The sequence below is a fragment of the Haematobia irritans genome, chromosome 4 (genome assembly GCF_050003625.1).
Source record: "Haematobia irritans isolate KBUSLIRL chromosome 4, ASM5000362v1, whole genome shotgun sequence".
Taxonomy (NCBI): domain Eukaryota; kingdom Metazoa; phylum Arthropoda; class Insecta; order Diptera; family Muscidae; genus Haematobia; species Haematobia irritans.
This window is the reverse complement of record NC_134400.1, coordinates 224098054-224170142: the sequence shown is the minus strand read 5'-3', so window position 1 is coordinate 224170142 and position 72089 is coordinate 224098054. Positions and strand designations below refer to the sequence as shown.

Below are 72089 nucleotides of genomic sequence, written 5' to 3'. Positions count from 1 at the left end.
GCGTTGCTTGTGTACTTATGACTATAAAGATATTTGCGTGTTGATGAGTATGAGAGCTACATGGCCTAGTGGATATTTTTTTTGGCTTACACAACGAATTCTCGATTCTTCATCCGGGAAAAATGTAAAATTTAAAAATAATTAATTCTTGTATTACATTCTTTGTATTATAGTAATCACGAGGAAATATTAATGCTGTATTACATAATCGTGTAGAAATGAGAGAGATATAGGGAAGATGAAAGTAGACAGAGATTTAAAAAAGTTTCGATTAATTTAGCGAAGAGACCTTGGTCTACCCATAAATTTTTCCTCATCGGATCCATAATATGTTAGAATAATAACAAGTATATACAGCTATAAGGTCGGGCAGGCCAAATCGTATGTACCACTTTGTTAAAATTTTGCAAAAAAAAAAAAAATTGTGGGGTCCATATCTCGTAAACTATTAAATACATTCGCACTTGCTCGCAACCTTTTTTGAAGGGTTTTACAAGTTCTATCCAACAATGAAAAATCATCCAGTAAGGAAAATCATAATTACGGATTTGACAGCTAAAACAAAATTTGATACCCCCGAGGGGACCAACTTTCAACGCCAACAGGTCAGCCCGTGGACCCACTAGGGACTCGCAAACTTAGAGAAAACACCTCAGCTTTCACACAAAGAAATAATTATGTTGATATCTTTATCCGTTCAAAAGTTGAAGAATTATTTCCAAAAAAAAAAAAGAAAAAACGGTTTGGAACCACTGTGCGTTGTATAGTTAAAATTTTCAAAAATAATCTAAATTTTCTAAAATTAACCAAAATTTTTCTTCCTGGTGTAAACCCACCAGTGTATCATTCACAATCGAATTACTTTGGTTGTGGTGTAAAGGTATCCTAAATGAAATTTGTTACTCCAGTGGTCAAATTTGGGGGTCGGTTTATATAAGGCTACACACAAAAAAAAAATTTTTTTTCAATCACGAAATTAATTGATCCAATTAATTTTTTAATTGAAATGTCTTCAATCACAGAAATGATAGTATCAATTAAAAAAATTAATTGATCCAATTAAAAAATTAATTGATACTATTAATTTTTGTGATTGATTTTTGTTTCAATTAAAAAATTTAAATTTTTAATTGAATATTTTTTAAAACTCAATTAAAATTTTAATTGCAAAATTTTCGTGAAATTTTTTTCTGTGTATATAAAATTATAAACCGATATGGACGAAATTTTGCATGATTAGTAGAAATCATGTACTGACATCTTATACCAGGAAGTTCCCCGAGCTATACCTAAAAGTGGTCGGGAATGGCCTACATAAATAGCAAGTACGTGTACAAAGATTCAAGTGGATAACTTGTTTCGTTCGGAAGTTATTGTGAATTCAACAGATGGAAGGACGGACATCGCTAGGTCGACTCAGAATTTCACCACAACCCAGAATTGTGTACTTTATGGGATCGGACATGAATATTTCGATGTGAATGACAAACGAAATGACAGTTTTTAAATACCCCCCTAAATACTGATCGAAATCAAGTATCATAAGTCAAGCTATCATAAAGAAATTCATGGATAAATTTGAAATGCAAACAGTTTGCAAACATTTTTCAAAATAATGCATTTTGGTTAAAAATATCCCACAGTGCAATACAGGTACGGAAAAGCCAAACAACGAATACAAAAGGAATACCGATCAAGTGACATCGACATTATAGAAACTCCCCAATGAAATCTGAGGCAAACATAAAAAGCCATGGTTACTAGCATTTTTTGGTGGTGCCGTGGCCAGCCATAGAGTTAACAGCTTGCTTGACCTCATCATCTCAAACCCTGTGAAGCAAATGACTGGTGAACACGAAGAACACCTCCAAGCCAGCACTGTAACGGAAAACATAGAGACAGTAACAAACATAGAGAACGCCCCAGGAAGCTGAGCGGGAATACAATGGAACATTGTAACCCATGTGAGTTATCAACAGCGTGAAATATAGAAAAAAACATGAAATGAAACTTAAAAAAAATACAAAGTCCCTCCAAAAAAAGGGTGATCCAATGCGATATTCAAAAAAGCCGAAACTCATAAATTTCAATTTTTTCTCTTGGTGTTTTCCTGCACAACCGCTACATGGTTTCGTATTTTTTTAATCTGTGGAAAGAAATTTCCTTTTTTGACAGTTACGGCTAGGGCATAGTCCCAAATCTTCACTACGGCAATGGAATTGAGTGTCCCACCATACGTCCGTCCATCTATCTAAGGGAAATGGAAACTGGCTGAATGGCCATACATGAAAAAAAAACAACGAATAGAACTGGCGTTATAAATTAAAGGTGAGCTCCCTTGCACTAATAACTGCAGGTGTAGTGGAGTCCAGATGTAGTACTCTGTAGGATGGTGGTGTTGGAGTAGCTTGATCTTTTTTTGTTTTCGGTATTCACTATATGAAATTCCAGATGGATGGGGGTGGTTATGAATAAAATTTGATTGGTTTGGTTGGAAAGTGGTGGTATCCACTTTTTTGTGCTGGTTCTCGTATTCGAGATAAGAGTAGACTGATCCAATTTTGTTGTGCAATGGGAAATAACGTGGTTTTTCAATTTCTTTATCAAGGAAGCGCGACAAGGTATTCCAAAAGGATTCCATTTTTAATAGAGTTAACCACATACCAAGGGCGGTGCATCGTTTCAAGTGTTTTTGAGATTGATTTTGTGGGTTTGTATTTATCGTTAATTTCGAAAAAAAATTTTATGAAAATTTAATACAATGTTATCATTATCACAATAATCTTACAAAAATGTATATTGTTGTTACCCGATAATAATATTTGTTCTTAAATTTGTAATGAAGAAACGGTTTTATTTTTATTAAGGAATTACAAAAATAGTTTCACCCTATATAATAGGTTAGGTGGCAGCTCGATGTATCAGGCTCACTTTGACTATTCAGTCCATTGTGATACCATATAGGTGCACTTCACTCTTATCACTGAGTGCTGCCCGATTCCATGTTAAGCTCAATGACAAGGGACCTGCTTTTTATAGCCGAGTCCGAACGGCGTTCCGCATTGCAGTGAAACCACTTAGAGAGCTTTGAAACCCACAGAAATGTCACCAGCATTACTGAGGTGGGATAATCCACCGCTGAAAAATTTTTGGTGTTCGCTCGAAGAGGGATCGAACCCACGACATTGTGTATTAAAGGCGGGTATGCTAACCATTGCACCACGGTGGCTCCCTATATAATGAAAAATATATATTTACCCCATCACAATGTAATTCTTAGCAGCGAAAGGATTCAATATTGAGACATTATATATAATTGCGACGAAAGAAAAATATTTTCACGACAACTATATATGAAAAGAAATGAGCTGGAAAACAAAGGAACCTTGTCATAGATAGTTAGAGTGTTTTCTCAGTTTTTCATACCCGGGATCCCACGAGAAACTATGCTACAAATATATATAACAGGTTGGCTGATAAGTCCCCGGTCTGACACATAGATGACGTCGCTAGTATTAAATATAGTACCTTCAAATGATTCGTGTCAAAATTTGACGTTTGTAAGTCAATTAGTTTGTGAGATAGAGCGTCTTTTGTGAAGCAACTTTTGTTATTGTGAAAAAAATGGAAAAAACAGAAATTTCGTGTTTTGATAAAATACTGTTTTCTGAAGGGAAAAAATACGGGGAAGCAAAAACTTGGCTTGATAATGAGTTTCCGGACTCTGCCCCAGGGAAATCAACAATAATTGATTGGTATGCAAAATTCAAGCGTGGTGAAATTAGCACGGAGGACGGTGAACGCAGTGGACGCCCGAAAGAGGTGGTTACCGACGAAATGAAGTTGATCGAGATAGCAGAGGCCATAAAGATATCAAAGGAACGTGTTGGTCATATCATTCATTAATATTTGGATATGCGAAAGCTCTGTGCAAAATGGGTGCCGCGCGAGTTCACATTTGACCAAAAATTAGAATTAGCATTGTAGCTATGTGTGTCAAATTTGGTTGAAATCGGTTCAGATTTAGATTTATCTCCCATATATACGTTTCGACCAACATTTTCCTTGCAAAATCGCCACTGCTTAGTCGAAAAGTTGTAAAAATGACTCTAATTTTCCTAAACTTCTAATACATATATATCGAGCGATAAATCATAAATAAACTTTTGCGAAGTTTCCTTAAAATTGCTTCCGATTTAAATGTTTCCCATATTTTTTTACTAACATTGTGTTCCACCCTAGTGCATTAGCCAACTAAAATTTTGAGTCTATAGATTTTGTAGAAGTCTATCAAATTCTGTCCAAATCGAGTGATATTTATATGTATGTATTTGGGACAAACCTTTATATATAGCCCCCAACACATTTGACGGATGTGATATGTTATCGAAAATTTAGATCTACACGCAAAAAAAAAATTCTTTCCTCCCAAACGAAATTTTAGACAAACAAAGTTCGTTTCTCATTTGCTTTTCGCTGTAAGGAAGTGTATTTGGAAGAAAAGTATATACTTTTTGTGATAAACGTTTATTCTTTTACAGGATGTAAAAACAATTTCATAAAGACTAGCTCAAAAAAAAACCATTATTTTCTTGCTAATTGCATTGTCCCTCACATCTTTCTCACATCCACGAGGATTATTAGTTCTTAACACCTTTTCCTGTAATACCAACAATGTAGAAGAAATTATACGATTTTATAAATTTTTAAAATTTTTTTTACCTTTCGCCTGGACGGAGAATCGAACCGCGGACCATGCACATTGCAAGCCAACACACTAACCACTGAGCTATGTACCTGTTATGGTCATCAATAGATAAATATCCATATAAGTTATATTTATATAGCATAGCTTGCGGCGCCCACGAACCGAATAAACAAAGTTTATTTAACAGAAACAAACATTTAGTTTGGCACCGTGGAGCAGTGGTAGCTACGTCCGACTCTCATGCCAAGGGTCGTAGGTTCGATCCCTGCTTCGGCCAAAGTTTTTTTTTTTGCTTTAGTTTTTTTTTACATATATTCCAGATATATTCGGAAGATTCCGAAAAAATGTTCAACATTACATTGTACTATATTAAATTTTGAACTGTAAAATGTGTCTTATTAAAGACCTAAAGTCAGAAAAGAACAGTGTTTGATATAAACGAAATGGACTGTGTTGTTATTTCAAAAATAACTTTTTTTATTGAAAAAATAAAAATTTTGTAACAAACGAATTTTTTTGGTGATAAAAGTTTAAAATTTTCGAAGCAATTCAAAACACTCTAACAAAAGAAAAACGTTTTCGGTACACGTTTTCCAAACGTTTTTTTTCTTTGCGTGTACAAAGTGGTGCAGGGTATAATATAGTCGGCCCCCCCCCGACTTTAGACTTTCCTTACTTGTCTCGTAATACACCCGAGTTTTTCCATCGATATGTGACAATGGATGAAACATGGCTCCATCACTACACTCCTGAGTCCAATCGACAGTCGGTTGAGTGGACAGCGGAAAGACTCAAAAGTCCGCTGGCAAAGTAATGGCCTCTGTTGCGCATTGAATAATTTTTATCGATTATCTTGAGAAGGGAAAAACCATCAACAGTGACTATAATATGACGTTATTGGAGCGTTTGAAAGTCAAAATCGCGGCAAAACGGTCCCATATGAAGAAGAAAAAAGTGTTGTTCCACCAAGACAACGCACCGTGCCACAAGTCATTGAGAACGATGGTAAAAATTCACGAATTGGGCTTCGAATTGCTTTCCCACCCACCGTATTCTCCAGATCTGGCCGCCAGCGACTTTTTCTTATTCTCAGACCTCAAAAGGATGCTCGCAGGAAAAAGATTTGGCTGCAATGAAGAGGTGATCGCCGAAACTGAGGCCTATTTTGAGGCAAAACCGAAGGAGTACTACCAAAATGGTATCAAAGAATTGTGAAGGTCGTTTAATCGTTGTATCGCTCTTGAAGGGAACTATTTTGAATAATAAAAACGAATTTTGACGAAAAAATGTGTTTTTCTTGGTTCAATCAAAATTGTTTTTTGATTGTAAGGATTCTACTTTTAAGTCGTTTTGTCCTTATAGTTAAGTATAAGGATAAAACGACTTCATTAAAGTCGTTCTATGCAAACAAAATTCACTTTCGTATTTTGAGGACAGAGAATATTTGGCTTCACGACATTATTTTTGTTTTTGTCAGTGTAAGACTGTATTCTATTTCAACCCTTAAATCTCCCAAAAGATGAACTATGTTTTAAGATACGTTATTCGATAAATAGGGCCTTTAAAGTCTTTAAATTGGAAAATAAATACGTGAATTTTTTACAATGGTTAGGATAGTATCATCCGGCATAGAATTTTGAAAAGATAACTGTATTAATATGGGATTTTTTGTACCATTTAAAAATTGTTTGAAAATGAAAGAAAATATTTTTTACAAACGGAGTAAGATGTCCTGTTCTATTGTCATGAGATTAAACAGAAACGGATCTAAATTCGAAATAGGGATTGTAATAAAATCTGGGAAATTGGGGAACACAGAAATTCCAGTCAAAATAAGTTTTAATGCACAAGGAAACACTACGGGTTCAATCCCAGTTTCGATCATCGAATTCATTTTTAGCGATGGCTTCCCTCCTCTAGGTAATGCTGTTAATATTTCGTATTGACTTTGGATATTTCTAATTGGTTTCACAAATAGTGTACTATAAGAGTTCCCTTCAATAGAAGAAAATAACCGAGTACACACAAAAAAAATCTGATTCAATCACGAAATTAATTGATCCAATTAATTTTTTAATTGAAATGTCTTCAATCACAGAAATGATAGTATCAATTAAAAAATTAATTAACAGTCAATTAAAAAATTAATTGATCCAATTAAAAAATTAATTGATACTATTAATTTGTGTGATTGATTTTTATTTCAATTAAAAAATTTGTTAATTCAATTAAATTTTTAATTGAATATTTTTTAAAACTCAATTAAGATTTTAATTGGAAAAATTTTCTTGAAATTTTTTTCTGTGTAGGTTCAGCGGTTAAAACTAGAAGTGTCTATATGTAATAGACACTTTTAGTTAATGTGGTATCACAATGGACTGAATAGTCTAAGTGAGCCTGAATATAAATCGGGCTGCCTTTTTAACCAAGTGTATTTTGAAGATGTTATTTTTTGTGATATTCTTTCGATTTTGACAAGATTTAGATTGATCACCATTGAAAACAGATCTTGACAATCCTTTAAGATAGTGACTCTAAGTGTGGTCATTTTATGTTGGTAGAAACGACCGATATTTTCTTTGTACATCAGAGGTAAAATTAACGCCATTAATCCTTCTACCTGTTTTAGTCGATCTTCTCAAGATGCTTATACCACCTCATATGGATAACCATTATCACTAGATATACTAATTTCATCCATTAGGATTTAGATTTTTTTATAGCATTAATCAAGTGATCTTACCCCCAAGCTAATCCTCTACTAATTGTTGACAAGATTTAATTTCAGCCATAAATTTTGCAAAATATATCTATAATCATTAGACCATAAGCGACTAAAGCGCTTAGCTTCTGGGGAACTTCTCACTGTGGCTTTCTCCTGAATTCTAATCATGGCTAATAAACCAAAAATATGGTGCGATAAATGTCATCGGAAATTTGGAATTCATTTCACTCGCTGATTGACATACCGCTTGACTATTAATTACAATCAATTCCAGGTCTTTTGTTTGTCGGAGGAGACAGAAGAACTAAGCGACAGCAACAACGATGAATCGATGATGACGATGGTGATTTTTTTTCTGTGGTAATGGCGGTGAGACATAAGATGCCGCTGAGCTTCACAACTCAACGATCCATTTCTAATGATTATCGGCAAGACTGAGGAATAACCTCTCCATTGCCATGATCATTTTTCTTTGGTTGTTGGTAAATTCCGTGGCCCTCCCCCTTTCTTCCACGAGTAACGCTATTATGGTGGAATAGTCCAAGTGTGTATTCTTATGTCTGATACAGATACAGACGTCCAATTTAACAAGATAACCCATAATTATGCAAATTACACTCTTTGGCCATTTGAACGGCAGCGGGACATCACCATTGAGCGCCGCCGCCGCCGCCACCACCAGTAAATGCCACGGCCTAGTAGCTGTGGCCCAAGTAAAATGATGCAATGTCCACGATCTGACGCCTGCACAGGGTTTTGTTGCTGGCTGAATGTCTAGCTGTATGGTCCAATTGGTCGGCTGGTGATCTTTAAACTTTTTGACTGCAGGGTGTCTAGGCCCAGGAGAGATGTAAGGCGGCTGAATATTGGCCACAGTTGGGATGATGTTGTTTCTAAGACAATTTGCATAAATTTCCATACCAGATCAAAAAAAAAAGTCATCATAATTGAGTGCTGCGAAGTGCGTGAATGATTAAACATCGGTGGTTGAGTGAAGCGTAACGTTCAGATGTCCAAAACATCTTTAGCCATGAAAATTGGTCTGCTTGTTGTTGTTCGTAGGGATATGTGGTTGTGTTTGTTGGCATTATTTAGAGCGAAGAAAAGGTCCTTTTTAAAGTTGTTGTTTTTGTTATTATTCTTAATTGTAGCTGTTTGCTCTTTTCTTTGGCAGAACGTTTATGGTCCTGTGTTTTTTTTGTGAAAATTGTAAATTGGCACGCGAATCGTGAAAATAATTTCGTTTTTTTCCTTAAAATAAACATAAATTTGTATGTAGGTTTGGCATTTAATAATCGTAACCCTTTCCTTTGGGGGTCTAACATGCAACAAAAGGTGACAATGATTAGCACAGTGGTTAGAAGTAATTCATTTTGTTATTATTAAAAATTTGGCTGATTTCATATAACATCCATCAACTCCATGAAATACGTCTTACAACATTTTAATATATTAAGGAGCGGACAACAACAAATCAAAATCTAAGAGACACAGTTAGCAAGAAAGATTCTATCTTCAGAGTTTCATTAGGCGAAAGAAACACTTTAGAGAAGATGTGAAACAAAAGTTTCCTTCTGAGCAACGAAATTTTGGACAAACAAAGTTTTCTTTGGCCACCAAAAAAGAGTTATTATACCCTGCGCCGCACTGTGGAACAGGGTATTATAAGTTAATGCATATGTTTGTAACACCCAGAAGGAGACGAGATAGACACATGGTGTCTTTGGCAATAATGCTCAGGGTGGGTCCCGGAGTCGATATAACCATGTCCGTCTGTCCGTCCGTCCGTCTGTCTGTGAACACATTTATGTGATCAAATTCTAGGTCGCAATTTAAGTCCAATCGTCTTCAAATTTGGCACATGTTCCTAATTTGGGTCAGAATAGAACCCTATTGATTTTGGAAGAAATCGGTTCAGATTTAGATATAGCTCCCATATATATCTTTCGCCCGATATGCACTAATATTGACCCAGCAGCCAGAGTTTTATACCGATTTGCTTGAAATTTTGTACAAACATAACACTTAGTCGTATGGGAGCTATATCTTAATCTGAAATCGGTTCAGATTTAGATATAGCTCCCATATATATCTTTCGCCCGATATGCACTAATATTGACCCAGCAGCCAGAGTTTTATACCGATTTGCTTGAAATTTTGTACAAACATAACACTTAGTCGTATGGGAGCTATATCTTAATCTGAAATCGGTTCAGATTTAGATATAGCTCCCATATATATCTTTCGCCCGATATGCACTAATATTGACCCAGCAGCCAGAGTTTTATACCGATTTGCTTGAAATTTTGTACAAACATAACACTTAGTCGTATGGGAGCTATATCTTAATCTGAAATCGGTTCAGATTTAGATATAGCTCCCATATATATCTTTCGCCCGATATGCACTAATATTGACCCAGCAGCCAGAGTTTTATACCGATTTGCTTGAAATTTTGTACAAACATAACACTTAGTCGTATAGTCATGTGTGCAAAATTTTATTGAAATCGGTTCAGATTTAGATATAGCTCCCATATATATGTTTTTCTGATTTCGACAAAAATGGTCAAAATACCAACATTTTCCTTGTTAAATCGCCACTGCTTAGTCGAAAAGTTGTAAAAATGACTCTAATTTTCCTAAACTTCTAATACATATATATCGAGCGATAAATCATAAATAAACTTTTGCGAAGTTTCCTTAAAATTGCTTCAGATTTAAATGTTTTCCATATTTTTTTACTAAAAAGTTTTCTTCTGGAGGTGGATACAGTGAAACGTTAGTGCCTCTGGGCACCAACGGTCACCTAAATTTTGTCCACATTTGGGAGGTATCCAGTTATGAGAGAGTAATTTTAATGTGTTAGTATAGCAAACGTTTCACGATAACTGTCCACTTTTGAAAGGTGTCCGATTTAAAGAGTGTCCAAGTTTGAGAAGTTTATCAGTATTTTCTTTCCATGTATACAATGTACGAAAAGTATTGTAAGCCTACAAAAAGGAACAAACATAACGGAAATAAGACGATTTATTTTAACATATTTACTCGGGTCTGGAACTGAAAAATTCCCTCCATGGCGATGACCTCCATATTCCATTGAAATTAGTACCCAGCGAATGACTTGTTTCATTTTGGAACCAAGAGGCGTTCAGGGTGGGTTATTTTAGCGAGGATGGTAGTGTGTGTTATCATGGAGAGTCTGTCCTTTATTTTTCTTTCATTCGGATTTGGATCTGCCAAAGCGGATATGTGCTTCAGAATACAATACGAGTATTAAGCACAAGGACAAAATTCGACCGAAGACGATTTTTATAACATATTACAGAATATAAGGTGATACATTTGTTTGATTGTTGATAAAGAAGCCTCATTATAAGGATTTCGCATCTTTGGTTAAAAATTTATTGAAATTAAGAAAATATTTTTTACTTTTTACACCCAGTGAAGGAACATAATGTTTGAATTGATTATATTCCTCCTCTGCGTGCAGGTTGCAATGACAAATGTCAGTATATATAGAATCCAAACAACCTTTGGTTTCTCAGCGTGATATACTCGAAAACAGAACCGAATTACAGAGATTGCTCATATTCCGTTTTTCTAGGTTAGGATTCAGATTTAAACAGGTTGGCTGATAAGTTCCCGATATAACAAAGAAAACACACATTTTTTTTGTCAAAATTCGTTTTTATTATTCAACATAGTTCCCTTCAAGAGCAATACGACGATTATAACGACTTTCCAATTTTTAGATACCATTTTGGTAGTACTCCTTCGGTTTTGCCTCAAAATAGGCCTCAGTTTCGGCGATCCTTTCTTCATTGCAGCCAAATTTTTTCCCTGCGAGCATTCTTTTGAGGTCTGAGAACAAGAAAAAATTGCTGGGGGCCAGATCTGGAGAATACGGTGGGTGGGGAAGCAATTCGAAGCCCAATTCATGAATTTTTTCCATCGTTCTCTATGACTTGTGGCACGGTGCGTTGTCTTGGTGGAACAACACTTTTTTCTTCTTCATATGGGGCCGTTTTGCCGCGATTTCGACCTTCAAACGCTCCAATAACGCCATAGCCACTTTTGATGATGTTTCCCTTCTCAAGATAATCGATAAAAATTATTCATGCGCATCCCAAAAAAAAAAAAGAGGCCATTACTTTGCAGCGGACTTTTGAGTCTTTCCGCTGTCCACTCAGCCGACTGTCGATTGGACTCAGGAGTGTAGTGATGGAGCCATGTTTCATCCATTGTCACATATCGACGGAAAAACTCGGGTGTATTACGAGTTAACAGCTGCAAACACCGCTCAGAATCATCAACACGTTGGTATTTTTGGTCAAATGTGAGCTCGCGCGGCACCCATTTTGCACAGAGCTTCCGCATATCAAAATATTGATGAATGATATGACCAACACGTTCCTTTGGTATCTTTATGGCTTCTGCTATCTCGATCAACTTCATTTTACGGTCATCCAAAATCATTTTATGGATTTTTTTGATGTTTTCGTCGGTAACCACATCTTTCGGGCGTCCACTGCGTTCACCGTCCCCCGTGCTCTTTTCAAAACGCTTGAATTTTGCATACCAATCAATTATTGTTGATTTCCCTTGGGTAGAGTCCGGAAACTCATTATCAAGCCAAGGTTTTGCTTCCACCGTATTTTTTCCCTTCAGAAAACAGTATTTCATCAAAACACGAAAACACGATCTATCTCACAAACTAATAGACTTACAGACGTCAAATTTTGACACGAATCATTGAAATACAAATAATATGCATTTAATACTAGCGACGCCATCTATATGTCAGACCGGGGACTTATCAGCCAACCTATTATTGGACCACCTGAGGGCAAGATCGGCATAGTTCGAACATAAAACAATTAACTATCGATTAACTATATTCGTTTTAATTTGGCTTTTAACTCAACTACTACCACTGTTCAATGACAACAGAATTTGAATTATTTTGGGTGATTGTTTTTTTAATTTCATAGGACGATATTAATTAACTTTTTAACATTCGCTACATTCTCGCTGTTGTTGGTGCCCGTTTTCGGTACATCACGCTCTAAATGACGTCGCTAGCGAACAACAACGATAAAAACCTGAGTCCGAGGACCATGAATTGCACCTGCTACTACTACTGCTGCTGCTGCTACTTTATTTGTGACGACGTCTATTTCATTTGCGATCCCAAATATTAACTATTTTCTATTTTTTTCTCTCTCTTTTCAGTTTCCCCACCCCTTGTTTGGTTGGCGGTTTTAATGACTTGGCATTTTTGTTTTTGTGAAAAAGGGTAAACTGGTTACTTGGCGCATTTCTGAAACGTCAAATGTTTCACTTTCAAGATTCTTCCCATAAATTTTCTAATTGTCGTTGTTCGTCCATCTACCGGTGTGAATTTCGACTTTATTAAAAAAAAGCTCGTGGAAATTACATTCATTTAATGTCGCCGCTGTCATTTTTTGCAATTTATAATTTATTAAATGAAAATATGTTGATAAACAAAGCAAACTTAGAAAAAAAAACTCAGAAAAATAAATCACTATTAGCTTAAGTTGTAATGTAATAAAAAAATAAAATAAAAAGCTAATATAAATGGCAAAATAAACAACTGAAATCTTGTTGAACTTGTTTGGATTTACAAATAAATTCTTAACGCTTTTGCTGGGTTGGTATTTCTCTCTCTTCGAATTTTTCCACTAAGAGTTGTTTTTTTTTTTTTTGAATTTAGGGATGTCTTTAAAATAAATTGGGGTATTTATACTAAATGGTATTTAAATATTCTAAATTTCCAATTTTCACATAAAAATAATACTTTTCACCGCAAAGAATTTCTAGATAAATGAAAATTATTTTGCATGTCCTTTAAGGAAAATACTTTTTTGCAGCATTACCTATGTAAACGTGGATGACATATGAGGTAGCAATCATAATATTCTGACGTATGGTAACCGACACCCTCCGTTAAGCTATTACTTGGAGTATGGCAGTAATTCTCTTGTTAAGCACATTTTTACCTCAACTACACAAAAAAATATTACCAACAAATTTCAATAAAAAAATTAATTGAAGCTGAAAACTGTTTTTTAATTAAAAAATTAATTGACACAATTAAGGTTTTAATCAAAAACTCTATTAATTGTTTAACTGATTTAATTTAAATGGAATTTGTATTGAAGTTTAACTAAATAATTAATTGAATCTGATTGAAGTTTCCAATCGACATCAATTAAATTTTTGATTGAATCAATTAAAAAAATTAATTGAAATGTTCAAATCTAATCAATTATTTTTTTTCTCAAAAATTTTTTTCTGCCCAATTAAAACTGTAATTGATACTATCATTTTCGTAGGTTAGGTTAGGTGGCAGCCCGATTTATCAGGCTCACTTAGACTATTCATTCCATTGTGATACCACAGTGGTGAACTTCTCTGTTATTACTGAGTGTTAAGCCCAATGACAAGGGACCTCCTTTTTATAGCCGAGTCCGAACGGCGTTCCACATTGCAGTGAAACCACTTAGAGAAGCTTTGAAACCCTCACAAATGTCACCAGCATTACTGAGGTGGGATAATCCACCGCTGAAAAATTTGTTGGTGTTCGGTCGTAGCAGGAATCGAACCCACGACTTTGTGTATGCAAGGCGGGTATGCTAACCATGGCACCATTTTCGTAAGTGAAGACATTTCAATTAAATAATTAATTGGTTCAATTAATTTCGTGATTGCATTCTATTTGTGTGTGTACTTTCTCAGTTTTTGCTGGAAATGACTACAAGTCCAAGTGGATATTTTCTTGCCTATGAAACAGAAGGCCCATGGATCGATTTTCTATCTGGAAATGAGGTGAATTTGTATAAAATTATAATATATTTTTCTCAATTTTTTGTTTTTGTATTATAGAAGAGCAAGTGATGAGATTTAAATAAATTACAATCATCCGAGTTCGAGTTCTATAGTGAGATCGAGAAATCAGACTCCATCATATATATTCGCAATAGTTTAGTCATGGGACTTTTCGAGTTTTCCGCTTCAAAATGGCATCCCTATTTTTATCCCACATTTGGTATTTAGCCGGCGTCACTATCTTCGTACATGACTTCCTATCCAAACAAATCAATTTTTATAATGTGTCATTGCAAAAATGGAATATGGCACCATAGTGAAGACAAGTACTTGCTTACCTGGCACCAGCACGGTGTCCGTCTCAGATTACTTAACAATTGCAAAATTACGTTACTACAACTGAACTTTATGGACGCCATATACAGTAATCCCCGCTTAATTATTTCGTTTACCTTAAAGTGGTAAATAAACATGGGTTTGTAGCTCCCTTGCTTTGAAAAAACAAGAGTTATACAAAAACAAAAAACAAATGTATTGAAAATAATTTATTTAACATTATAGTAAAAAAGAGAATAATTCTACAACAACAATATGGGAATTATTGATTAACTCCAACTATTTGGACTTATTTAAAATAATCTTTAATTTTAATTTCGCTCATATTTGTTTTCAAAATTTAATTTTCAAAATTATCAATTTCATGTATATCCAATTTTTTTGCCGTTGTATGACATCAAGTAGTATTAGAGTCTCCTCAAAATTTGGGATTGCAGTGTTTAACAATTTAAATAATAACTTTGATTTAGATTTTTCAATTTTCCCTAAATAATTTTAATTCAATTTTAGACTTAATTTATTTTTAGAATTGCTAGTCTGTAAGGAATTTATTCCATAGACTGAATAAATAAATAAACTCAATAATTGAGTGACCCTCAAGTAAACTCAGACCGCACAAAGTATACAGTGAAACCTCTGAAATGTGGAGACCCACAGTCCCTTGAAAATTGATTCATATTGGTTTATATTTATTTATAGACTCCTCTATATAAACAGATCAAAAACTAAAGTGTCATGTACAGGTATTTAGAAGCCAGTGTTAAGAAGTCGATTGTGGATGACAGTCTTTAGTAATATTTTTTATGCTAATGTAGATCGAAGCCTGATTCCATCCCTTTAATATGTCCTTAAATGTACTTTACTATTAACGCATCGCCATGAATTCAAAAACGTCCATTGCGAAAATTAATAAGGTCGGTTTTGAATTTGAACATCTGTTGCCGGTTTTATAAATGATATAGAAAAATTACTTTCATTATTCTCCTACGCAAAAGGGTTGTATCGAAAGGCTTGTTTCGAAAACATAAAACGATTTTGACATTTATGACTTCCTGGCAATAGAACACCTATCGCACTATAAAATGTCTTCAATGCAATATTGCATTTGCCATGTTCAGCTATGCTTCCCTCCTTAAGATAAAGATACAGCAAGAACACCTGATATTCAAACATCGAAAAACCAATCGAATAATTTATTACTCCCTTAGTGAGGACATAAGCAGCTTCTAATGGAAAACCACAATGGGAAAAATCGATGACTTATCCAATCACCAAATGCAGGAAATTCGATTGTTATCTCTGTTGAACTCTACCTAACCTCCAATGATAAAGGCTAGAGCGAAAAAAAACCCAGATTGCAGAGGTTGACTGTTAAGCCAACTGCAAGCATCCAAAAACAAACCAAAAAAAGAAAAAAAAAATAGGGACATGTGTATCGTGGAGAAGAGAAGAACTACAATGCTCTGCATCGAAGCAGGTGCGGCACGGTATCTCCTTTCTGTTATGCCTCCAGCTAATTTCAAAACGATTGCAGGATATTAGGCCACAAAGGCATCTCTGTTAAGATGCCACGCTAGTAAGGGAGTTTAGAGCTGCTCCCAAGCGTTTATCGTTTTAATGTTGTTAGTTTGAAGACCGCTAGCGTTGTCATGTTTTTTATGGAGTTTTTTTTTTTTTTTTTTTCATACTTTGTGGTGGCCTATGGTGGAAAATGCGTATGTTAGTCTATGCATTCTCGGTTCGTTCTCCAGTTCACCTGTCTGTCTGGCTATTTGCCTGGTCAATAATTTCAATGGCATTTCAAAGTGCAGCACTTAGTAGATATCGCAAGTCGGCACAGTGTCACACATATGAGACCATAGAAATGTCAGCTATTGACTGAATGATAGCTGGTCGAATGGACGACCATTTGTTCAGTGGAATTTTCTTATGATGGATGAAATGAATGACTAGAGTGCCCGCTGTGCAAGGCAAAAAAACACATGGATTACCGTGTTTTCCATGGCATGGACATTTGAAGAAATTTCTCTTCATGATATTCTAATATTGGAGTAAGCGATTTACATCCAAATAATGTGAAAGTTTGAATTTTTGTCCAAATTGTCATATCAAAATTTTGCTCTTTAAGCTTGAATGGGGTGGCCTCAAATACCACATAACTATAAAAAGGAGGTCCCTTGTCATTGAGCTTAACATGGAATCGGGCAGTACTCAGTGATAAGAGAGAAGTTCACCAATGTGGCATCACAATGGACTGAATAGTCTAAGTGAGCCTGATACATCGGGCTGCCACCAAACCTAACCTAACGGATGAAACTGCACACGATTATTTAGTGCGTAAATAGGTCCTTTTCAGGGTCTCTATTTTCCTTAAATTGAAACCAATTTCTTCCCCTAAAATATATATTTTTGTCGACAACAACTTCTTAGTGTTTGGACTCACAGTACATTGGATCTATACTACGTTGATAGCAAATTGTCTATTGATTGCACTTGTCACCGTTGCGATTGTGCCTTACCATGCCATGGGGTTCTGTCGCCTCAGACACCAATGTCCAATGCAAGACGAGGCTTTCAAGCGTAAACTGGTTCCACGACTTTTGCCATTTATGTCGGTCAAAATTGCTGGAATGGTCTACCGTTTAAGTAGCAGCTGACCATTTGCAACAACAAGTGCTAATTGCCAAGGAGATTTGATACGGACCGCAATCGTCACACACCGCAACAGCCCATTGTGTTTTATGATAGTTAGAGTTTTCATTATGAAATGAACATTGAACAAATTACCATGATTAATAATAATAGAGAGTTACAAGACGCAGGTACTTAAGTGCCATCATATAATTTCCTGTTATCTTTTCTGAAGAAAATGCTAAGAAACAAAGTAGAGATTTTCACACAAAAAAAAGTTGAGGGTTGCTATAAACGTAATTTGAAATTCAGTCGACTTGAGACGTTCAAAATATTGTAACAAATTCATATTCGTTATTAATTTAAGTAACCATCGCAGTTAGCACGTGCCAATCAAGAATGACTTAATGGTTCCATGCTTCATATAGCGCTTTACTTCGACGCATTACAAATCACCCACCCTATAAATATTCATACACCCAGAGAAGGAATATGATCACCCCAAACACATTTTTCGTGAAAAACTAGCATTATGCTCTTGAAACATGTTTGAGGCGATCATATTCTTTCTGCTTGCAGACAAAAATCAAATTTCAAATATTTTTCTTTTCAAAATGTTTCTTCGTTAAAAACAATTCTTCTTTATTTAATTGTTAATTAAAGACTTTCTTTACTTTAAGTCTTTAAATTTTTTATTATAAAATTTGCTTTTGTTCGAGCCACCTCAGAGGGAAGATTGTGCATTCTTAGTACCACCTCTCAAAACCCCAACTAATCGATCACAATTCTTGGCCTTTTCCTCACTTGTTTGACAAAGACGATGGTAGTCCGTGAAACAGCTGTAGATGACGTTTTTTCTGAGGTGGATTTGTGGCTACTTGATGGCATATCAATCGAATCGAATGAATGGTGGTTGTTTTCACCAATCTCAGATTTTCCTTGAACTGCCAAATTCTGACTGTGAGTGTGGCTAAAATGTGGAATAAAAATAATCTATTGTGGTATGGCGTTTATTAAAATGAAATTAAGAGAGATTGAAGCATTGAAATGAACTCTCCAGTTTTATAGAAAGCCAACTGAGGAGATGACAGACGTTCAATCCAAAAAAAAAAAAAAAAAAAAAACAAAAAAAAAATACAAGCAAATTTTATTTTTTTGCTTATGAAGTCTATGAAACTTCTAGCTTATATAGGCAAGTGAGCAAGCCTATTTTCCTTTATGTTTCGTAACACTCTGGTGGCAGTACTTTTTTGTAAATTTTTGTAAATATCCATATAACTGCGTGGCTGGAGTTTGCGGTGAATATTGTTAAAAGTCATATTGAGCCAGTATTTTTACACCAAGAGAAATCGGATTTAAATTAAAAACTACATCAAGTACTCTTAAATAAAAACATCGCAATACACAAAAAATATATACGTTGTGTTCAATCACGAAATTGATTGATCCAGTTAGTTTTTAATTGAAAGTTCTTCAATCACAGAAGAACTTTATCAATTAGTATCAACCATCCAGCAAAAAAAAAGCGTCGCCAAAAAAGTAATGAAAATGTTCTTTTTGGATCCGGAAGTGGTGCAAAATTGACGAAGAAGCGATGAATTTAACATGGGCTTGTCATAGGGCGGAAGTCCTCCAATTCAACAGCCGGTGAACTGAATTTGCATCACTTCTTTAGGTGTGATCCGAATTCAATGTTTTGGTGTGATATTTTGTGAAATAAATAATTTTTATAATTTTTATAATTTTTAATGGATTCTAACGCTTGTCTGGAACGTTTGACTTCAAATATTTTCAAAAATGCACAATTTTTCAGATTGGATTTAGCATTTTTTTCGACAAAATTTCAATAATTTGTACCATTTTATGAATTATTAAACGGTTTTCAACCAATTTGAAACAAAAAAAAAATAAAATTACCTATTACAAATATGAAAAAACATGTTATAACAAATTTAATGGAAAGAACTTCCTGTGTAGTTAAAATAAAGAACATCATTAGGAGTACATCTTCTGGAAGTGCTTTTAAAGTTGTGCCTTTGGAAGAACTTCCAAAAATTTTTGCTGGGCATCCATTAATTGATATTATTAATTTTTTGTTATTGATTTTTGGTTTAATGTACAACAAGTTAGTAAAGTAGAAAGTCGGGCGGGGCCGACTATATCATACCCTAAACCACCATTACAGAATTAGTAATCATAAGCATTTCTAGGGTAACATATAGGTCTGGGAGATAAACCGCAGTTGCATATTTAAGAAAATTAAGGGGTACATGTCTATGGGTGCTTTGTGTCAATCTGACTATTGCTCATAGTCAATGTTGCCAGGGAAAATGTTCGGTTTACCCTACAAGGACACAAAAGTTCCCTACTTTCCCATACATTCCCAAACAATTTTCCTACTATATTTTTTGTTAAATTTAAAACAAATTTACAAAACAAAAATGGTTCTAAGTACTTTATTATCTTAAAACATGAATATGCAACGTATATAACTTAGAATATAAATTCTACCCAAATTAGTAATATTTTTTGTTAAATCTCTATAAAAATAAAATTTTGGAAAAAGTTTCTATAAAAAAATTTTTGTGAGAAATTTTTCTATAGAAATAAAATTTTGAGAAAAATTCCACAGAAATAAAATTTGGAGAAAATTTTTTATAGAAATAATATTTTGAAAAAAATTTCCATAGAAATACAATTCTGACAAAATGTTCTATAGAAATAAAATGTTGACAAAATTTTCTACAGGAATAAAGTTTACCACACATTGTTAAAGATCAATCCTTGCCGGCTTCTAATTTCCTCCTCTAGAGCCACCAAAATGTAAAAATTATTACAAATTGTTTTGAGTGAAAATGTCCTACATTGTGGCCCTACGTCCCTAAAAGACGATAAATATTAGAAAAACCCTACATATAAGGAATTTCCCCTACTTCTAGCAACACTGGCTGTGTTGATATTGCACCTATGGAGTTAGTATGCCACTAATATTGAGCCCATTATTAAAAAAGAGAAAATCGTTAAATTAGTGTGGGTAATAATTACAAATTTGTAAAAATCGAGCAATATTCTTATGTAAGAGCTACAAGTACGTATAAGAACGATCGACTAGTACATCAAAATTTGAAATTTGAGTAACATTGGTTAATAAATAAGAGTACTATGGCCAAATTTGGGAAAATCGAGCGATACATATATATATGGAAGCTATATCTAAATCTGAACCAATTTGCATAATATTTTGCGGGTTTGATTAATACCACAAAAGGTTACCTTGTGCAAGATTTGAGTAAGATCAGTTAAGAAATGAGGCCTGTATGGTCAAACATAAGGTTATTAGGGGCGAATTTTTCAAAATCGGGTGATACATATATGGGGGCTATATCTACATCTGAACCGCTCTCGATAAAATTTTGCACATATAGTTAGTACCATAGAGGACTGGATCTAGCCAACTTTGAGTAAGATCGGTTGATAAATAAGGGTTTTATGGCCAAATTTAGAAAAATCGGGCGGTACATATGTATGGGAGCTATAGCTAAATCTGAACCGATTTCGATGATTTTTTGCACATATAGTTAGTGCTATAGAAGTTATATTTAGCCAACTTTGAGTAAGATCGGTTGATAAATAAAGGTTTTGTGGCCAAATTTGGGAAAATCGGGCGATACATATATATGAGAGCTATATCTAAATCTGAACCGATTTGCATGAAATTTTGCAGACTTGAAGGGCGATGGAAAAGATTACCTTTTGCCAAATTTGGTGACGATCCGTTTGAAAAAAAGCGCAACGTGACCCCATTTGTCGAAATCGGGCGATACATATATATGGGAGCTACATCTAAATTTGATCTGATTTCTTCCAAATTCAATAGCGTTCGTCCTTGTGCCCAAAAACCTCCCTGTACCAAATTTCATCAAAATCGGTTAATAATTGCGACCGGAATATTGTGAACAACAAATACATGGACAGACGGACGGACGGACACCAAGGGCTAGATCGACTCAGGAGGTGATTCTGAGTCGATCGGTATATATTTTATGGGGTCTAAAATCAATATTTCTGGTATGCACATATTTTGGCCGATCAAACTTATTATACCCTGACCACTATGTGGTTTAGGGTATAAAAATGTTTAGCCAATTAATTAACTTTTTTTAAATTAAATTATAATTTTAATTGGTAATATTTTTTCTGTGTACTACAAGCAAACATGTTTTGAGATCATAATGTTAATTTCTCACGGCAAATATGTTACATGTTTGTCGCAACCATTTATTTTCTCGGACTTGAATTGTGTTTTGTTTGTAAACATTTTTTTGCTAATTTTGAGTTTAAAAAAAATGTGATGATGTTGGGTAAAATTTTACTGCATTCAACAGATTTTCATGAAATAATTTGGACGTAAAAATGTTTATTGATTTGTGTTTGGATAAGAAAGTTATTTGAAAAAAGAAGATAAGCTCATTTTAATTTATGCTGTCCATATATACACGTTAAAATTAAAGAAAAAAGCACGTTCCTTAATACAATGAAAATGTACGTTAATACAATGAAACATACGACAACAAAAGGAAAATGGTCAAAATCGTTAATAGTCCAAATATTTTTCGCTTAGTGTAGGTTTCCTGACTCATTGACACTCTCACCTATGGATCACGGAGGTATCCATGAATCACGACTATTTCATGTCACATACTCAACTCTACCCTTCCTCGTAGAATTAAAACCGTTTTTCTATGAAGTTTTCGTAACATTTGCCATTGCGGTGGATTCACCACCACAATTTTTCCACATGCTGCGGCCTGCCTGTTCGGTTACATTGATGTGAGTGTGATGCTTGTTTTTGCTATCCGCTCAACGAGTGTGTTTTTAATTTTCTACAAATTGAGCATGTTCGGAGGAAAAGTCCTTGTCCATAAATCCACGGCGTATGTGTTTGACTGGCTGACTGCTGGCTTTGCATGGGAAATGGTTTAGTGGCGGTCGTATTGATGATATGTTCCATGTTTCCATGCTTGTTCGAAACATTTGTGACTCTCGGGAGATTTGTGATTTACCCCGCAATTACTTTGCCCCCCTCCCCACGCCATTCAGTGTTAAGTTTTTCCTTTAGATTTTCCATGTCGAATGGTAAGTGAACAGGCGCCGCACTGCTGCTGCCATTTCGGTTATTCACTTGTCATAATTTGGCAGACAAGCGCGAAAATAATCGTACGCTTGCTTAAGTTGTTACTGCTGTTCCTCATGATGATGTTGTTGCGCCACTGTTGCGTTGCGGTACATTGATGTTGCCCAGAATTGGATGTTGGAGCATTGTACTGTGGCTTGTTTTTGGGAGAGTGTTTTTTTCAGACGGAATGCTGTAGTTGTAATTGTTATTGTAGGCTTATGTTGTCGTTACTACTGTTTCATGTTCCATGTTGCATTTGTAGTTGTTAACAGAAGAGATTTTTCATTTGTGTTCGTGTAATCATGTAGCAACACCAAAATTAAACAGATCTATTGTCACGAATTTATCAGGGAGGATATCCTGCTAAAATGAAGTGAGAATGATGTAAATTTGGCCGATGTTCGTGTACAATGGCCCATATGTTGTTACACGCGAAAATTATTTTAATTAAAAAATAAAAAATCAAACGACCTCAAATTGTGTGGACAGTTTACGACTAAAAGAATTTTTTCGTTTCTCTGTAACGAATGTTTCGAAACCTAATTTCCTTTAAGGGTAGATCAACAGACTTAAGGGACGAATAAATAAAAGATTTTACACTCCGACGTAGTTTGTTTGCAGTTACGGAACAAAAGTCTTGGATGCATATGTCTGTGCCCCAAAAGTGGAAAATTGTTAATTTTGGTGTATACTCTATGCAATCCGATATGTATTCTTAAGCACGTCGAATATGCCTGAATCTATCAACATTGAAGGTGAAGAAAATGCGAAATTCTTTGTTCCTTCCATGACCGCAGGAGAGTATTGTAATTCGCGCAGCCCAAACATAAAAATAAAAGAGATATTATTTTTTTTAGTACAAGGACTACTGAATCAAACACATTTAACAGCAAAAAAGGAAACCCGGATGGTGATTCGATTTTTATTTTTGGAAGGTAAATCCGTATTGAGTTTGGATCGTGGTTGTGGTTAACCACATTCAAGTGTCCGGAAAATGTTTACCACGAACGAAAAAGAGATAAGAGAGTTCAACGGTGGGCGTTTAAAAAGAACGTACTCTAAACAAGGCGAAGAAACCGCGAAATCAATCTCAGATCCACGGGTTCTAATGGGCCATCTATTGTCGAATTGGTTGACCATTAAACGCTGAATAAAAATCAAGTTTCACATTGCGAATGTATAAACTTTTGCATGCCAGGCTCCCGTGGTTATAGACCCAGAAAATGAATATGATCATCTCAAATTTGATTAATGAAAAAAACTGGTCCAAATCGGTCCAAGTTCCAGATCAAAGCTAATGCCAAAGGAATTGCAGTTTTTGATTACATCCCATGTAAATCGTTTTTCTGATGTTACACGCAGAGAAGGAATATGATCACCTCAAACATGTTTCAAGAGCAAAATGTTATTTTTGTATGGTGACCATGTAACATGTTTGCCACTAAAATGTTATTTTCTCGTCAAATATAACCTGCTTGCCGAAATCATATACATAATTTTCGAGAACATAACATGGTTGCGAAAACCATGATACATGGTCACCACCCAAAAATAACATTTTGCTCTTTAAACATGTTTGAGGTGATCATATTCCTTCTCTGGGTGTACTTCTCGAGCATTTAAATGAAAATGTTTCGCTTTATTATATAAAATAAAATTTTTTCCAAACATTTTCTTTGCGCATGTTTCTTATTGTAACCCTCCTAACTCCTTTTCGGACGCGAGAGTTTGCCTTAACGCTAACATGTGAAGACAATCTCTCAAATAGTGTCAACTGTCACTTAGTATCTAACCGAAGAGTTTTCTGGTGTGTCCTTCCACCATAGTACTGGGCAACTGATATCAACGAACGATTAATAAAAGTAGCCCATCCATAGAGAAATTGTTATTCAAATATCGTCGTCATGTTATGCAAAAGTGATCATGTTCCCATTCAAGTTCTCCCATGTTGCCGTGGGTCTTTTTTGTTGTCTTTGGTAAAACGTTTTTATTATAATTTATGTGGATCTCATTTAACCGTCATTAAACATTGACACCTGCTCGATGTCTAAAATACACCATTGAAATGATCCTTAAAAGTAACCGCATTATAAGGTCGTTGATAGCAAGGAACGAGTTTGTATTTACGCTTTTCACCACTTCACAATAGACACGCAGAAACCCTTACCTTTGGCTTATTGAGTACATGGCCAGGTTGTAACGCCTTCATTGCCATGCTCAGTGATCCTCCCCGAGTATCCTGTGGTTGCTACATATCCTACACCTTTTGGTCGATGGTTCTCTAATAACAATAAGGACCTAATTGCACAACGTTTTTCATGGATTGTTTGTTTCTGGCCTACAAGCCATTGACTCTAAGGCTTGGTTACATGCTTTATGGTATTTACACGCTCTTTCAAATGGCCATTTAACCATGTTACTCGACCATAACATGCCATACCTGATCATAGCACTCAAGCATAAGGTCCTTTTTCCAGTTTTTTTTGTTAGCATTTTTTATGTTTGTCTCATTGTTTGTTTAGTTTTCAATGATCTCCTGGTTTTAGCCTCGTTTCCTAACAAGACCGGTCTACCGTTCTGCAATATCTTGCCTGGCTGATGGTGGTTGTGGCCACTCATTCTTCTCTGGACTCACAAATTATTTTGTTACGCTTTATTTTTTCTCCTTTGTTTACTTTTGGCCAGGATCTCTAGAGGTTGTTTGCTGTTTTTATTCCATCTTGGTCCAAGAATATCGTTTTCACTTTTGGTTTGTGCGATAATGATCTGTTAGTCTCCTTAGTGATGTTGGCTCTGGTGGCCTAAACGATCTGCCCTTTTTTCGAATGGTTTTCCTTGTGAAATTTGAGACAATAGCCCAATTCAATTCATGGTATATTGACTTGCGAATGCCACCAAGAGGTGTTTGTTTCTTTGGAAAATAAGTCGCAAATTATTTGTGACCGTAATTAGTTTGTATTGGATATTTGCGGTTTTATGGTTGGATGAACGAAAAACAAACTCAGTCAGAAAGAGAGAGAGAGAGAGGCAGTGAGGTGTAGCTGTGTAATCGGCTTCTTCAAATTAATAATTGTTTGTCTTTTGTGGCAAAGTGGGCGACAAATTTTTAACACCTTTATCGATAAATAAAAAGTCAATTATTTTCGGTTTTCAGGCAGGATCGATATGGATGTAGGACAATAATGGAAGATATATTTAGAATTCGATGGAGAGATATGTCTACTTAGAGATGTTTAATATTACAAGTAAAATATCCTATACTACAATTCTATGTCAGATAAGGTATAGTGGCAGCCAGATATTTCAGGCGTACTTAGACCATTTGTGGTAGAACAGAGTGCTGCTCCCTTGTTATTTCCATGACAAGGGAGAAGCTTTGAAACACTCAGAAATGTCATCAGAATTACTGGGAGGGGATAATCCCCGCTGAAAAACTTTTTGGTGTTTGGTCGAAACTGAGATTGAAGGCGGGCATGCTAACCACTGCACTAGAGGTGTGCGCGTGACAGAAATTTTACTCACACTAACGCACATTCACGAAGCAAGATGCTTAGTCACGCACGCTCACGCACGATACGTGTGGTAGGCAATCCAACTCACGCACATTCACGAAATGAAAACCAGTACTCACGCACGAACTACTTTAAAAGACTCACGCTCCCGCACGATTCACGGCAATTCACGTGATTCACGATAAATACACGAGATTCACGACATTTTCCAAACGGAAATCAGCAAAGGTAACAAAATTAAAAAATAGAATATAAATTAACTTCAGTTAAAGGTGAGTATTAAGTTCGAGTTTAGCCGCTAAAATCGCTAAAGTGAAAACTAAATAAGTAAGAAAAATGCATGAAATTATAGATATTTGTTGCAAATTTTATTATAACTTGATGGGGAAAAGCCCAAAGCAAAATATCACAAAGTTTGTATTCCTTAAAATGGATTATTAAAGAAAAGTAATCGTGAAAAAATTACGTTTTTAGCTGCTAAAATCGAACTTAATACCCACCTTAACATACGAGTATGAATTAAATCTTGATTTTTTCGTGGGCGTGATTTTGCAGAAATTGTATTCATGCACATTTACGAATGGATTTTATTTCTCACTCACGACATATTTATTTTAATTCCATTCACGAGAGTTGCTTTGGATATTGTTCACGGCTCACGTGATTCACGCGTGTCACGAGAATTTCGTGTGACACGCACACCTCTACATTACACCACGGTGGCTCCCTACTACAACACTATCAGCACCATTTGTTACAAGACTTTTGTAAATGACTTAATTAAGATATTTTTATATCCGTCTCTATAGGATGGTGATGAAGGCATAAAAATTTGACATTCCGTCAAAAGATCGATTTCCACCATATAAAGTTTATATTTTCTGGATCATGTCCGTCTGCTCGATTTTGGTGCTTTCAATTGCGACCGCACGTTATGACTTCCCTTGGGCCGGTCACATCGCCCAATTTTAGTTTGTGCTTTATGTTCACCCTCATCGCAGTGCATGAACTGGTCAGCTTTATTGAAAGCTCGCTATCTGTCAAAGAATACACAATCGTGGCGTTTCTAGACATCGAAGGGGCGTTCAATAATGTCCATCCGAGCTCGATATTAAATGGACTGACAACTCTGAATGTTGATCCAGGTATACTTAGGCTGTTAGACGAACTTCTAATAAAGAGACGTATTTCAGCCACACTAGGGCAAGCAAACATACAAAGGTATGTGAACAGAGGCACTCCCCAAGGAGGAGTTCTATCACCTCTTCTTTGGAATGTTGCTATAAACAACCTTCTGGTTTCTCTAGAAAAAGAAAGGATAAAAGTGGTGGCATACGCAGATGATGTGGCACTAGCAGTCAGGGGAAAATTCCCATCCACAATCAGAGATATTATACAGAGAGCTCTCCGGATGACTGAGAAATGGGCGAAAGATAATGGTCTTGGTGTAAATCCAGCAAAGACAGAAATAGTCATGTACTGCAAAGATCGCAAAACTCTCACGGTTAGGCCCATTTCCTTAGGGGGTACTGAAATTCCCTTTGGTGAGTGTGCAAAATACCTTGGCGTTATTTTGGACAGGAAGCTGAATTTTAGGCTTAATATTGAAGAGAGGGCGAGAAAAGCCACGGTAACTTTGTACTCGTGCAAAAAGGCAATAGGGAAAAAGTGGGGACTAAGACCAAAAATTGTGCATTGGCTATACACGGCAGTGGTTAGACCTATAATGCTATATGGTGTTGTAGTTTGGTGGCCGGCACTTCTGAAACCGACTTGTTTAGATAAAGTTCAGCGTATGGCGAGCTTATGTAACTCAGGCGCATTTAGTAAGACAGGAACAGACTCCCTTAATGTCATGCTACATCTATTGCCTTTAGACATTTTGGCCAAACAGTCAGCTGCAACAACGGCTGTGCGGTTGCGCGAGCTATCGCTGTGGTCGGAAAAAATGTACGGTCATAGTTCGGTCCTCAAAGTAATGCCAGATGTGCCTAACGTAGTGGATTACACCCTGGCAAAACCACTTTTCGACAAAAAGTTTGAAACTCTAATTCCCAACAGTGAGGCGTGGTGTACACAGACCCCGGGGAATAAAAGATATATAGATTTCTATACTGATGGCTCCAAATTGTATGGACAAGTGGGGTTCGGAGTATATTCTAAAGATCTGGAAATTCGAATAGCGAAAAGATTAATAATATATACTCAGACAGTCAACCTGCAATAAAATCCTTGGACTCTGTGTTCCTTAACTCAAAAACGGCCATAGACTGCCGCAAATCTCTCAACGAGATGGCTGAGCAGTACAATATTCACCTAATATGGGTGCCTGGTCATAGGAACATACCGGGGAACTGTGAAGCAGATGTGTTAGCAAGGCTAGGAACTACCTTACAGATTCCAGGGGAACTAGAATCTGTTGGTATGCCTCTGGCCACCTGCAAGCTCTTACTGCGTGAGAAGGCTGTTATGATGGCCAATATTCGATGGGAAAATTGCAAGGGTTGTAACGACACCAAGCAAATATGGCCCCATTTAAACTTAAACCTCACACTAGATATGCTAGTGTTCTCAAGGCGTCAGATAGCACTCCTAATATCTGCTATAACGGGTCGCTGCCTGATAGGCGAATTGGCAAAAACTATAGGTGCGAAGTATAATGACTATTGTATAAGCTGTCATGACGTGGAGGAAAAGGAATCAATTAAACACCTCTTGTGTGAGTGTCCTGCTTTTTGTGTAAGGCGTAAGCGAATTTTAGGAGCATATAGCTTTAGATTACTGGCTGACCTGGAAAACGTTAACTTAAGCAGTTTGTTAATGTTTTTGGAGTTGGTTCCACAAAAGTAAATAATAGAGAAGGTTCAGTGGTTAAGACTAGAAGTGCCCATATGTAATAGGTACTTTTAGTTAAATGTGGTATCACAATGGACTGAATAGTCTAAGTGAGCCTGAAATTTAATCGGGCTGCCACTTTAACCTAACCTAACCTAACCTCATCGCAGTCATAAGCCCCATAAACAAATGTGGGTGTTATGACCGTTTGAATATAAAAAATATTTTAAAATAACAAAATATATATTTTTAAATATTTCAAAAGCTATATATGATTACTTCATCTATCCATTATTTTTATACCCACCACCATAGAATGGTGACGGGGGTATAATAAGTTTGTCATTCCGTTTGTAACACATCGAAATATCGATTTCCGACTATATAAAGTATATATATTCTTGATCAGGGAGAAATTCTAAGACGATATAACGATGTCCGTCTGTCCGTCTGTCTGTCTGTCTGTCTGTCTGTCTGTTGTAATCACGCTACAGTCTTCAATAATGAAGTAATCGTGCTGAAATTTTGCACAAGCTCGTCTTTTGTCTGCAGGCAGGTCAAGTTCGAAGATGGGCTATATCGGTCCAGGTTTTCATATAGTCCCCATATAAACCGACCTCCCGATTTGGGGTCTTGGGCTTATAGAAATCGTAGTTTTTATCCAATTTGCCTGAAATTTGAAATCTGGAGGTATTGTAGGACCACAAATACGTGTGCCAAAAATTGTGAGTATCGGTCCATATTTTGGTATAGCCCCCATATAGACCGATCTCCCGATTTTACTTCTTGGGCTTATAGAAAACGCAGTTTTTATTCAATTTACCTGAAATTGGAAATCTAGAGGTACTGTAGGACTACAAATACGTGTGCCAAAAATTGTGAGTATCGGTCCATATTTTGGTATAGCCCCCATATAGACCGATCTCCCGATTTTACTTCTTGGGCTTATAGAAACCGCAGTTTTTATTCAATTTATCTGAAATTAGAAATTTAGAGGTATTGTAGAACCACAAATATGTGCGCCAAAAATTGTGAGTATCGGTCTATATTTTGGTATAGCCCCCATATAGACCGATCTCCCGATTTGGGGTCTTGGGCTTATAGAAACCGTAGTTTTTATCCAATTTGTCTGAAATTGGAAATCTAGAGGTATTTTAGGACCATAAAGAGATGTGCCGAAAATGGTGAGTATCGGTCCATATTTTGGTATAGCCCCAATATAGATCGATTTCCCAATTTTACTTCTTGGGCTTCTAGAATCCGAAGTTTTTATCCTATTTGCCTGAAATTTGAAATCTAGAGGTATTTTCGGGTCACAAAGAGGTGTGCCGAAAATGGTGAGTATCGGTCCATATTTTTGTATAGCCCCCATAAGAACGATCTCCCGATTTAACTCCTTGGGTTTCTAGAAACCGTAGTTTTTATCTGATATGCCTGAAATTGTAAATATTCTGGTATTTTAGGCTCACAAAAACGTGTATCGGATTAAATTTTTATCGGTCCATTTGTTAATGCCTCCATATAGACCGACTTCACTTCTTGAGGGTGTAGAAGGCGCACTGATCATGAAAATTGCTTGAAACTCAATGCAAAAATTTCCAGATTATACTTCTACAGATTTAAGATTTCAAATCAAGACGTTATTTTAAAGGGTGATTCTTTTGAGGTTAGGATTTTCATGCATTAGTATTTGACAGATCACGTGGGATTTCAGACATGGTGTCAAAGAGAAAGATGCTCAGTATTCTTTGACATTTCATCATGAATAGACTTACTAACGAGCAACGCTTGCAAATCATTGAATTTTATTACCAAAATCAGTGGTAGAAAATCCGCTTTTTTATCGACAAATTTTGTTCAGCGATGAGGCTCATTTCTGGTTGAATGGCTACGTAAATAAGCAAAATTGCCGCATTTGGAGTGAAGAGCAACCAGAAGCCGTTCAAGAACTGCCCATGCATCCCGAAAAATGCACTGTTTGGTGTGGTTTGTACGCTGGTGGAATCATTGGACCGTATTTTTTCAAAGATGCTGTTGGACGCAACGTTACGGTGAATGGCGATCGCTATCGTTCGATGCTAACAAACTTTTTGTTGCCAAAAATGGAAGAACTGAACTTGGTTGACATGTGGTTTCAACAAGATGGCGCTACATGCCACACAGCTCGCGATTCTATGGCCATTTTGAGGGAAAACTTCGGAGAACAATTCATCTCAAGAAATGGACCGGTAAGTTGGCCACCAAGATCATGCGATTTGACGCCTTTAGACTATTTTTTGTGGGGCTACGTCAAGTCTAAAGTCTACAGAAATAAGCCAGCAACTATTCCAGCTTTGGAAGACAACATTTCCGAAGAAATTCGGGCTATTCCGGCCGAAATGCTCGAAAAAGTTGCCCAAAATTGGACTTTCCGAATGGACCACCTAAGACGCAGCCGCGGTCAACATTTAAATGAAATTATCTTCAAAAAGTAAATGTCATGGACCAATCTAACGTTTCAAATAAAGAACCGATGAGATTTTGCAAATTTTATGCGTTTTCTTTAAAAAAAAAGTTATCAAGCTCTTAACAAATCACCCTTTATAATATTCTTGCACACTTATAAGAGATGTTAATGATTCCTCTAAAACTCAAACAAAAATGGTTCTTATAAATCCAGAATCTGATATAGTCCTCATAGGTGAAATCTTTAAATTTATCTTCGGGAAGTGTCCTTAAGTCCTCAAGCCCTCCTGAAATTTCAAAGGAAACCCTAATATTTGGTTCATGGTGGTGGGTATTTAAGATTCGGCCCGGCCGAACTTACTGCTGTATATACTTGTTTTAAAATATTTATTGACAAATATCGAATCCTGCTTTTATTTCATATACTGGAAGAAGATATAAAACTAGCATATCTTGGCTTCATCGTTTATTTTAATTGTTTTTGGCTGGATCAGAATTTTTGACCCTTTTTCTTCTCAGCGTACGACAGATATTGAAAAGAGGCTAAAATGGCACTACGAAGACCTATTTCGCCCGTGAAATAGGTCGGTTTAAGCTCAAAGACATTTCACGTTATATATTGAAACTTGAAAATTGCGAAAATGATAATTTTTTCTTTTGAATAAACCAGACAAATGCTGAATTGAAAATTATGCGTTTTGCTGCTGATGGGTACGTGAAAAAACCGTGTGCGTGTTTTATTTCAAGTACCCATCAGCAGCATATCGATCATCTCATCTCCTTAAATTTTTAATGTTTAGAACAAGATAATAAAACAAAAATTGCAAGAATGTGAGGATGAACTGAATGTGATGAATTTAAAAAAAGATTCGCGCGCGCGATTTGGAGAGAGATGAGATGATCGACGTGCTGCTGATGGAGACTTCAAATTATTCGAAGGGCGACCGGACATATCCCGTTGGGGGATATGTCCGGTCGCCCTTTCAATAGTGTAGCTTGACCTGCTTGCAGACTCCTTTTTATTCTATAATCAGTTCAAGTTCGAAGATGGACTATATCGGTCGATGTTTAGTCCCCACATAAATCGATCCGACACGGTGACTTCTATTCGCAGCTATTTTTGTCCGATCCGCTTGAAATTTGAAATCTAGACGTATTCTAAGTTCACAAAATCGGTTTATGTGGTCGATTGTTTTGATATAGCCCCCATTTTAAAACTATCCCCCAATTGATATCTTGATTATGCAGTTGACGAAGTTCACCACTGTGGTATCATAATGGACTGAATAGTCTAAGTGAGCCTGATACATAGGGCTGCCACATAACCTAACCTAACCTAACCTAACCATGCAGGTGACGATATTTTAAACCGTCTAGAAGCATTTTAAGTTTATAAAAATCTATGTAGCCCAATGTCTTGATGTAGCCTTCTTATTAACCGATCCCCTGGTTTGACTTTTTGCGCATCACGACGCAGCTATTTTAGTCTAATTTTCTTAAAATTGGAAATCTAGAAGTATTTTAAGTCCGTGAAGAACTATGCCAAATTTGGTTTTTATGGTCCATGTTTTTGCGTCCCGATTTGAATTATTGAGGGCGTAGAAGCTTATTTGCTGATAAAGAGTTAATATAGGACCATATTTTGGTATATTCAAAACCTGATTGAGCAACCTAAATTTATTTTATTTATTTATTTCCATTTATTTAAGTAATTCAAAGCCTTTACAGGACCAATTTAACGAATTACAATATACTACTCTAACGGACATTACAATATTATATAAAAAAGTAAGGAAAGTCTAAAGTCGGGCGGGGCCGACTATATTATACCCTGCACCACTTGGTAGATCTAAATTTTCGATACCATATCACATCCGTCAAATGTGTTGGGGGCTATATAAAAAGGTTTGTCCCAAATACATACATTTAAATATCACTCGATCTGGACAGAATTTGATAGACTTCTACAAAATCTATAGACTCAAAATTTAAGTTGGCTAATGCACTAGAGTGGAACACAATTTTTGTAAAAAAAAAATATGGGAAACGTTAGAATCTGAAGCAATTTTAAGGAAACTTCGCAAAAGTTTATTTATGATTTATCGCTCGATATATATGTATTAGAAGTTTAGCAAAATGAGAGTCATTTTTACAACTTTTCGACTAAGCAGTGGCGATTTTACAAGGAAAATGTTGGTATTTTGACCATTTTTGTCGAAATCAGAAAAACATATATATGGGAGCTATATCTAAATCTGAACCGATTTCAACCAAATTTGGCACGCATAGCTACAATGCTAATCCTACTCCCTGTGCAACTAAATCGGAGCAAAAAATTGGCCTCTGTGGTCATATGAGTATAAATCGGGCGAAAGCTATATATGGGAGCTATATCTAAATCTGACCCGATTTCACCCAAATTTGGCACGCATAGCTGCAATGCTAATTCTACTCCCTGTGAAAAATTTCAACTAAATCGGAGTTAAAAATTGGCCTCTGTGGTCATATGAGTGTAAATCAGGCGAAAGCTATATATGGGAGCTTTACCTAAATCTGAACCGATTTCAACCACATTTGGCACGCATAACTACAATGCTAATTCTACTCCCTGTGCAAAATGTCAACTAAATCGGAGTTAAAAATTGGCCTCTGTGGTCATATGAGTGTAAATCGGACGAAAGCTATATATGGGAGATATATCTAAATCTGAACCGATTTCAACCAAATTTAGCACGCATAGCTACAACGCAAATTCTACTCCCTGTGCAAAATTTCAACTAAATCGGAGCAAAAAATTGGCCTCTGTGGTCATATGAGTGTAAATCGGGCGAAAGCTATATATGGGAGCTATATCTAAATCTGAACCGATTTCAACCAAATTTGGCACGCATAGCTACAATGATAATTCTACTCCCTGTGCTAAATTTCAACTAAATCGGAGTTAGAAATTGGCCTCTGTTGTCATATGAGTGTAAATCGGGCGAAAGCTATATATGGGAGCTATATCTAAATTTGAACCGATTTCAACCAAATTTGGCACGCATAGCAAGAATCCTAATTCTACTCCATGTGCAAAATTTCAACCAAATTGGGCCAAAACTCTGGCTATTAGAACCATATTAGACCATATCGGGCGAAAGATATATATGGGAGCTATATCTAAATCAAAACCGATTTTAATCAAACTTTGCCCTGTGCTAAATTTCAACTAAATCGGAGATAGAAATTGGCCTCTGTTGTCATATGAGTGTAAATCGGGCGAAAGCTATATATGGGAGCTATATCTAAATTTGAACCGATTTCAACCAAATTTGGCACGCATAGCAAGAATCCTAATTCTACTCCATGTGCAAAATTTCAACCAAATTGGGCCAAAACTCTGGCTATTAGAACCATATTAGACCATATCGGGCGAAAGATATATATGGGAGCTATATCTAAATCAAAACCGATTTTAATCAAACTTTGCACACTGAACTGCACTACTAATTGTACTCCTAGTGCAAAATTTCAAACAAATTGGGCCAAAACTCTGGCTTCTAGGACCATGTTAGTCCATATCGGGCGAAAGATATATATGGGAGCTATATCTAAATCTGAATCAATTTCAACCAAAATCAATAGAGTTCTATTCTGACCCAAATTAGGAACATGTGCCAAATTTGAAGGCGATTGAACTTAAATTGCGACCTAGACTTTGATCACAAAAATGTGTTCACAGACAGACGAACGGACGGACATGGTTATATCGACTCAGGGACCCACCCTGAGCTTTATGCCAAAGACACCATGTGTCTATCTCGTCTTCTTCTGGGTGTTACAAACATATGCACTAACTTATAATACCCTCTTCCACACTGTGGCGCAGGGTATAAAAATGTGATCTTCACTTGAAATGATCTCAATGATCTGGTTGAGTTTTTTCATAATATTTGCAATAAATTTCGTAATTGCTATCGGTCCATGTTAGGGCATAGTCCCATTTAGACTGATTTCCCGATATTCATCTTCAGCGTCAGGATGAGGCTTCTTCGTCTCATGGACCAAATATAAGTTTATAATCAAATAGACGATTTTTTATAGGTGCGATGCATTCCGTCTTTCTCCTTCAGATGCACGTCGATAAGATTGCAAACAATTCGAGATCTAAAGTAATTCGTCATATTGATGACACAGAACTTTAATTATGTCTCAGCTTCATCGCATGTTTTATTAAAAAATGTGCCATTAAAATTCGAAAAACTTTAGTATGGAGCCATTTGTTTCTTTCGCATGGATGAGCTTAGAATCTATTGACCAGTATCATTCCCCTCGTCCGTTTTATTCGATATATAGACAAAATTCGAAATAGACAAAATATTTCGCAACTTTTACAGTCTGTTCGAGCCTACTCGTCTGTTGAACCACCAGCTTCAAATGATTTCTATGTATTCTAGGTTAGACTTAAGGGCGTTTAAGTTAGAAAGGGGTGAATCATTTACACTCGATGTCATCGACAACACATACACCTCCCAAGTAAAAATCCTCTGTTCAACAACTTTTTGTTGTTTGCTATGAAACGGCTATGACTTCAAACGCTGACTTGCTTGGCTGAAAACATGCTGATGATGGCAGTGGACAAATATTGATCATGTCGAGAGTTAAAAATCTGGGTAAATAAAAAAAAAAAACAAAATATCAGCATCACAATGGCAAATAAATGACAAAATAAACAGACACCTTTTTTTTAGTTCTTTTCACTCATATCCAAATTTGAAACGAAAAAAAAAACAAAAATAAAAGCGAAGTAAAATAAAAAATAACAACCATCGATAAACGTTGACAAAAGTAGAAGCAACAAATAATGATTATGGATGTCTGGTGGTGTTGCATACCACCTATGTTAGGGCTAAAGCTCCAGCATTGTCATCGCCATCTCGGCTCATGCCAAAAGTTAATAATAGATCATGATACAATCGACCAAGACCAAAAAGACAATTACCCGGGCTGTTACACCCTGAGTTTCATGACCAACACCTCTATCTTTTGGTGGCGACGATGATTCTGGCTGGTAATGATGAGTTTGTCGATATGCTCAATATGGAGTTGGAAGAGAATAAAAAAAGGTCAACTAAGAATTGGTGAAACGACTCACTGACTGACTGAAGCGGACGAATGGATGGATAGGAATTGGAAATGTGCGTAAAACGAGTACCCAAACTGTCTGCACTGATCGGTGTAAATAAACAAATCTTCGTTAACAAGTGCGATTTAATGGGAATTTTTATGGTGTGGATGCTTAGTTTTGGTAATGCTAATGAAGGGTGTTATCCAGTGGCGTGATTGAAGATGCTTCGTATGTATTGGAGAGGTGCCAGAGAGCACATTAAAGCCTTCATCACTCTATCACAAATTGGTTTCGATTTTATGTTTTAAGCTTATCTGAATCAAATTGCCGTTTCTTATATATGATATCCTTATAGGGATATCAAAAGATGAGAAGCTGAAGCAAGTGAAACAAAATCTAAACTAGAGACTAACGAATTTCCCAATTGTCGTTATCGTTCCTCCATTACTAACAAATAAAACTCGAGTCTAGTTTTATAAAAATAAGATTTTATTTGTCTCTAAAGATAATTAACAAGAGCAGGTGCGAAAACGTATAACACCAAAATGTCCCACCTTTGTTTTAAGAATTCCTTAGCCAACAAACAAAAGAACATTCAACACAACAATGCCAGTTAACACCACAAATCCATGAATGGAGTGTGCCAATGATTCTCTGGTAGACCATTGAGTGATCTCTAAAGCCACTAAATCATTTCGTCATTATTGCCAACGAATTTTGAAGAATCAATGGCACACTAGTGAGAACAGAAATTCAATTGAAAAACTAGGGCGTCTCCCTGTAAATGGACGATGCAAACACCTCTTGCTTTGTGTTATTTACAAAAATCATAATGACTTTGGTTTCCTTTGCCATCATCAATCCCTGGAACAGGTGTTAATTTGTTGTGGATAAACACACACCCAGACCCCTATGGATCAATTTAAGTCCTCTTGGACTCTCTGACTATTCTGGCATTATTTGGTCTTTGTGTCTAATTGCATTTCTTCAGAAGCTTTGATTTTTATATTTATTTGTGAATTCATCGGAAGTTTATGGGAGAACTGTTACTTTTGGTACCTAGGAAAGTTGCAATGGAATTTAGTGGAATTTTTTGTAGATGGTGGCATTGTATTAACTAACTAAAAATGGATATTTGAAATGAGAGCGGCGGTAAAGTCAGTTCTAAGAATTTCCGTCGCAAACGAAGCTCTATTACACGCAGAGAAGGAATATGATCACCTCAACCATGTTTCAAGAGCAAAATGTTATTTTTGGATGGTGACCATGTAACATGTTTATGGCAAAAATGTTCTTTTCTCGCCAAAAAATAATATGCTTGTCGAAATCAGACACATAATCTCCGAGAAAAGAACATGGTTGCGACAAAAATGTTACGTGGTCACCATTCAAAAATAACATTTTGCTCTTGAAACATGGTTGAGGTGATCATATTCCTTCTCTGGGTGTAGTTATTGCTCATGGTATATGGAAGCTTTGTAGTGGATTTTACGTCATTTGCTCTATCTTACACCTCCCATCAGTCATGCACTTGATCGGCGATGAAGGAATAATTGCAATTATTCTCTTAAACAAGTAAAACGCATTTCATCGTTGTCAAATACGCCGTTTTTTGATTACCCACACCAGGTTTTTCGAAAACAATTGCCAGAAACGATCTCACACAAATTCACGATCATGCATTGACAGACTCATGATTCAAGTACTTCGCAATAGCGGACCCAACAGTCATTTCAAAAACATCGACTTCGTACAACAGGAACAGCCATGAAACCATTTCAGACACGTATCTGGACTACACCCAACGATAGTGCTCCGAAGAATGTGGGAACTGTTCCGAAGACCTGAAATGTGATGGCAACCATTTTCTGGTATTCATATGGTGGAAGTCCATCGAACTCCCAGAAATGGGTAAAAGGATTGCAAGCGACGGTTCGCACCTATTCGATACTGAAAATGTACCAAAGAATCATCTCACTCCGCCAGATCTACACTAAGGACTATGGAAATTTGCTTTAGCCTGCAATGAAACATATGTTTAGTTAGGCTTGTGGAGATTGATACCTCGAATTTTCTTTTCAATAACTTAATAATACAAATACCTTAATCTTCATGTCCAATAAGCACGTCTTAGGTTAGGTTAGGTTAGGTGGCAGCCCGATGTATCAGGCACACTTAGACTATTCAGTCCATTGTGATATCACATTGGTGAACTTCTCTCTTATCACTGAGTGCTGCCCGATTCTATGTTAAGCTCAATGACAAGGGACCTCCTTTTTATAGCCGAGTTCGAACGGCGTTCCACATTGCTGTGAAACCACTTAGAGAAGCTTTGAAACCCTCAGAAATGTCACCAGCATTACTGATGTGGGATAATCCACCGTTGTTCGGAACCATTGCACCACGCTGGCTCCCTAATAAGCACGTCTTACAATGGTAATTAAATGTAAAATAACTAATTGAAGCAGGCTGGTGATATCAGACACACATAAAAATAGTTCTCTTTAAAAAAATTTAGTATCACAACGTAAAAACGTCACTGGCCTGGCACAAAAAGGATTGGAATAAGGACGGGTTAAAAAAACAAATTGTAGAAACGCGGGACAAAGTATATTGAGCTTAAAGGAGATTTGAAGCAAAAGTAAAACTCTATAATTTTTTTTTTGTTTTTCCCTGTCAGCATTTTGCTGGATTACTAAGTTCGTAACCACGAACCCAATTTTCATTGCCAAACCAAAACGTTATTTATTTTGGATGCATGTAGATATGCCTTAAAACTAACAGAAAAATGTTTCAGTAATTAAGTGACAGATTTCCCTAGACAATTACCGAAATCGTCCACATTATTGCTTTAAAGCGTTCATTCATTCAGGCCGTTCACATACCCTTCTCATGGTATTGTAGCTGGGACTAATATGACCGCAAAATAAGGTGCCAAATGTCCTCGGTTAGTTTAAAAGCCGACACAAATGAACTTTTATTACAGGACACCTCGTAAAATGGCAATAACATACGACTGAGGGAGGAGGCTGAGGAAAAACCTCTCATACGCAACCACTCTCGATACACACACACACACACGAAGACCCACTCATATGTATATCCTGTAGCAGTTGTTCACATGCAAAAATCATTATTTTGAGGATAACACAACCACAAAACATGGTCCTGGGGAATTCAGTGTGGCCTTCCTCTACACCATGCGAGAGGGAGATTGTTGGTTAATGGATGGTGTATGGAGACACAGGATGATTATAGTCCATTGTCTGTGTATTTGATATGTGTGTGGCGGCAACAAAAGGGTTAACTATGTTACGCATCTGCCTTTTGCATCGATATTTAGATCCCCAAAGGGCTGTTCAGAGAGTCTCGTGTACAACACTTTTAGTCGCTTCCCCCGTTTCACTTCGAATTGGGAAAAAGGTTAAAATAACAATTGCAATTTTTATGGCAAAAAGTATGTGTAAAATTGTAATGTCGCAAGCAAATCATTGCCGAACAACCTCAGAATAACCACTAACCTGTCAATGGAGTGGCACAGTCAGCGAATTTTGCCATTTTGGATATTCAGTTTGGGTAACGATGCCTCCAAAATGTGCTCTATTGACTATCTCGAAGCGAATTGGTGTACCGGAGACAATTTATTTTTGATTACATTCTGTTGGAGTTGGAGTGGATGAATGCCACGTAGGTGGAGGAGCTTCATTTTCTTGTATGCAGATAAGAGGTGTTTCCTGACGATTGAAGTTCAAAAAGTTTTTTTTTTTTTTTTGGCTTTTTTTGAGGTTTACGATTGAAGCAGCAATGTTTATCAAGTTTTCGGAACACAACATCAACTTTGTATGATGGATGTTGTTGCCAATGAGAAAATGATTTAGTGCGTGGAAGACGAATATGGAGGATACTACACTTTATTAGGTTAGGTTAGGTGGCAGCCCGATGTATCAGGCTCACTTAGACTATTCAGTCCATTGTGATACCACATTGGTGAACTTCTCTCTTATCACTGAGCGCTGCCCGATTCCATGTTAAGCTCAATGATAAGGGACCTCCTTTTTATAGCCGAGTCCGAACGGCGTCCCACATAGCAGTGAAACCACTTAGAGAAGCTTTGAAATCCTCAGAAATGTCACCAGCATTACTAAGGTGGGATAATCCACCGCTGGAAAACTTTTTGGTGTCCGGTCGAAGCAGGAATCGAATCCACGACCTTGTGTATGCAAGGCGGGCATGCTACCCATTGCACCACGGTGGCTTCCTACACTTTATTAAAAAACAATTGGAAGGTGTTCCACAAACATTTATGTACAAATCCTAGAAACCAGGGCTGTGGAGCCGGAGTCGGTGTCGGAGTCTGAAGATTTTGCTGGAGTCGGAGTCGTAAAAATTTTGCTCGAATCCGACTCCGGCTAAACCAAATTTTTTAAAACACTTCACACTAAGCAAGTTTTTACGCAAATTAGTTTCCATTGCGTTATTCATTTGATCAATGTACAGCATGATTGTAAATGAAAATCAACTTCCAATTACGGCTATCTTTTGATGTTTCCTTGAATGTTAGACTAGCAGATCGATCCATTTTAATACCCGAAATTATTATTTTTTTTTTAATTTTATTTTAAGGACATATACATATGTGGAATATTGACAGAATATTTTTTCAAAGTTGCTTTTTATAGAAAATTTTGTCAAAATGTTATTTCTATAAAAAGTTTTGTCAAAATTTTATTTCAATAAAAAATTTATTCAAAATTTTTTTACTATAGAAATATTTTTTTCTATAGAAAATTTAGTCAAAATTTTATTTCTATAGAAAATTGAGTCAAAATTTTGTTTCTATAGAATATTTTGCAAAATTTTATTTCTATAGAAAACTTTGCAAAAGTTTGTTTGTTACACATTTTTTTTTAAATTTTATTTCTATTGCTATTTTATTTCTATGAAAATTTAAGTCAAAATTTTATTTCTATAGAAAATTTTGCCAAAATTTTATAGCAATAGATTGTTTATTAGAAAATTTGGTCAAAATTTTATTTCTATAGAAAATGTTGCCAAAATTTTATAGTAATAAATTTTTTTATTAGAAAATTTTGTCAAAATTTAATTTCTATAGAAAATTTAGTCAATATTTTGTTTCTGTAGAATATTTTGCAGAATTTTATTTACTACACAAAAATTTTTCTAAAATTTTATTTTTATTGATAATTTTTTCAAAATTTTATTTCTATAAGAAAAAATTGTCAAATTTTATTTCTATAGCAAATTTTCTCAAAATTTTTTTTCTTACTGATGCTCACTGCTATAATAAAATTTAGTCAAAATTTTATTTCTATATAACATTTAGTCAAAATTTTATTTCTCATTCATTTTTTTTTAATTGTATTTCTATTGGTAACTTTTTCAAACTTATATTTCTATAAAAATTTTTGCCAAATTTTATTGCTATAAAAATTTTATTCAAAATTATATTTCTATATATTTGGTCAAAATTTGATTTCTATAAAAAATTTTGCCAAAATTTTATTTCTATAGAAAATTTAGTCAAAATTTTATTTCTATAGAAAATTGAGTCAAAATTTTGTTTCTATAGAATATTTTGCAAAATTTTATTTCTATAGAAAATTTTGCAAAAGTTTGTTTGTTACACATTTTTTTTTAATTTTATTTCTATTGATATTTTATTTCTATAAAACATTAAGTCAAAATTTTATTTCTATAGAAAATTTTGTCAAAATTTTAGCAATAGATTGTTTATTAGAAAATTTGGTCAAAATTTTATTTCTATAGAAAATGTTGCCAAAATTTTATAGTAATAAATTTTTTTATTAGAAAATTTTGTCAAAATTTAATTTCTATAGAAAATGTAGTCAATATTTTGTTTCTGTAGAAAATTTTGCAGAATTTTATTTACTACACAAAAATTTTTCTAAAATTTTATTTTTATTGATAATTTTTTCAAAATTTTATTTCTATAAGAAAAAAATTTCAAATTTTATTTCTATAGCTAATTTTCTCAAATTTTTTTTCTTACTGATGCTCACTGCTATAAAAAATTTATTCGAAATTTTATTACTATTGAAATATATTTTTCTATATAAAATTTAGTCAAAATTTTGTTTCTATAGAATATGTTATTTTGCAAAATTTTATATCTATAGAAAATTTTGCAAAATTTTATTTGCTATATATTTTTATACCCACCACCATAGAATGGTGACGGGGGTATAATAAGTTTGTCATTCCGTTTGTAACGCATCGAAATATCGATTTCCGACTATATAAAGTATATATATTCTTGATCAGGGAGAAATTCTAAGACGATATAAGCATGTCCGTCTGTCCGTCTGTCTGTCTGTCTGTCTGTCTGTCTGTCTGTTGTAATCACGCTACAGACTTCAATAATGAAGCAATCGTGCTGAAATTTTGCACAAGCTCGTCTTTTGTCTGCAGGCAGGTCAAGTTCGAAGATGGGCTATATCGGTCCAGGTTTTGATATAGTCCCCATATAAACCGACCTCCCGATTTGGGGTCTTGGGCTTATAGAAATCGTAGTTTTTATCCAATTTGCCTGAAATTTGAAATCTGGAGGTATTTTACGACCATAAAGAGATGTGCCAAAAATGGTGAGTATCGGTCCACGTTTTAGTATAGCCCCCATATAGACCGATCTCCCGATTTTACTTCTTGGGCTTATAGAAACCGCAGTTTTTATTCAATTTGCCTGAAATTTGAAATCTAGAGGTATTGTAGGACCACAAATACGTGTGCCAAAAATTGTGAGTATCGGTCCATATTTTGGTATAGCCCCCATATAGACCGATCTCCCGATTTTACTTCTTGGGCTTATAGAAACCGCAGTTTTTATTCAATTTATCCGAAATTGGAAATCTAGAGGTATTGTAGGACCACAAATATGTGTGCCAAAAATTGTGAGTATCGGTCCATATTATGGTATAGCCCCCATATAGACCGATCTCCCGATTTTACTTCTTGGGCTTATAGAAACCGCAGTTTTTATTCAATTTACCTGAAATTGGAAATCTAGAGGTATTGTAGGACCACAAATACGTGTGCCAAAAATTGTGAGTATCGGTCCATATTATGGTATAGCCCCCATATAGACCGATCTCCCGATTTGGGGTCTTGGGCTTATAGAAACCGTAGTTTTTATCCAATTTGACTGAAATTGGAAATCTAGAGGTATTTTGGAACCATAAAGGGGTGTGCCGAAAATGGTGAGTATCGATCCATATTTTGGTATAGCCCCCATATAGACCGATTCCCCAATTTTACTTCTTGGGCTTCTAGAATCCGAAGTTTTTATCCTATTTGGTGAAATTGGAAATCTAGAGGTATTTTCGGGTCACAAAGAGGTGTGCCGAAAATGGTGAGTATCGGTCCATATTTTTGTATAGCCCCCATAAGAACGATCTCCCGATTTAACTCCTTGGGTTTCTAGAAACCGTAGGTTTTATCTGATATGCCTGAAATTGTAAATATTCTGGTATTTTAGGCTCACAAAAACGTGTATCGGATTAAGTTTTTATCGGTCCACTTGGTAATGCCTCCATATAGACCGACTTCACTTCTTGAGGGTGTAGAAGGCGCACTGATCATGAAAATTGCTTGAAACTCAATGTAAAATTTCCAGATTTTACTTCTACAGATTTAAGATTTCAAATGAAGACGTTATTTTATAATTTTCTTGCACACTTACAAGAGATGTTAATGATTCCTCTAAACCTCAAACAAAAATGGTTCTTATAAATCCAGAATCTGATATAGTCCTCATAGGTGAAATCTTTAAATTTATCTTGGTGTTGTGTCCTCAAGTCCTCAAGCCCTCCTGAAATTTCAAAGGAAACCCTAATATTTGGTTCATGGTGGTGGGTATTTAAGATTCGGCCCGGCCGAACTTACTGCTGTATATACTTGTTTTTAATTGTATTTCTATTGGTAACTTTTTCAAACTTATATTTCTATAAAAATTTTTGCCAAATTTTATTTCTATAAAAATTTTATTCAACATTTTATTTCTATATATTTGGTCAAAATTTGATTTCTATAAAAAATTTTGCCAAAATTTTATTTCTATAGAAAATTTAGTCAAAATTTTGTTTCTGTAGAAAATTTTGCAAAATTTTATTTACTAGACAAACATTTTTCCAAAATTGTATGCTCACTGATGCTCACTGCTAAGTCGAAAACTTGTAGAAATTACTCAAATTTTCAAAATTTTCAATGAATGAATCATAAATGCATTTTTGCGAAATTGTCTAAAAAATTATAAATATTTCCCAAATATTGCCCGAGATTTTGTAGAAGTCTGATTTGAGATTTTATCAAAATGTAGATCTAAATACAAAGTTGTGCAGAGTATATTATAATCGGCCCGCCCGACTTTAGACTTTCCTTGCATTTTTAGTTTTTGTTAAAATTGTTTTACGTCCCATAACGTTAGATTTAAATTTAAAGTACCTAGATTTTGTAGAAGTATATACAATTTTGTCTAAATCGATTCAGATTCAAATTCATGCATATGGGAATATAAACCTTTATATAGCTCGCAACAAATTTAAAGAATTTGAGATAGTATCAATAATTTTGGTCCACAAATACATATACTGTTGGTATCTTCTCATATTATGATGGGTATTTATTAGAGCATTGCATGAGAACATTCATTCATAGCACACACAACTGCACTCATGAAACGGTTCGAGAAGACTGAATAATTTTCGTTGATCGAATGAATAGAATGAGAACACTGGCTTGATCGAATCGGTTCGAATGAAAGTAAATGTATGAATGAGACATGGTTTGAATCACACCCAATAATTCAGTATCGAGTGAATGTTGTTGTGACGTCACATGATTGAAGTTGTGCATTAGTTTCCATTCTCGGTCGCAAGCAAACATTCGATTGCATTTGGTAAAACGGGATAATCGAGAATACTCGAACATTTAGCGGGAGTTTCGGGAATTTGCAAAGTTCTCGAGTATGTTATGACAAAAAATGGATTCATGCTTAATGAGAAAAGAAGTCATACAGTTTGTGTTTCTTTAGATATAAGTGTGTAAATAATAGTTAAGCTTATTGACGATAAAATGAGTAATTCTAACAAGGTAAATGTTTAAATTTGTTATGTTTTTATATGTAAATAGCAAAAGTAAATTTATTTTTGTATTTTTTGTCTGTTTTTTATACCATCCACCATAGGAAGGGGGTATATTAAGTTTGTCATTCCGTTTGTAATACATCGAAATATTGCTCTAAGACCCCCATAAAGTATGTATATTCTGGGCCGCGGTGAAATTCTGAGTCGATCTACGCATGTCCGTCCGACCGTCTGTTGAAATCACGTTAACTTCCGAACGAAACAAGCTATCGACTTGAAACTTGGCATAAGTAGTTGTCATTGATGTAGGTCGGATGGTATTGCAAGCGGGCCATATTTTATCAAAATTTTATTTGTATAGAAAATTTTATCAACATTGTATTTGTATAGAAAATTTTATCAAATTTTTATTTCTATAGAAAATTTTATCAAAATGTTATTTCTATAAAAAATGTTGTCATAATTTTATTTCTATAGAAAATTTTGTCAAAATTTTATTTCTATAGAAAATGTTGTTAACATCTATAAAAAAATTTATCAAAATTCTATTTCTATAGAAAATTCTATCCAAATTGTATTTCTATAGAAAATTTTGACAAAATTTAATTTCTATAGAAAATTTTGTCAAAATTTTATTTTTATAGAAAATTTTATCAACATTATATTTGTATAGTTCGGATTGAGGTCATATGAATAAAAACAGATGTTGTTTTTTTTTGAGTTGTAATTTTATTTAATATTATCCAATATTTCGAAACATCTCCGATGTTCGTCTTCAGGGAAATTTTTTTAGAAGTAAAGAACAATGAACTTATTCGCAAACGAGTAAATCTATAAAAAAAAATTTATTTCTTTAGAAAATTATTAACATTTTATTTCTATAGAAAATTTTCTCAAAATTTTATTTCTATAGAAAATTTTGTCCACATCGTATTTCTATAAAAAATTTAATCAAAATTTTATTTCTATAGAAAATTTTATCAAAAATTTTATTTCTATAGAAAATTTGGTCAAAATTTTATTTCTCTAGAAAATTTTATCAACATTTTATTTCTATAAAAAATTTTGTGAAAATTTTATTTCAATAGAAAATTTTGTCGACATTTTATTTCTATGGAAAATTTTGTCAAAATTTTATTTCTATAGAAAAAGGAAAAATGTTTTATTTCCTTTAAATACGAATGCCCCTTATTTTTTATACGAAAAAGTGAATTGCATTTTTAACGATTACTTACTATAATGCCCAAAAAGATCATCCCAAATGTTTCTCCTAAAAACTAGAGCAATATTTTGTTTTGCTGTTACTACCTTTTTACATAGAAATGCAGAAGGTTTTGTCCACTTTATGTTATTTTTTTTACTTCATACACAAGCGCCTTTCCATCAACTTACAACTAAACAAACGTACAATACATATAAAAGTTGTTGTTATTGTTACTACGTGGGGGCAAAAAAAGATTCGAAATCCTCGATTCCTTCACTTTGTTTTCGAAAACAATTTGACTCGTTGTGTTTGATCCCGAAGACTGAAGTTGTTTGATTGACCGTTTCATACAACACAAACGAGAACGAGTTATGGTTGTATTCGAACTTACAAACATCGGTCCAAACGGGAACGACTACAAATCTCTACCTTACTTGTTGGACTTCGAGATGTTCTCGAACACAAAAATATATGACCGATGCAATGCTCTAGTATTTATAGTATTATTTTATTTATTAAACATTGCCCTAAATTTGAAATATAGAGTTTAATTGGCATCTAATGTGAAATTAGGACCTTTTTTTTGCACACATAAATAAATACGATACTTTATATCGATCCACTTACGGTACCCCACAATAGAACTACAAATTAGTGGTATTAAAATGAGATTTAGTTATATTAACCGGAGTCGGAGTCGAGCTGATGAAAAATGCTGGAGTCGGAGTCGAGCAAAATTGTCTCGACTCCACAGCCCTGCTAGAAACTATGTTATTTGGTCGTTTATTGTCTGACATTCAATTTTGGTTAAAAAAAAAAAAACGAAATTTGTTGAATTCCGTTTTTCGAGTAGAATTTACAATGGATTTGGTGCTGATGATTGATTGGTAGTCGCACTGCAAGTGGCTGATGCTGACGAGGATTGTGGATCTTCCGAAACGATCTAATCGCTTTACGATATAAACTGTCTTGAATTTAAAATGCTCAAGAAATCAAGCCGACCGTTCGCTTTATATTGGAAAAGGGTCCAATATAAATCATAATTAGCAAACCTGATAAAGACAAAACTCATAAAGATTTCGTACTGTCCTATATAGGGACTATATAAAGGCATGAACCGATATAGCCCATCGATGGCACATCATTTTGGTGACTAAACTGTTGTGTACCTAGAAATTTAATAATCCAAAAATGTCATACATTTTGAATCACCGAACATACCTAGACTGACCATATAGCAAAATTTTCCAAAAAATACCGAAAACCTCCATATCCACTGATGAACGAACTTTATCCCCAACAAAAATGATAAGAAAATAAAACAACGTCACTTTGGCTATTACGGGAATTGTTCCACATCATCCAGCTAGCAGGCAGTTTCCAGCTGAAAGCCTTAAAGAAACGCAAAGAAAACTGCCAACTCTAATGCCTCTACGACGAATTGATAAAGAATCACAAAAAGCTCTGCAAACAAATTAAACTCTCATTTATCATTTTGGCAAACCAAAAGAAGAAGAAAAAAACGTGGAAAAATATCACAACTTTTTTTTAAACTTCCCTCTCAACTCATATCAGTTGAGAGTGACTGAATGTTGGCTGGCAAACGAATGGGGTTGTGGTCTTTTTAGGGTAATTTGCCTCAACAAAAATACCCAAGTTGCACAAAAAAAAAATAAAATTTCCATATTTTACGAAAAGTTTATAACTTTAAAAACATAAACCTGACCTAGAACAATCTCTGCACTCAATGACTGAGTTGCTGCTGCTTCTGCTGCCACTGTCGTTACTTTTATTTCCTTCCTCATATATCCAAAAATGGCCAGTGAGCCAGCCAGCCCACCATTCAACCAACAAGTGTCTGTTGCTTCCTAAGACATCCAGACTGAGGATAGGAGGCGGAAAACGTGCATACATTCAGTCTCGTATTTTCATATATATTTTTGTTTTTGTATTCTTTTTTTCCATAAGTCAAATTCAAAAATTATGCTAAATTATTTAAATTTAATGATGGCGTTGTCGTCGTCATCATCATCTGTTTGACAGACAAAAACACGGTACCGAGCTCGACCCGCTTGGGATGGGATAGACAAGTGGATGGATATGTGGTTAGGCATAAAGACACATACGAGTATACGAATTACAAAATGAATTTAAGGCAAAAACGTTACCAGAATATGAGAATGAGTGGGACATTTGTTTGATTATGGGTTGGGGTGGTGGTAGGTGGCCAAGAGTTATACACGATTCTCTTACTACAGTCTATAACATAGGCATTAGCCCAGGTTAGTAAAATGATTCTTTTTCTCGGACCTATGTAATTTAACCACTATGTGTTAAATTGTTGGATAAAGTTTACACGTGTGGCATTTAATTACGATACTAATTAAAATGTTAAACTCAACTACACCCTCACAAAAAAAATCGCTTCTGTAACATATACTCCCAAACATATTTTGCTTCAAGCATATACATTTTTGGGTATTGCGCAAACATTTATATGTTTGATCTCTACCAATATATAATATGTTTGAAAGCATATTGGTCTAAACAATATATGTTTGGGTAGTCTAAGTTCCAAACATTTTGTATTTTTGCATCCAAATTCAATAATGTTGTCTTCCAAAAAACAATATGTTATTATGTGACAATATAATATGTTTGGAAGCATTTTGCACCCAAAAATATTATATGCTTAAAAAAATTCTCCCAAACAATATTGTGCTCAAAATTTTATTTATTTATTAATATATTTACAATCATAATGAATTATGAAAATAAACACGTAATATAGGTGCTAACAACATAGGTTTTCGACCTGAATGCTCAAAATTTTGTTTCTGCCCAATTGTATATTCCCCCACATCTTTCTCACTTCCACGAGATTTTTTAGTTCTTAGCACCTTTTTCTGTAATACAAACATTGTAGAAGAAATTATTCAATTTTATGATTTTTTTTATTTTAATTTTACCTTTTGCCGGACGGGATCAAAGAAGTAGCTGATCAATTGCCCAAGGAAAAATAAAATGTTAACTTTGTAATAACAAGCAACAACCACCAACTTAATTCAATATCGCTCCCTGTTAAATAGCGCTCCAAGCTACTAAACACATATATGTTTATAGGCTATTTCTAAATGAATATATGTTTGCATCCAAGCATATTATATTTACAAACATTTTATGTCCCAAACATAATATGTTCTAACATATTAACATATATGTCCCAAACATGTTATGCTAGTTTATGAACATTATATGCTTGCACTCAAAAATATTGTGTTTAAAAATTTGTGTTCCAAACATATAATGTTTATAGCCAAACATATGAAAAACAGTCTTTTTCATCCGTGTAGCTTGTGTGCTGAAGCTTTGGTTAATTTCCATTAAAAGATTTGATTGACAAAAACAGCCACATTTGTTCCTGGATCAAGCAGCAAACATCAGTGGTGTATCTGTTGTGAATCGGCAGTGACAAAGCTATACGGAGAAGGGTGCTTATTAACTTCGAACGAATCGTCCTCCTCCAACTTTATCTTCTGATTTACTAAACAATTTCAACTCAAAATCCGTGTTCAAGGGTTATCGTCAAAGATGTGTGAACCATGAGCTATATCGCCTCATACCCATTGAAAACTCTGATTACCAAACAGAAAAAAGGAAACTGTTTAATAGCAAGAATGAACTACGCGCGCGAAAATTGAACTAAATTATACTCCACATATTGAGATTTCCACAAAGCGTTGTTAAAACCAGGAATATAATGGCCTTACACCCTCTCTTAGAAGACAAAATGAACTAAGAATCTAGAAAATATCATTGCCGCCAAATCCATAACCATACTGTAGTTCAATCTTACTATTTTTGGGAATCGTATGAAAATTTTCTTTTGCTTTAGTTCGTATTGAAGTTATGTGTACGGTCAATGAACTTTATACCCACGTTTAGTTCACATAATGTTTGCGACATACTTAAGCCTAGAAAGCTTACCCTACTGAAAGTCACGGATAAGAGAAACATACATATGCGAGACAAAATATGTGGATTTTTGTCTTGAATTTTTGACCTACACCGATTCTTTATTCAAATCCTTTTCATTTAAACACGTTTTTCGATAAACTTTTATTTATTGTGTAACAAAAAATCACATTTCAGTACTCATTTTCATGAAAGAGAGCAAAAAACTAAAAACCACATTCGTGTCTCAGACGTAGATAAGCTGTCTATCTACGTCTGGAAAATTTCGAAAAAATTATAAAATATATAGTATGACCCAAAATTTTAAATTTATGGTATGACCACTTAACCAATTCAGTGGTACGAGTATATTGACTGTCTATCCTATGGTGGAAAATTGAATTCTTTGCTTGCCAATTGAAACGTTTCTTTATTTTTATTCCCGTGTTCTTTTGCTCACAACGACATTTGGGTATAACATTTCTAAAGTCTCCCCGGAAATGGCAGGCAACATCTCTAAAATAATACACCAATCCTTCTACATATTCGTACGCACAAATTCTCGCACACACACACACACACAATAACTACATGTAAATGAAGACTTCCGTTCTGAGGTTGGTAATTCTTTGTCATGCTGATTCTACACTACTGTAGCTTTGATTAATACAGTCGTCTTTTTCGCTCTTGTTTTATATGAAAATGTGATAAAATGTGACATTTTAATGTCAGTGAATATTTCAGAAGGCAAAAGAGCCATACACTGTTGTTTGTATGTGTACTTGTATCCATCATCTCTCCCCCCACTGAAAAGAGCAACAAGCCAGACAACCATAGCTACCATATTTATACATAACTCTCTTAGCTACATTTGGCTCTCTTTCTCACATTTTTATACTCACACAGTGAGATGGCATCGAGCCAGACATCAGCCAGTAATGTATGCAAATCTTGAATGAATGTGAAATATCCCCAACTACCAAGCCCAATAGGCAGTAACCAACCCCCCACAAGTGTAACCACAGTAATCATCAATCCATCTATCCGCTTTTTCCTCCTCATCCTGATATGTGGGTGTATGGGGCTTAGTGTCGTCGTTGTTGTTGCTGGGGGTGGTATGAATGTATTGCAAAGTTTTTGTGTTGTTCTCTCAGTAAAGGAAGCCATCATCGAAATCATTTGCACCAATTTTTTTTGTTCTCTCTCATTCTCCTCACGTTGTCGTCCCTGTGTCTTCATTGCTATGTTGTTCGAACAAATGTCTATGACACCTCTGCTCGTTTGCTTGCTGTTGACTGCCACATTTATTTAAATGAATTTGGATTTGTTGCCGGTTGTTGAGTGCATGAGTGTTTGTGTGTGTGTGAGAAGCAGTAAAAAAACCAGAGCAGAAACTTACATATTTTAGCATTTTTTTACATCGATTTTTGCATAATTTTTTCAAGGTCACAGTGTGTAATGCGATGCATACATTAGCATACGACACAGAGTAGTAACTACTCTACATAAACAATTCATACACACACACTCCCCACACTCCCTGTTGTAGATACTTGAGCTGGGACTCATTCACATTCGAGTTGAGACACAACCACATACATACACAGTAAAATGCCGGCTTTTATACTGAGCTCTCCAACTTGCATGAATATGTACTATACTCGTAAGTAACTGAACAAGTGAATAATACTTGGGCGCTTTATGCAAATTTCTCATACCAAAGACTTAGTTGCAGTTTTACTGAATCGTTAATAAGGGGGCCGGTCGCTTTTTTAGGAATCCAGCATAATTTTATTTATATGGGTTAAAGCAGTTTTGTTTTTAGTTTTATTTTAGTGTAAAAACAATTGGAATCTTTAGGTGCCAATTGTAGGCATTCCTAGTGAGATATTTATGTTCATTAATCGTTACCAACTTGACCGTGCCGAATTAAAAAATATTGTGATTTTAAATTTTACATTTCCCTACAGGAGATGGATCAAATCCCTGGTCGGAACTGTCATAGTTCTAATCAAAAGGCATACAAAAGATCCACTATAACATGGATTTGTAACTGACGAGGTAATTTTATACATTAGGCCATGACTTGCATGCATTCCAAAATACAAGTCCTGAAAGGATAGCCTTTAACCACTAGAAACCGGGTTTGGAATATCTTGAGGAATGTGTATATAGATAATACTTTAATAAATGTATAGTTCTAACAATCTTTTAATAGCCAGAGAGCAATTTAATAATAAATGTATATGGATATTTAATAATTGAGATAACGAGAGTCCAGTAATGAAGCTTCCCAATGTTAATTCCCAATCCGAAAATAAAAATTGCATTGACGGATAAAAATTTCCAACAAATCAGAGATTGGCTTGAATTTTCGAATACTACATTATCGTGGCCATTTTGATTGATTTTTGTTATCCAGATAAGGTCCAATCAACTAGGATTTTATCATATACAATTTCTTCAATTGGTTCTGACACTCATTTTGTTTATGGATAGACGATTTTTTTCTAATGAAAATCCCTTTTAATTGCTGATGTCGTGTTTTAGCCGTTAATATTTTAAAATGTAAATGAGTTCTTATCGAAATTACTGTTGATTCTATTTCGGTGTTGTTGTTATTGGCTGTTTTAAACTCGTTTTCAAATGTCATGCAAGCATGTAAGGTATTATGAAAATTGCATCAATTAAAAGTTTTACACAAGGACAATGCAAAGCCAAACCAAAGACGTTATTCTGCGAACCACTGTAAATGCAGCTGTGTAAAGTGCTTGTGAAGTTTTGTGAAGAATGTGGTTTTGACACCTTTACAAAAACGTTAAATTATGGATAATGAAAATTGTTTTTTTTTTTCTGTGCACTTTGTTGTTCTTCTGTAACCATCCTCTTTCCATAAGTTGGCTGACAGAGTTTTCCATTGATTGGCGATGGCAACAAACCGTCATAACAATTTGATGATTTTTTAGGTGTGAGTTTAGCCAAGAAGAAGTAGAGAGTATGGTAAATATTTAAATGATATAGCTTTTAAATATAGTTGCCTTTGATTACTGACTAACAATACTGAGGAGATGACTTGAGAACTCCAAGAGGTTACACAAATAGTATGACTTATCGTTCGCGTTTTAATATGCGAAATATAAGTGCTATCAAAAAATAAGGTACATGTCAGCGGCCATACAAATTAAGGCCTTTACTTTCTCTGTAAATTTTAATACAAATATCAGTGAATTTGTTGCGTTAATAATGTCTAATTTTCCTGAAAGTTAAGAAATCACCACACTGACAAGGGGTCCAACTTAAAATGCTCCCATTTCAGCTTAACGACTCTCACCACTTAGCAAAATATTAAAGGAATTTGTATATGTGGTTATGTTTTGGTTAAATGGGATAATTTATTTGAATCGTCATCTCTATTTTTCGAAGGTCTCAATAAATCGGATCGATTACGATGATTACACATCAACCAAGATTCAGGCCTCTCCCTTCATAAAAATATCACAATCTCGCTCTAAAATTAATTAAATGTATTTAGAATTTTTTTTATGTAGCTTCTCTAACAATTTCAAGTAAATCGGAGAATTTTAGTGAATTTTTTTTTTCATCATCAATCAGAGATGTTACGTATAGAAAAAGTCTGATAATGAGTAAGTCCTCTTCCAAATAAAAATGCAGATTTAAGAAATTAAAAAATTTCCCTTAAAACTTCAATTAAAACCAACAATTTGGGTCGATTTTTTGGACAATTGGACAAGGGGTAGCACTTATTCCCTGAAAAGTGCAACCAAAAAATGTTGTTCATTACAAAATTGTTATTTTTTGTGTAAATAGAAACATTTTTATTTTGAAACCACAGTCACACAGTTCTTGAATGGCTAAAATAGTTGAATGATTTATTTAAATGCGCCTGTATGTGTATTATGCGTACACTCAAAAAGAAAAGTGAACTCTCTATTTCACTAAAGCCAATTTAACTTTATTTTAGTTCATGGAATTATTATGTTTGGAGAAAGTTTCTATATATTCTTTTTGCGTACGTTAGTTAAATTAACTAAACCCGAGGAAAAAGTATACACAAATGAAGCATAAAGATTAACTAAATTCCACAAAATAGTTCAGTATTTCTTTAAATTTGCAAATTTTACTACAAATGCGTTCATCATGAACTTCGTATGTCACTAAAGACATTCTTGCAATTTTGAACTCCAAATTTTTCCTTGAAACTACAAATTTTTCTTTAACAAGTGAAAAAACTTAATTATGTTCAATAAATTTTCTTGAATTTGTCGAAAAATATTTAGTTATTTTAATGACATCGGCGTGATGCTAGCGCTTGTAATACTGTTTAGTTGAAATTTTCTAAAAATTTTCAAAATTATCAAAAACTAACCGAAATTTTTCTTCCTGGTGTGTTCACTATTTTTTCAGTGTATGTATGCGTTACTTATTCAGGCTCATGACTACAATGAAGTACACACAAAGAAAAAATAAGTAAAGATTTCTTAATTCAAGCCGTAGCGGTGTCAGAAGTATAGCTAGTACGGTTTTTCTAACACCAAGCTAAGATTTCTCAATTCAAGTATAGAATTTTTGAGTACGGATGGCTTGTTTTTAGTATTTTTTAAGAAACAGAATACTGATTTCAAGCTACGTACTGCACTTAATTCAATGTTTGAGCTATATTGAATTAAGAAATATAATACTCGTATTAATATCGATATTTGCTTAATTCAATCATTTATCGTACTTCATTTAGTAATACTCAGCACTTGATTCAAGCTTGAAGAAATTATATTTTAAGTTTTATAACCTTAATTCAATCATAAAAATGACTTATATTAAGAGTGTCTATGTCTGATATAAGCCCAAAATCGTCATACTTTAAGTCTGATTTACGCTTGTATTTTATCCCTACCCAAACCCCATAAATAAAACGCATTCGAAGAGTGTTTAATTTGTATCATATTTTTATTTATAACAAAACTTTTAAATTATATACATAGTTAATTTTAGTTATTATTTATAGTTATTAAATAAAAATATAAAAAATGTATGTTAAATAAAAACTAAGTTTACCAAAAAACTATTTTATTTTAATATGTAACATATATACCTTTACGGATTCCTCAAAGTCCACACAATTTAATTGAAAAGCAAATGGGAACTCATTAATTGTAATTTTTTATCATTCGAAACATTGCGTTAGTTCGTCGTCGGGCATTGATATTTCCGTTTATATTGAACAATTACCTTTCCAAAAGCATTTTGACCCAATATGTCCTCCAAGCTCTGAAATATTAAACTATGTTAATATTAAAAATAAGATATTTTTTATTTTAACCTTATTTCAAAATTTCTTGCTTCTTCAGGACATCATTCGTATTGTCCGGGACTGCCATTTCGAATCTCATCATTGTGTACCTAATAATTACAGCTACAAAAATATTAAAAAAAAACTCTATTTACGCTTTTTTTATTCTTATTAAGTTATAAAACAAATAGGAGTGATAAGTGCACCTAACAGGAAAGAAAATAATATTTTTTTTTGTTCGATCAAGCCGAAATTACTATATATAAATATAGCTATACTTCTGACACCGCTACGTCTTGAATTAAGAAATTTTACTTATTTTTTCTTTGTGTGTAATATTTCTTAGTATACCTGCACACAAAGAAAAAATAAGTAAAATTTCTTAATTCAAGCCGTAGCGGTGTCAGAAGTACAGTAAGCATACACAACTTAAAATATGCATATGCACATACATACATCCAAACTTAACACAAAAAGAAGCTTGCGTGTGAGAAATTGTGTATACACAATTTTTATGTATAAACATTTAAGTTGGTATGCATTTATGTAAAATATGTGTTGGTAAGAATGTCTTTAGAAACAAAAATAAGTGACATTTACTAATATGTAGACTAGTGATAGGAAGCTTACACAAATAAGAAAACACATCTCCTTCACACAAACTTTTACCGTTACTAAAACCATTTGTACGAAAACATATTTCACGTAAATACATACTAAACCTTTATCATAACTAATATATATGTATATTTACACATATATTTCACTTAATATCACTTGCACTTAAATTCACATTTCACTTTATACTTACCTTTTAATTTAAAACAAAAATGGAATTCCTTGCTGTACTTTATTTGAAATAATACCGATCGCACTCACCTTCGCGCTGCCACTACCAAATTAAAACAAAAAGCAAAGCAAACTTCTAAATGGCTGAGCAAAACAAACCAGAACATATACGTGTTAGGGGATGAAAACAGTGTTGCCGTTTGACAATTTTCTCATTGAATGATGGGTATAGATTAAATTATGAGATTGTGTATATTAGTTGATTTTGCACTTTCACGTCTAAAACACGTAGGGAATTTTGTAAAGTAACAGGCGTTTTATTACTTAAAGTATTTTATGTGTCGAATTATAATTCTTTAATATAAACTTATTTTTTCTTTTAAGTCATCACTGGGATTTTTTGTTGTTTAAGTCGTCACTGGGCTCTTGTTTTTTTTTTTGCAGAAAACATAAAAACAACTAATATCAGCCATTATTTTTTCATTTAAGATTTTTTTAAGTTTCCAGCTAAATAGTTGTATGGAATATAAACACTTATTTCACTTATGTTTATGTTACGTAAATATACATTTGACATTTACGCGTAATTATTTGATTACTTTTACATAATTTCAACAAGCGGCAACCCTGAAATAGTATTCTGTGAGCGTACAAATGAGAGTAAACTTTATATTTTTTCTCACTTTAAATTCTCTACTTTTCGGAACTAAATACAAGATTATTTGCACTTCAGTGAGCACTAATTTCTCATTTTTAGCTTCCCTGAGCTTGATTTCGTTAAATGATCTCTTCTCAACTTGATTAAAGTAAAAAATAGTACAGACGTACTTAAAATTTTAAGTACAAATCTGGGCTAAAATCAAGAATTTAAAACTCAATTTAGTTTAGTATTATTTTTTTGTGTGTAGTATATATGAAATTATTTACATCCTGTAAGAGACTTCAACATTTATCACAAAAATAATATAATATATCCAAAATTCCCAATTCTAAAATTTCTTTTGGGAGGAAAGTATTTTTTTGTTGAGTGTGTGCGTATTTTGTTTTGGTATTTATTCCTATTTATTGCCAATATCCTGGAACACCAAACAGCCTGTATAGTCATTTATTTAAAAGCATATGCAATCTTAACGAAATATTTAACTTCTTTAAGGACTTTTTGTGATAATTGAAAAGGGATAGGAAACAATTTTACCAATTTCGTATAATTGTCCATTTTTTCCGGGAGAGTAGTATTGCAAAAGTGATGAATTGGTTAAGGATGGACTTAAAGGCAAAATCAATAAAATGTTGCCAACTCAAGGTAATTGTGTTTTTGTTGTCTTTCAAGAAATTCCATGTTCATATACCACACACGGAAAGAAAAATGATTCTCAAAAATTATTTTATTATACCATTCGTTTCATCCAAAAATACTTAGCTCTCTCTCTGTCTCCGGCTTTTGTTAAAATTTCTGCCTTTATCGGAAAAAATCACGTAGCCTAGACGGCCGTAGAGCGTTATTATGTTTACCCGGAGACAGCGGATAACGAACGCAACTATGTGACACGCAGTGATGGGAGTTTTGGTTGTTCATTTCATTTGAGTTTTTTTTTCTCCTTATTTTGTGAACAAGACAAATGTATTTAAATGGCATTGCCATTGCCGGTGCTATTGGTGGAGGTGCTGCTACTGCCGCTTCTGCTTTTGGCAGTTTAAAATCCCAAAGAAATTGAAATGGAAACAAAGCGGATTCAATGGAATGGCAGGGAAAGAACTCTTAACCAAATAACGTGATGCGGCTCGGCTTTATTGTTGTAGGAGGAATAAGCAGCCGAGCTCTGTCCAATGACCGTTGATAACTACCACAACTACCACATGTACTTGGGGTGTGGGAGCGGGGGCAACCAACGCTACCTTTTGTATGGATACTTCTACACTTTGTCGTTGGGTATTTGAATTGTTGTACAGCGACGACGACTACAACATCGACGACCGGAAGCCTTCGCCAAACGTGATCTACGGTCTACATCGCAGCTATGCGTTCCCAAGTCATACTTAAGGACAGACGGATGGATGAATAGCTAGATGGGACGTTTTTGTACGTTCATATGAGGAGTAGTAGCATTGGCTATATGAAAATGAAAATGTCGCTTTGGAAGGCTGCTACTGATGTGGCAATGACAACAATGCCAACAACGTCGGTGCTGCTGATGATGATGATGATGTGTACAATATGATATGGAAACGTTGCCGGGGACATGGGACATGGAAGCGAGCATAAACTCTTGTATGGTGCGTCGCCAACTACAGTGTATGGGATACCATGTACAACTGGAGATATGAAACAAACCCTCTTTGAGACGTTTGTCATTTGGTGTCGTCAATGTTATATAGCAAAGAGGCTTGCAATACAAAAAAAAAAAAAAAAAAAATATTGTGCTACGTGCCTCCACAGAGGGAGCATTGACTTTACGCAACAATTCTGACGTCTGACTAAATACGAAGAGACAATACCACATCACATACAGGCATTCGATATCCATCCATCCATCTCGAAAATGTTCTCTCCTTAAGTACGGTCACTGTAATCAGTCACATAAAACCATTTTTTCGCCATGAGTAAACCAAAGCATTGCGAATATTCCAAAAAAAAGGTTATCTTTGTTTTGGATGTTGTTCGTCCTACTAAGAATGGGGTATAAACAAGAGCATAAATTGCAATAGAACAAATGCGATTGAATTTGGGAAAAATTATCTGCCAATAGGTTGAGATATCTTTTTCTTTCCGATTTTATTCGTTTTTTTTTTTTTTTTTGAAGTACGCTCTCTACCATAGACGAATGGCCTACAGCGGACATAACAGCGATGTAATATCCTCAACACTTACTCTGGCTTCGTATTGACAAATTTTTCTTCTACCTAACCTCAAAGAATTTTATTAACATCTCCAAACAGAGAACTTCATGCGGTGGTATCATGCATTATGACTCAAAAAATGCGTATGGATGTGTTAAACGACCGAACACAATGCGTTAAGGGTGGTACTACACAAAAAAATTCTTTGTCTTCAATCACTAAATTATTTGAACCAATTAATTTTTAATTGAAATATTTTCAATCACAGAAATGATATCAATTAAATCGAAAATCTAGTGATAGTTTAAGAGATATATTTGATATAGCTTCCCTCTACATGAGTCTCCCGATTATCAAAATTGCAGCAGTGCTGCCGTTTTCTCCTGATTCCTACAAACGACTTCTATTTGTTCCCAAACTTGGAAAGGTAATTCGGTCTAATGAGGTGGTCATCTCCGGAGTCCGATTATATTTCGGATTGCTTCGACCTCGTACATTTAGGATAACTCATTAAAGCATTGATGGACTCATTTATAATCGCTAAGGACAACATCTCCAAGACTTTAAAAGGCCAAAGTCGATTTCCTGCAAAAACTGTGCAAGTAGGTGAGCAGTTTTTACAACCAAATTCCTAAATTGCCTAAAAAACACGTGTCATTTCAAGTCTATACTATATCGGCTTTACATGAGCTTGCACCAAACTCCACCCTCCTTAAGGCAATTCTGTCTATTTCATCTTTGTCTTGTACAAGGTACGGAATCAGAGGACATCAATGAAGCATTCCATTTTTGCCAATTATCCTCGAACGCATATCCTTCCGCGCTATTAACTCTTTTTACTACTTCACGTTGTTTGCCATGTTATCACTCCATATCTCTGCACTTGGATTTCACTTAAAAGGTCACACACATACGACTTCATCTTTCGATGCCATATCATCCAACTTTGATAGCAAATGGAATGGAAGAGTATAAAACTTCCGCATTACAAGTGATTTTCAGTTCATAAGACCAAGGGGTGAGGGATCAAATGAAGGGGTTTATGGACTCTTTTCGTGGGCGCGAGTGTGTGGTAGGAGGGAAGGACTATTTGCAAACTTATCTTAACAGGCGCAACTATCAGGCACACACATCATCCATTCGAAGAGCCATCCATACAGCAACAGCAGCAACCATCAATGATAACCACTAAGAAGACGACATGAATCCAACCAAAGACACATGGGGAAACACTCATTCCCTGGCCGAATGAATGGTGGCAGAACCATCACGATAACATGGAAAGAAGCATCAAAGAAATTTTATGAATTGTTTCAAATGAGCAATGGAACAGCAAAACAAAAAAATGAGATGGTCTACTATCACTAGGCATCTTTATAGTCCACCAAAAACCAGACAAACATCAATTCTAAAGTGAATTCAATGGAAAATGGCTAAACTACACGAGTCCTTTGCTAGAACACGGAGTAAGGAGTTAAAAAAGGACACCTTGCAACAACGAAAGAATTTTCATGTTTTCACCAATAAAACTCGTAACGGTCAGGATACATTTTTTTACAGCTGCCCTAGGACGATTGCGACAAGCAACACAACCAACAACAAACTCCAGCCAGCAGATATTGAATGTCCTTAGGGGCCTGTTAATAACGCCATTATTAATGAGTATAAACACTGCAAAATAATTATGATTCCAGCAAAACAAAGATAATGAATAACGACAGACATTTGTAAACGGCCTTCCATTCAAAAGTGGTGAATGGGCTTAGGGCTAACGAGAGGCAAGACATTCATTCCTGCTTATTTTGGTGGAAGTTTTGTGGGGTTACTTGCTCACCGTTCTGCTCTGTTCACATTGTGGCATTGTGAGTGAAGAAGTTTATTAATTTTAATTGGCCTTAAAGATAAAAATGCAGAACAAATTTTTATTGTTGAAATTTACTTTTTGAAAGTTGAGAAAATTATTGTGATAGTCTCAAGTTGGCTGTAAAATACAATGAAACTTTAAATTTAGAATCCACTTTAGTACTGAGAGACTAAGTAATTTTTATGTCATACGTCGTGAAAATCGTACATGGACTATATTGAAAAGTACGTTGGTTCTAAAGTTTTGCCATTCGGAATCTTAAGTACACTGAAAAAAATATTGTCGTGTCCTTAAAATACGAATGCAAATTTTGCTTAGCATAGGAGACGCATTTCTCTAATATAAAGTTTTTTTCATTGTCCAAAAGTCGATAAACTTTTCAATAATGTCGTATTTGCCTTATAATTAAGTGATTTAACATAAAACTGGTTATCATAATATGAAAGAAAAACTTTTTGGGGTAAGTCAAGTTGACCGACTTTAATAATTCAGAAAAATTGTCTTTAAATTTGTTGTCTTTCAACACTTTATTTTAAAGACGTTTTTACTTGAAACATAGCATAAATTCTACTGGAAGTAGAGTCTGAATTTGGAAAATAAAGTTGTCGTTAACTCGTTTTTAAAGGATTTTGATGGCATATGAAGAAAAAAAGCTTAAAAAACGAAAAATTAAAATTTGCAAGAACAAAAATCGCAAATTTAAAAGAGAATTGTGTCTCAAAAGTATCCTTACTTGTATTCTCCGCATCTTTGGCTCGGAATCAATATCAAAATTGTTAAAGTAAAGACAAAATCTTTGGAACCGGGCCTGCTTTTTTTTCAGTGTACTCTACACCAAGGAGGGTATACAAGAAAATTTTTCTGATGATATCAGAACGTAACGAATACCAAACAATTTGTCACCGGCTGTTCATGATCTCTCGATAATGCTGATGTTTCTCCACAAGGTTTCACATATTATGTGATTCGCTGTCCGAACTCGGCTATGAAATGTTGTTTTATTTTTTTTTGTCGTTGAGCTAAATCTAGAATCGCTAATCACTTACTAATAAAAAGCAAGTTTATCACCTTCGGTATCACAATTTACTAAATTAACTGAGTTGTTATTGTGTTTTTTGTTGTATTGTCCTAGTGTTACTTAAGGGAGCCAACGTGATGTGATGCAAAGCGTGCTTGCCTTTATTACAAAGATTCGTGGGTTCAATCCCAGTTACGACCGAACACCAAAAGGTTTTTTCAGTGGTAGATTATTCCCTCTCAGTAACGCTGGCGACATTTATGAGGGTTTCAAAACTTCTCTACGTGTCTTCACCATATGTATAACGCCGTTCGGACTCGGAAATAAGAAAAGGTCCCTTGTCATTGAGCTGAAACATAGTATCGGGGAGCACTCATTGATAAGAGGGAAGTTAGTACCACAATTAGACTGAATGGTCTAAGTGAACCTAAAATAACAGTATTACACTATTTATCCTTTCATATTTCTTTCGCTACAATGATAATGCCACTCAAAATTTATTGTCAATTCATAATATTGTGAGGAATCCTTTGTCCAAAATCATTGAAAAGGTTAATCGAATCGGACTGAAATTGTCTCACGGTTGCGCTTGTTGCCCGAGCTAGCAAATGCGATACACTCCATTCTGATAGCATTATCATTTCCGAAATTTGCAGCATCATCTGATCCATAAGATTTTAAAGCCTAATTTGTCAGCAATCTAGCGCTACTACAATCCGCAGTCTACCAATATGAGATAACTTTGTGTCTTTATTATTCTGTTGGCCGTTTTTGGTCCACAGATGTGAGAAATTCAAATAGAATTACAGGCCGATTTTGTTATACCCTCCACCATAGGATGGGGGTATATTAACTTTGTCATTCCGTTTGTAACACATCGAAATATTGCTCTAAGACCCCATAAAGTCTCAGAGATGGTCTGTATCAAACTCTTTTAGGTTTGCGACTGTCGCAAAGTTGTAAACGTCGTAAACGTCACATACGCGTCGTAAACGCAGAAAAAGTAACAAAAGTCGCAACGAATTCGATGATATTCAAGACAATGGTATGTGCGAAGAAGTTTCAATTCTTAGGAATGTTCACAATTTTCGGTTTTAGTCCCCACATTTTCCCTATTGCCTTTTGCACGAGTTCAGGGTAACCGTGGATTTTCTCGTCCTTTCTTAGCTTTAAGTTCAGTCTCCTGTCCAATATAACCCCAAGGTATTTTGCACACTCACCAACGGGAATTTCGATACCACCTAAGAAAATAGGCTTGACTTTCACAAATTTCTGCAGAAACTCACAGCGAATGCTGTCAAACTAAATTGAAAAATTTTCAGGATTTCTTCTATTCAAAATTTGGTTTTCTACAGCAGGTTTACGACTTTTGCGACATACGTATTATACCGTCGCAAATGTATGTCGCAAAAGTCACAGTTTGTGACAGGCCAATCCTGGTCGGTCTGAGCATGTCCGTCCGTCCGTCCGTCTGTTGAAATCACGCTAACTTCCGAACGAAACAAGCTATCGACTTGAAACTTAGCACAAGTAGTTGTTATTTACGTAGGTCGGATGGTATTGCAAATGGGCCATATCGGTCTACTTTTACGTATAGCCCCCATATAAACTGACCCCCCAAATTTGGCTTGCGAATCCTCTAAGAGAAGCAAATTGCATCCGATCCGGCTGAAATTTGGTACATGGTGTTAGTATATGGTCTCTAACAACCATGCACAAATTGGTCCACATCGGTTCATAATTATATATAGCCCCCATATAAACCGATCCCCCGATTTGGATTGCGGATCCTCTAAGAGAAGCAAATTTTATCCGATCCGGCTGAAATTTGGTACATGGTGTATGTATATGGTCTCTAACAACTATGCCAAAATTGGTCCACATCGGTCCATAATTATATATAGCTCCCATATAAACCGATCCCCCGATTTGGCTTGCAGAGCCTCTAAGAGAAGCAAATTTCATCCGATCCGGCTGAAATTTGCTACATGATGTTAGTATATGGTCTCTAATGACCATGCAAAAAATGGTCTATATCGGTCCATAATTATATATAGCCCCCATATAAACCGATCACCAGATTTGACCTCCGGAGCCTCTTGGAAGAACAAAATTCATCTGATTCAGTTGAAATTTGGCACGTGATGTTAATATATGGCCTAAAATACCCATGCAAAAATTGGTCGAAATCGCTCCATAATTATATATAGCCCCGCATATAAACCGATCCCCAGATTTGACCTCCGGAGCCCCTTGGAAGAGCAAAATTCATCCGATTCGGTTCAAATTTGGTAGGTGATGTTAGTATATGGTATCCAACAACCATGCAGGAATTGGTTCATATCAGTCCATAATTATATATAGCCCCATATAAACCGATCCCCAGATTTGACCTCCGGTGCCTTTTGGAGAAGCAAAATTCATCCGATCTGGTTGAAATTTGGTACGTGGTGGTAGTATATGATATTTAACAGTCATCACATATAGCCCCCATATAAACCGATCCCGAGATTTGGTTTTGGAGACTCTTGGAGGAGCAAATTTCATCCGAGTCAGTTGAAATTTGGTACATTGTGCTAGTATATGGCCGTTAACAACCATGCCTAACTAGGTCCATATCGGCCTATAGTTATATATAGCCCTCAGATAAATCGATCCCCAATCACAAAAAACTTTGTTGTATTAACGATTTTGTTTCATTCACTCACTTTTAACAACACATTTCGTTAATATAACGAAACTTTTTCTATTAGTGTCCCAACAGTCCCGCTTCCATCGGAAAAAACAGAAACCAGAGCCTAATCTGGCTGATATTAGTACCGTATCTCTTACCAGAATGATCTACACGACAGTGATATGTTTTTTGTCATTCTCTTGTGTAGGTTTGATTTAAGGTATTACGTAGTTGGCTTCGTTCGAACTCATCGTTTTTCAGATTTTATTTTTAGAGAATTGAAATCATGACATTTTGAAGTTCCAAAATATGGACATGTGGGATTTCTTAGTTCAATCTTAGATATTGAGAGATTTTTCTCCAAATAGACTATGCGAGGTATGGTCTTACCGAATTCAGTAGTGAGTTTCATGGTTTTTGCGTCATATCATATCATTTTTATACCCTGCGCCACACTGTGGAACAGGGTATTATAAGTTAGTGCATATGTTTGCAACACCCAGAAGGAGACGAGATAGACACATGGTGTCTTTGGCAAAAATGCTCAGGGTGGGCTTCTGAGTCGATATAACCATGTCCGTCTGTCGGTGAACACATTTTTGTAATCAAAATCTAGGTCGCAGTTTTAGTGCAATCGACTTCAAATGTGGCACAAGTATGTGTTTTGGCTCAGAATAGATCCCTATTGATTTTGGAAGAAATCGGTTCAGATTTAGATATAGCTCCCATATATATAATTCGCCCGATATGGACTTATATGGCCCCAGAAGCCAGAGTTTTATCCTAATTTGGTTAAAATTTTGCACAAGAAGAACAATTAGTACTATAGTCAAGTGTGCCAAATTTTATTGAAATCGGTTCAGATTTAGATATAGCTCCCATATATATCTTTCGCCCGATATGGACTAATACGGTCCCAGAAGCCAGAGTTTTACCCCAATTTGGTTGAAATTTTGCACAGGGAGTACAATTAGTAGTGTAGTCAAGTGTACCAAATTTTATTGAAATCGGTTCAGATTTAGATATATCTCCCATATATATCGTTCGACCGATTTACACTCCGATTTAATTGAAATTTTGCACAGGGAGTAGAATTGGCATTATAGCTATGCGTGCCAAATTTTGTTGAAATCGGTTCAGATTTAGATATAGCTCCCATATATATCGTTCGCCCGATTTACACTCATATGACCACAGTGGCCAATCTTTTACTCCGATTTAGTTGAAATTTTGCACAGGGAGTAGAATTAGTATTGTTGCTATGCGTGCCAAATTTGGTTGAAATCGGTTCAGATTTAGATATATCTCCCATATATAGCTTTCGCCCGATTTACACTCATATGGCCACAGGGGCCAATTTTTAACTCCGATTTAGTAGAATTTGCATTGTAGCTATGCGTGCCAAATTTGGTTGAAATCGGTTAAAATTTAGATATAGCTCCCATATATATGTTTTTCTGATTTCGACAAAAATGGTGAAAATACCAACATTTTCCTTGTAAAATCACCACTGCTAAGTCGAAAAGTTGTAAAAATTACTCTAATTTTCCTAAACTTCTAATACCTATATATCGAGCGATAAATCATAAATAAACTTTTGCGAAGTTTCCTTAAAATTGCTTCAGATTTAAATGTTCCCCATAATTTTATACTAACATTGTGTTCCACCCTAATGCATTAGCCGACTTAAATTTTGAGTCTATAGATTTTGTAGAAGTCTATCAAATTCTGTTTAGATCGAGTGATATTTAATTGTATGTATTTGGACAAACCTTTATATATAGCCCCCAACACGGATGTGATATGGTATCGAAAATTTAGATCTACAAAGTGGTGCAGGGTATAATACAGTCGGCCCCGCCCGACCTTAGACTTTCCTTACTTGTTTTATGATAAAACATTATTTTGTAATATTTATGTGAATGTGCGTTCGTATGATATCCTGACATCTATGTCCCCAACAACTGACATTGTTACAACATCGTGTTTGTCACATTTTTAATGTCAATGGCAATAACCGCCAAAACCACGAACATTGATAAATTCGCTAATTTATGTTTCTGCTTGTGAAATAAAAACCAGAAAAAAAAGAATTCCACTTTCGCTTTCAAGTCAAGGCATTGAAGGTGGTTTGAGAAGTCATGTTCTAAAAAACCGAGAATCCAACGCAAAATAGAAGCAATCGAACCGACCCAGAGATATGAAAAGTGGTAGCGAAAAAACGACGCGTTCACAAGCTAGGGTGGAAATGTATGTCAAGTATTTTATGCCGGTGTAATTTACGATTAATTAATTATCGTTGTTTTTTTTTTTTCTTTTCTGAAGCATTGAATCGGAGGAGCGGAGTGGTGGCAATGAAGGAGGGTATAAGAAAACCTGAAAATAATCCATAACTGTAACGAAAACTAAACTCAGACATGAGGTGTTGAACGAGAAACATGTTCGAATCGACGAGGAGGGAATGGCTCAACGACATGTGGTGGAATCACCTTTGAGCTTTGGACTGCCAAAACACACAACCGTATCAACCAATGGCTAAGAGAACCACCAAACAACTCCTAACACTGTTGCTTTTGCTACTGCTGCTGGTGGTGGTAGTTAGAGCAAAGCGTTACACCTTGCAGCATATAAGGTCTAGTAATTCAGCCACAAAAGGCCTAGGCAAGAATTTGACTTTATGTCTGAATGGTTTTTTTTATACGTCAACGTCAGTGACAACCACCCCTATTTGTGGTGGCCACAAAGAAACGCGATAAGGAAATAAAAATGTGCGCAAAAGAAAATTCGAGTTAAGAAATAGGGTCCCCTCGTTCCATTATCCCAGTACACTTTCCCTGCCATGTGACATGCACTATTACTCCGTTGGGGGCACTAAGCGCTAGCATGTGAATACAACAGTCAGAGGATCAGCCACTGTAACTGTGGGGAAGCGTAACGAAACGCCAGAGAATTGAGTGGTACGGTCGGTGCGTCATGTCAAATAGATACGTGCATAATTAATGAGCTTTTTATGGGTTATTGAACCGCAAATGTGGACGACAATAGTTTCTATACCTCCACAACCCCACCCCCACTGCTTGTAGACGTCTGTTTGAGTCGTTACATTTTAAGTCCTCTTTATGATATCGTCCGTTGAGCATTTGTACGCAACGCAATGTTGCATTTGATTCAACTCCAGTTGATTTCTTGGTGTTTTGCTAATACACTCGGTCTGGTTTCCAGTCATGGTGTAGGAAGTTTTGGCTTTAAAGGACGTTATGGGGCAACGTAAAGTTCTTAGTTGAAATTCTTTCTGTTTTAGGATCTTGCTAAGTCATAAAATCCAAGAAGGACTCTAAATAAGTATGTATAGTTAGGTGAATAATGACAAACAACAACTAAGAGACAAAATAATTGCTGATCATTTAATATTAACCAAATCGCAGATATGATGAGTACGAGAGTGAAATATTTTGTACCATCACGTGGAAAGATTTTCTTTCCGTATGTTAGCATGTTTAATACATGCTACCACTGGGACCTTCTGGTCTACAGTACCACAACTGTGATCACTGCGGCTTACAGTTCCACCACTGCACTCGTGCCTGCAGTTCGATCACTGAGATCTTTGGATCTACAGTTCCCCTGTAGAAAATCTTGCATGAGTGGTCGTCAGAAATACGAAAACCGACTGTAATTTACAACACACAAAAATATTAACATGGAGCCAACGAGAAATTTTCATTAATATCACGAAACGTTTTCATTAAAACAATGAAAATATTCGTTATATCAACAGTTTTTTTTTTTTCATTTGGAAGTTTTTTTTTACAAGTTTTTTCCGAAGTTACTACGGAAACAGATGCGACTACCATCCCAGCAAAAAAAGCGTCGCCAAGTGACGAAATTGTTCTGTTTGGATCCCGAAGTGGTGCAAATTTGACGCAGAAGCGATGAATTTAACATGGGTTTGTCATAGGAAGGAAGTCCTCCAATTCAACAGCCGTTGCACTGAATTTGCATCACTTCTTTAGGTGTGATCCGAATTCAATATTTTGAGATATTTTCTGTGATATTTTGTCAAATAAATAATCTTTTAACCTTTTTTTATAATTTCTAATGGATTCTAACGATTGTCGGAAACGTTGGACCTCAAATATTTTCAAAAATTCACAATTTTTTCAGATTCGATTTTGCATTTTTTCTACAAAATTTAAACGATTTGTACCATTCTTACTCCGTTTTTAACGTATTTGAAACAAAAAAAGTTAAAATTACCCATTAAAAATATGAAAAAACCAAGTTATAAAAAATTGAATTAAAAGAACTTCCTGGGTAGTTAAAATAAAGAACATCATTGGGAGTGCATCTTCTGGAAGTGCTTTTAAAGTTGTGCATTTGGAAGAACTTCCAAATTTTTTTGCTGGGATATTACTGCCGATACTGAATCCAGTCAGAGGCCAGATCAATAGACAATAACAAGAATCAATTGCAGTAACACGAAAATTCCATTAGAAGTTCTCGATCAAATACTAATTGAGGAGTACACAGGTTTCTGAACGTCAACGACCCATCAACTAGCCATCATAAGCGAAACGACGTTCTTATCAAGGAATCGATCACCAACGACCCGAGGAACCGAATGATTGAATAAACTACCGATTATCAGATCAGTATCAATTTCCCATCAACAACGAACCAAAGATATCGAACAACAACAAAAGCTCATCATGTTGTTATCAACGAATTCCGACCAGCTACCGATCACCTTCATCTCATCTCAACTAGTTCCCGATCATCTATAAGTTGACAAATGCTCACACCAGATCTTGATCATATTGTAGTGCATTAGATTATAAAATAATGCAAATCAAAACCAAATTCTATTACATGTTAGCCTGATACCGAAACAGGCAACTGACGTCCAAATGCATTATATCTAATTATACAATTATTAATCGAGCTTTATGGACAGATATAGACCAAATTTATGGACAGATATGGACCAAATTCATTAATATTTTACTCGAGAGAGAAATAGAGATACAAATTTGTGTGTTTTATTCCGTAAAGTTCTGTGTGTCTTTACGGATATCCTGAAGACGACTGACCAACAAAGATGTATCCGAAATATTAGTAAAGTAGTTACAACATGGACCCCAAGGTAGAATTATTAATTATTTTAATTTATATTCCCTCAGATTAATTAAACATAATTTTCTTAATTTAACATGTAAATTTTTTTCGATTTGCTAAATTCTCTTATCTTTCTTTTCCCAAGAACTCCAAAAACTTATAAAAGGAGAGGAAAAAGACTCTCCATAGATTCAGAAATAATAATATTTTGCTATTGTTGTTGACAGATTTTTAGATTAGTGGCCTCCACTCGGAATTTTTTTTTAAATTACTCGTAAATGACCTTTAACATCTGCGAAAAAATTAAATTTATTTTTTTCAAAATGTATCATCCTTGTTTCACACGCTGAAAAAAGCATGCCCGGTTCCAAAGATTTTATTAAAATAAATTGTTGCAAAAGTCTCCTATTTGTTTTGTAATAAAGATACAAAAAATCAACAAATTGAAAGACGATTTCATTAAATTTGAAGAATTATTATAGACAAGTTGACCTTAGTCAAATAAAACTTTCTTTCATTTTAGGATGCCCAATTTTAACTCGAATCACTTCACTATAAGCACAAAACGGCTTCATTGAAAAGTTTGTCGATTTTTGGACAAGACAAAAAAACTTTATATCAGAGAAATGCGTCTTATATGCTGAGCATAATTCGGAGTCGTATTTTAAGGACATGCAATCTTTGGCCTCACGACAATATTTTTTCAGTGTATATTTTAAAAGTTATTAACGATTAACATTAGCATATAATTTTAGGGATCTCAATGGATAAATGTACTTATTGATTTGCCTTGTGTTACTAGCATTGCTACATATTCCTGCCACATTTTTATACCCTACACCATAGGATGGGGGTATATTAACTTTGTCATTCCGTTTGTAACACATCGAAATATTGCTCATAAAGTATATATATTCTGGGTCGTGGTGAAATTCTGAGTCGATCTGAGCATGTCCGTCCGTCCGTCCGCCTGTTGAAATCACGCTAACTTCCGAACTTGAAACTTGACACAAGTAGTTGTTATTGATGTAGGTCGGACGGTATTGCAAATGGGCCATATCGGTCCACTTTTATGTATAGCCCCCATATAAACGGAATCCCAAATTTGGCTTGCAGGCCCTCTAAGAGAAGCAAATTTCATCCGATCCGGCTGAAATTTGGTACATGGTGTCAGCATATGATTTCTAACAACTATGCAAAAATTGGTCCATATCGGTTCATAATTATATATAGCCCCCATATAAACCGATCCCCCGATTTGGCTAGTGGAGACTCTAAGAGAAGCAAATTTCATCCGATCCGACTGAAATTTGGTACATGGTGTCAGCATATGATCTCTAACAACCATGCAAAAATTGGTCCATATCGGTTCATAATTATATATAGCCCCCATATAAACCGATCACCAGATTTGACCTCCGGAGCCTCTTGGAAGACTAAAATTCATCTGATTCAGTTGAAATTTGGTACGTGGTGTTAGTATATGGTCTCAAATACCCATGCAAAAATTGGTCGAAATCGGTCCATAATTATATATAGCCCCCATATAAACCGATCCCCAGATTTGACCTCCGGAGCCCTTTGGAAGAGCAAAATTCTTCCGATTCGGTTGAAATTTGGTACGTGATGTTAGTATATGGTATCCAACAACCATGCAGGAATTGGTTCATATTAGTCCATAATTATATATAGTCCCCATATAATCCGATCCCGAGATTTGGTTTTGGAGCCTCTTAGAGGAGCAAATTTCATCCGAGTGAGTTGAAATTTGGTACATAGTGCTAGTAACAATCATGGCTAACTAGGTCCATATCGGTCTAGAGTTATATATAGCCCTCAGATAAATCGATCCCCAATCACACAAAAATTGGTCCATATAA

The 72089-nt window shown here is 35.1% G+C and overlaps 1 protein-coding gene across 1 annotated transcript; it reads right to left on the bottom strand.

Annotated features, from left to right (window-relative positions):
* Positions 1-35459: 35459 nt before the first annotated feature.
* On the bottom strand, positions 35460-51884 carry LOC142236451 (uncharacterized). Its single transcript, XM_075307674.1, has 2 exons — positions 51506-51884; positions 35460-35867 (listed from the first exon to the last, which is right to left on the bottom strand). Exons 1-2 carry the CDS (start codon positions 51840-51842, stop codon positions 35860-35862), a joined length of 345 nt encoding a protein of 114 aa, XP_075163789.1. The 5' UTR covers positions 51843-51884; the 3' UTR covers positions 35460-35859.
* Positions 51885-72089: the final 20205 nt, after the last annotated feature.

What these genes read in the sequence shown, in the direction of transcription:
- LOC142236451 (XM_075307674.1), bottom strand. Translation starts at nt 51,842, where the DNA reads ATGAAGACACAGGGACGACAACGTGAGGAGAATGAGAGAGAACAAAAA.